Source organism: Diospyros lotus, chromosome 6, assembly GCF_014633365.1.
Source record: "Diospyros lotus cultivar Yz01 chromosome 6, ASM1463336v1, whole genome shotgun sequence".
NCBI classification, from domain to species: domain Eukaryota; kingdom Viridiplantae; phylum Streptophyta; class Magnoliopsida; order Ericales; family Ebenaceae; genus Diospyros; species Diospyros lotus.
The window spans coordinates 26,404,231-26,457,121 of NC_068343.1; the positions used below are offsets into that span (position 1 = coordinate 26,404,231).

Sequence of the window (52,891 nt, forward strand, 5' to 3'; positions counted from 1 at the left end):
TTGGCACATTTTCCGAAGGAATTTGGCTTCTGAGGGGAAGGACCCTCTTCGTAAGCTATCCTCCCAAAGGAATAGCTGTGGTGTTTCTCGAGGAACTATAGACAGCAAACAAGGGTTAGAAGGTTCGTGGGATTTTCCTCCCACGAAGACCCTCAAATGCTTAAGTCAGTAATAGAATGAAAAGAATCTTACAGAAATGAAAGCAGGCTAAATTTGTGAAGGAAAATGGAAGTGGTATACTGATGTTTGGATCCCTTTCTGCGAACTGTAGTTGGGCTTTTATAGGGCCTAAGCTTCGAGGATGGTGGCCGGGGGCACGTTTCACTGATCTGGGATGACACAGTGCCTTCGATGGCTTCGCTTCGGAAATGCCAAATAGTCATTTCCGAAGGCCCCTTCCGAAAGAGGCTATGGGTCGCACATTGGAGGCATCTTCCTTGTCTCGCAAGAAAGCATCCAAAGGCCAGCTTCCTTCCGAAGAATGCTTCTAAAGTGTCCTTTCGAAGGATCCTTTGGAAGGACTCTTCCCTAGCAGCTTCCCGTCTTCTTAGCGATTCTTGGCCTTTTTTCCTTCCAATTATTGGGGTACAACAGATATCAATAAAAATTTTCACAAAAACATAAAGGCAAATTTATAACTTAAAAAGAATAAAAACTTATAAACATAGAGATTTTAGGGAAAATATCACCAAGCATGAAATTTGAATATCTCTTACTCTTGGTTTGTAAAATGACGGGTGATATTCTTGTTCACTTCTTCTTTCCTTCATGCTTGGTTCATCCATAAAGATTTCTCTTTGAGATTTATTTGGATGACAAGCAACTTGAAAAATTAACTATCTACAAGCTTTTGGTGGCCAAACTATTTTGGGTTCACCATTGTTAGCATAGAGTGTTCCCTTAGGAACCCATACTTGTTTAAGAATCTTTGGATAGTTTCTTATAAAACCTTTGTGTTTAAAATGATACCAATAGTTATAATGTGAAGTAAATGATTTTTGTTTCCTTTTTATGAAGATTGTATGCTTCTTATCCTTATGCACATTCTTATGAAAGTGAGAAATTTTTGGTATCAAAACATGTTTGGATCCTTAGGATTTAGTATGAGAAATACTAGATATCATAGTTCCCTTATTAATCCATTTCAAATTAGGACCACTAAATGATTTCCTTTTAAAAGGACAACCAAATACAAAGTGGCCTAATTTGCAATATGGAAAGCATCTAATCCCATGAGAGGTGTATAAAGAGAAGCTTTTGACATTAGCTTTTTAATTATGAAAATTTAGAACACCTTTATCATGAACACAAGAATTTGAAAATTTTCTATTTAAAATAGGTTTCTCATTAAAAGCACTATATAGGAGATTTTCATTAAATTTCTTTCAAATCTTTTTCCATTGAAAATTCTTTATTGAAAGCAAGCAAATATTCATTCTTTGATCTTAAAATTTCCAATTCATTTGACACTAAATCCAATTGTTTTTGAAAAGTTATATTTTTCAAACATAATTTTTCAAACTTGACATATAATTCATTAAAGGCATTTGGTAACTCTTCTTTTGAAAAATTATTCTCAATATCATTATTATCATCAAAATCATAAGTAAAGTAGATGTTACCTCTTCTTCTTCCTTAGTTATGAAACACACATTTGATGTTGAGCTTTCTTCACTAGAGACATGAGAGCTTTTTTTCTCTTTTCTTTGTTGATGATTCAATGGATTTTTAACCTGTAAATTTTCATCAACATGCTCACAATATTTGTTAGTAAGATAAATTGAATCAATAGTATTCAAAATATCTTTAGCATTTGAACACATAGAAATTTTTGCATAAACATTTTCATGCAAAACTTGATGCAAAATTTTCATGGCTTTGATATTTAAAACAAAATAGTTTTTATCATTCTTAGTCCAAATGGATTTTGGTTTTGAAACAAATCATTTTTTCACAATATTCTACAAATTAAAATTAATGGATTTCATGAAAACACAAATTCTTATTCTCCAGTGTTCATGGTATGAGCCATCAAAATAGGGTGCCACATCAATAGGATAACTTTCCTTAAGCATGAATATCATGGATCTCTCGTTAAGTTGTTAGACCTTAAAACAAGGAGTTAAGCTCTGATACCAATTGTTTGGTTTGTATAGCAATGGCACCAATACTCAAGAGAGGGGTGAATTAGGTTATTAAAAACTTTTGTTAGAAAACTTGAATTCCTTTTTATGAAAAATAAGATTTTAATGCAAGTGATGGAATTGCTTGGTACAAGAAATAAAACAAGAACAAAATCAAAAGAAGAATACAATCGATTTATAATGGTTCGGCTGAAACCAAGTCTAATCCACTTCCTTACCTTCTCACTAAGAATTTTTCAACCAATCCACTATAATTCTCCTCTCTTTGAATAAGTCCTCTAGTAGTAAGGTAGGAATTTACAATCTCTTGCTTAAACAAATAAGCCCTCTAGTAACAAGATAGGAAATACAATCTTTTACAATCAATGTAGGCCCTCTAGTAATCTTGTTAGGAAAATCAACAATAATATAAAAGAGATGATCTAAGAGTAGACACTTTTAGTTATAAGATCTTTCAAAATAAACATAAGATTTGAATAAAATAATACAAATTAATCAAAAAATATTGTAGCGATCAAAAATTACTATAGCAATCTTTAAAAAATTAATTTGAAACTTTTTAAACATCGTGTGAGTCAAAATAATTCTTATACATCTTATTTAGCCATTCATCTTTGTTAATACCATGTGGAGACTATTAGGTCAACAATTAATGGTCTATTTTAATAATAGATATGTTAATAAATATTTGATATAAATTAAAAGTCTTACACCTAGTTTTGAATAAACTAAAAGTTCAATATGATAAAGATATGAATTGTTTTTTTATTTTTTCATAATTAGGCCTTTTAAAAATACAACTATACCAAAGACGCCTTGACTTACTAGCATTTAGTCACTCATATAGGCCTACCGAATATAAGACGTGGGTTGAGGAAAAATAGAAAAAGTCAAGGGCATAAAATGGATAGTAATATTTTTTTTAAGTATTGCTTTTATCAAAATATATTATTAAACTAACAAAATAATGTTATTTTTATAAATATAAATAACTTGGAAATTATCTCAAAAGTTGGATCATTAAGAAACCGTATTAGTTGTATATTATTATTACATAAAAAAGTTGTACATGATCACCAGCTTTAACAAGTGTTCGGCTGAAAATAATTTTGAATTGATTAATTTAAAGTTCAAATTATAAAAATGCCAAGTAAAAATTATGTTCACCCATTAAGTGAAATCGTATTATTAGGTTCATGTGCGTAAATCGATGACGTTGGCAGCATAAAATATTAATGGGGGAAACTTGAAATCAGGCTTAAGATGTAAGCTATAATATTACACGTATAATAATAATATATAATTAAATATTATATCTAATAAATCATAAAATTTATGTAATTTAATAATTAAATGTGTATCTAAATCTATAAAAAATTAATCCGTACTGAGAATTGTCGGTTGATAATGAAAATACTGAAATCAAGTTTATCTCCCTTCACCTCAATCGTAATGATAAATATAAAATATGACTGTAATTGTTTTGATATGTTGGGTAGGAAGATGACCGAACCCTTTATTTATAATGGTAAAAATAGTCTTCCATCAAAACGTTTTAGAAGTTATCATTCATATCTTCTAAACTAAATAGAATTATAAATAATTATTTATTTTATTAAATTTTTTTATTATCTCACCAAATTAACACAATTATATTTGATATTGAATTTGATTATTTTATCAGATAAACATATTATATTGTAATATATCAGATGATTATTATTAATTTATTGATAAATATTTCTTTTGATTAGGCACAGAATAATTCTTACATAAAAAAGTTCACATGTGGTTTTATTTCCAACATAGAAAAACAAAAACAGAAGAGAGAAAGGTAACATGTTGGACCTGCAAATTCGAGTGGTCTCGTTCGATAGGAATCATGTTCTGCTTTGTTAGGTAGCGTCCATTTTCTTCTCAAACAATCCTCCTAAAGTCATGAACGATCATCTTTGCTTGCTTGTGCAGTCAAGAATTTAGGTAGAATTCTTTCGAAATCCGTGCATTTTGGAGTATACTATATATATATATATATGTTTAATTGTTGGGAGTTCAGCAACTGGAGTTACATTAAGAGGCAACCGCCATTCTATTAAAAAAAAAAAAAAAAAGACAGAAAAGACAACTGCTACTCAGTCTCCCAGCAACTGCAGCATATCCAGAAGGTGATTTAATTAGGCTATTGTCAAATACAAAAATAGTATGTCAGTCATAATAATATCATCAATTTTATCACTTTTTGATTTGTTACTGTTTTTTTTTTTTTTTGTTGCCTTCTTATCTTATTCCTTGTTATATATAATATATTAAAAAAAGTTCTTAATTTGGTGGTGTGATAGCATTTTTCTATGATTCTTTTAAACAAAAGGGACATTGGAGCCAATTTTAAGGTAAGATTTAAATGTCGATTTACATTCATATTCTTTACAATTTCTGGCTTAATTTGTCGTGTAGAGATTATCCAAAGGATCAGCTAGATACGTTGATTAGATTCGATAAGTGCTTCATTAGCCCGCATTTATAAGTTTATTTTATATATGAACTTAGAATTATTTGTTTTAGTGGTTGAACTTTTGATTCTTATGTTAGGGTTTATTTCTTTATATTTGATGTTTGTTTCTTGGGACCACCTCCGTGTTGTGGGCTCTTGAGCTTTGTATGTTGGCTTAGGAGTCTTCTTTGTCACATGACGAAGAGATTTTGGGAATACATGTGAAGTGGATTTTTTTTGTTGCATGGGCTACGACTTTCCATTGCTCTATTTTCGAACTAAACCCTCTCAAGTTATGCCCTTACTTGTTTGGGTCTGGCCCTTTAAACTTTCTGGTGACCCCGTAATCCTTGGGAAGAAGTCCACTCATTATGGGCCTACTAGCCCCCCAATCACTGCATGCTTTGTCGGCTTTGCCATTGTGTTCTGATTTTCTATATATTTAGCAAAAAAAAAAATAAAAAAAAATGTAATCTGATCCAACCAAACAGTCCTCTAAATCCAAAACATTAGTTAGCTGTTTTCTCGTTGTTGTTTTTGAGATTATTTTTTATTTTTAATTTTCTAAGATAATAAAAATACGTTTACTTTATCATTATCAAAATAATTCTTACACACCTTATTTAGCCATTCATCTTTGTTAATACCATGTCTAGACTATTAGGTCAACAATTAATGGTCTATTTTAATAATAGATCGATGATAATAAATATTTAATATAAATTAAAAGTGTTACACCTAGTTTTGAATAAACTAAAAGTTCAATATGATAAAGATATGAATCGTTTTTTATGTTTTCATAATTAGGCCTTTTAAAAATACAACTATACCAAACAAGCCTTCACTTACTAGATTTAGTCACTCATATAGTCCTCCGGGTTGAGGAAAAATAGGAAAAGCCAAGGGCATAAAATGGATAGTAATACTTTTTTATGCATTGCTTTTATCAAAACATATTATTAAACTAAAAAAATAATGTTATTTTTATAAATATTAATAACTTGGAAATTATCTCAAATGTTGGATCATTAAGAAACCGTATTATTTGTATACTATTATTACATAAAAAAGTTGTACACGATCACCAACTATAACAAGTGTTAGGCTGAACATAATTTTGAATTGATTTAAAGTTCAAATTATAAAAATGCCAAGTAAAAATTATGTTCACCCATTAAGTGAAATCGTATTGTTAGGTTCATGTGCGTAAATCGATGACGTTGGCAAAGTAAAATATTATTGGGGGAAACTTGAAATCAGGCTTAAGATATAAGCTATAATATTACATGTATAATAATAATATATAATTAAATATTATGTCTAATAAATCATAAAAATTATATAATTTACGTAATTCAATAATTAAACGCGTATATGGATATTTCAGAAATTAAGTTGTGTCGATGTTGGGTATCAGTCGACCGTGATTTGTTCGTCTGCACTGAGAAAGTAAACACGATTTCAATGAAAAAGAAAGAAAGAGGGGGTACACAAGGAAGTTTTTACATAGTTCGATCTGAACGATGCCTAGTCCACGAGTATTCTTCTGGTTAGTTCGACAGAGTAACAGTGTGTTATTGCTTGTCCTCATACAATAGTTTTTGACCCCTATTTATAGTATGGGGTGTTTACAATTGAGATCTAATTCAAAACAAGAAGATAATATCACGTTGATAATGCTTTCCTTATCTTCTCCCTCCTAATTAGGAACGGATTCCGCCTTTGTAGGGATCCAATTTGCCTTAGATTAGGAAGGTTGACTTCTTCTCTAATCGTTTTCGATAAATTCGCCATCTCTTCATGATGCGAGCTGAGTAGTCTGACGGCGTGTCTTGCAGCTTAGGACATTTCGCGATTTGAACCCAGTTGAAGCAACCTGAGATCTCGCCTTGATGTCCTCAACTTGGGACTTACTAGGCTTCGAAGCATTGGGCTGATCCACTTGACTGTTTCTAGCTCATGTGGTGTGGTCTAGAAAATACCCATAACATTAACCCCCCAACTCACACTATGATCTTCGGACTGGGAGCTGAAGCGCATTGGTCGAAGTGGACAGTGTAAGCTTCCGGGCTCCTTTTTTATCTCTGTCCAATTGCTTTAAATAGCGTCATTTCATGCTACACATCTTGTCTGAGAAGCATTTAATGCGCACGTTCCCCGTAACTACCGAATCATTATACTCGTGGGCCCTATGTCTTTCCGTGTCATTGTTAGATCTAGGGCAACTCGTCGGTCTCTCGATCCAATGGCGGAACAACTCAACCTATATAAATGAGAGGGAATTCTTTTCCCTCTTATCGTTTCATTTTTGAAAAGACTTTTGCTCTTGCAATCTTCTTCTTTCTTCTGACTCCGAAACTCCATTATCAACTACTTCGAAGCTTTTCCGTCTTGCTCCTCAAAGATCACTTTCGCATTTCTACCAAGAATAGACCATTGCCTCCTGTATTTGGGGTGATCAATCTGAAACAGTAAGCCTCTTACAACTTATTAGTTCACTTTACCACTTTTTTAATTCCTTCTGTTGACTTCTCTCCCATGCCTCGCCTCTTGGTGACGGTTGTGTATCTTTAGGGCATCAAGTGATGTGTTGTCTAGCCTTCGGGCATGCTGACTATAGGATTAACATCCATTTATCTTAGAGGGCTAACAAGCTTGTAGACTTAGCCCTCATGTCTTAGGCAGTGCCCTATTGTGAAGCATGCGATATGATAGATAAGAAGTATCTTCAGGAACTCTGGTTTGTGAGGATTGGTCTGCTCTAAGCGACCTGACTTTCTTTTCTTATCTTTTTTCATCATAGATGTCCACATCAGGTCAAAAGTGTTACAACCATAGGGTAGAACACAGTGATACCTCTAGCTCTTCGGAGCACAACGGAGGAGCCTGGGCCAGGATTGTGTAAGGTTAGACCTTTTACGGCGTTGAGGTCGTTGAAGGAGTAGTCCAGCACGTCGATCTTGCTGTAACCTAACGAGATGTCAAGGAACATGCAGCTTGTAAGGTATTTAGACAATATCCTTCAAAACTGACAATCAGCGACCTCTGGTCATACGCATCAGAGTATCGCCTGCCTTGCGGTAGCCACGTAATGGTGCTTCTTCTGGTGACCATGCAACCTTTCCCCCTCAAGGATTTATAGCCGTTAACCCCCAACACTTAGAGTTTGGACTTAGGTTTCTAGTTCAACCCTACTTTATAAATATCCTTAACGATCTAAAACTTGTGCCATTCCAGCTGACCCCGAACTCCTATGCCCAACTCACCTCCTTAGCCATACTTTTCAAAAAGAACAACCTTTATCCTCTATCACCCAAAATCCTTAGCACTAAACTCTTGCCTCAAGGCAAAGCCAAGGGTAATTCTAATGTGGGGGACTATAAAACACACTGGTTCTATGTCTCCTGCACCTCTCTTCATAGCCTTAGGAACTTCTGCTTCATCCTTGTACTAGGTAAGTGACCTTCAACTCACACTTGTCTTTCTTTTTTTTTAGTTTTTTATTTTTTACAAATCTCCTCTACCTTACAAACGTTACTGGTACGAAACCTGAGCTGACCATTTCTAAGGCTAAGGAGCTTCAAACTACTTCAGAGGTGAAAACAGACGCGGATGAACTTGAGCTCATAGACCTGCTGCTCTGCGAATACCAAATCGCTCATTCTCTCGACTACAAACCCATTAGGGAGAAGGACATTGGAGCTCAGGGCCAGCGAGAGATTAAGTCTGTCTCTAACGTGGTCGACGTAAGTAGGAGCCCAGACGAGGAAGGCGGAGCTTTTCGAGGGGAAGAGGTCGAGTCCATACTAGAGACATCAAAGATGGTCAAGCTTAAACTCCGCAAGCCTAGTCAATCCGCGACCTTGCCTGCAGTTGCTTCTTCATCCCCCTCTCCTACTAGTGTTCGGAGAGCAGAACCTCATGCCAAAGGGACCGATAAGAATTCCGAGGTTTCCACTCTGGCTGTCACCGACTTAATGTCAACAACTACGTCAACCGTGTCAAAGTCGGCTCCTACTATGTAGCCTGCTTCTTCCTCACAGCGTAAGGCAACCACGACTGCAATAGAGCACAGGAAAACCATAGCTCGCGAGGTCCAAGCTCCTCCCGTTTTCGGGGACAGGAGAAAATCCTCATCCACCTCGCCAGCTTAGCTAGGAAAAAAAAAAAAAAAAGGAAGAAAATGGCAACCTCATCTGGGAAGGCCGCACTTGAACCCATGCCCGGAAGGGCATACTATGACACTCTCCTTGACGACTTGGACGGGATCCTGGGCACTTCTGCCAAAATCCTGGAGAAGGAGTAGCTTAAAGGCAAACAACTCTCTATCTTCATTACTCGCCACAGTCTCTTGGTAAGTTTCTTCATTTGACCTTGTCAATATTGCTTATTCTTTTCTCATGTACAAACCTTTCATGCTTTACAGGCTTCCCTCGGCATAATGAAGTAAAACGAAGAGATCTCTGGGTTTGAAAAGGAGAGATAAGAATTCAAGCTGCCCAGGAGAAGCTTGAAGAGAGAAGAAGAAGCTTGAGGACAATGTGCCCTTTTTGACCAGTGAGTCCAAAAAGGCTTGGAGCAATGTGGAGGGCCTGGGGATGAGGCTATAGAGTGTCGAGGAAGCCCTCAAAGAAATGGAGGAGAAATTGGTCTGCGAGGTTGTAGCTTGCAAAATACTCTCCTCCAATCTCAACTTGAAGCTTAATGTGGCTGCAGCGGAGCTAAGCAAAACCCTAACGTGACTTGGAGTTGGCCCTATGTCGAGCTGATGTCACATCAAGGGAGGCGGAGGCGACTGCGATGAAAAAGGAGGCCAAAGAAGCCAGAGAAGAGGTCACACAAATAAAAGCCAGAGTTGAAGCCCGGGTAGTCAAGAAGTGCGAGGAGGGTGAATCCGAAACCTGCAGCCAATTCCTCTACACTTTATAGGAGAAACACCCTGAGCTAGACTTCTTCTTCTTTGGTGAAGAAGCAGTGGAAGAGGTGAAGAAGTTTGCTACTCAGGCTGCAAGGAAGGAGACTATCCCGGCTTCCTCTGTGCCGGACCAGGTGGGAGCCGACCTATCTTCTAAAGGTGCCTAAGATCAAGCTCCCCAAGATGTGACTCCTTCGAGCTAATGCCTTGTTCTAGAGCTTTGAGTTGTCTTCTCTTCTTCTTTTTTTTTCTTGTATATTAATCTCAAAACAATTCATTTTGCTGCATTTAATGAACTTTTACTACTTTGGTGTTTGCTGCAAGCTGAAAGTAAAGCATAGCAAACATATCTGATATTGTCTCATGCATGAGTTTAACTATAGTTAATTTAGAGACATCTTGGCAAGCAACTGATAAACTTTAAAGCCGAATAATCTTGAATAATGTGTTAGTAACAACTTATAAGGTTGAGCCGCGTGTCTAGTAGGTCGCAAGTGAGAATACTTAAGTAAATGAGGGCAAACCCCAGGTAACATGCCATAACTCGGTAAAAATTAGATTGAATCGTATTCCCCTGCCAAGCTATATGTCCAGATAGATCATAGGTCAATCCAGTTAACATACCATGACTTTAGGAGTTTAGCGAGGTCGAGATGAACGCCCAGGTGGGTCACAAGCCATGACTTTTTGGTCAGGATGAAAGGACTCCAGCTAGTGAACCATGACTTATAAATTTTTTAGCCGAAATGTTTGCTCAGTAGGCTCCAAACTGTGACATTGAGGTCAAGATGAATGAGCCCCAGCTTGCAAACCTTAGCCTAAGGTTGGGATCGAGATGAGTGCTCAGTAAGTCACAAACCATGATTGCAAAGGTCAAGTTGGATGGGCTCCAACTAGCAGGACTCTCGACCTCAAACTCGTTTCATTACCTAGTTCTCATTTTAAGAAAAGTCAGATGTAATGAGAATTCAGTTAACAAGAGAGAATTTTCAAAGTAAATGGAAACTTTCAGTAGCTATTGCGTGGTAAACAAAAAGTTTATTAACTACCATGGGGAAGTTATACAGATTGAGAAGGGTGAACTGCCATTTACTAAAAGTACGCTTGGAGATGTTTTGCATTCCAAGCGCATGGGACTTCTGCTCCATCCATGTTGGCCAAATAATACGCTCCATTCCCTAGGTTTTTCTTAACAACATAAAGACCTTCCCAGTTCGAGCCTAGTGTCTCATCACTGGCCTTGCTAGCCCCCGGAAAGACGAGGCGTCGTACGAGGTCACAGGGGTTATAACACCGAACTCAGACTTTCTTATTGTAATACCTCGCGATCCTTTGCTGGTAGATTTCAATCCTCATGTGAGCTGACTCCTTTACTTCCTCGAGCATAACAAGATTGGTAGCGAGCATGCGGTAATTATCTTCTGAGTTGAATGTGGCTCTTCGTTGGCTGGTTACCTCGTATTTTGCTGGATCATGGCCTCGTACCCATAGACCATAGAGAAAGGAGTCTCTCCCATGGTGCTGCGGGCTGTTGTCCTGTAGGACCAAAATACCTTCTATAGTTTGTCTGCCCAAGCTCCTTTTTTGGTCTCCAACTTAGTCTTCAAGATCTGTTTGATTATTTTATTTACGGCCTCAACTTGCTTGTTGGCTTGTGGGTGGTCTATGGCGGTATAGCTCTTCGCGATCCCCAATGAGCTATAGAAATTGACAAACAACTCGCTGTTAAACTGGGTTTCGTTGTTCGTGACTATCTGCTGAGGGAGTCCAAACCTGCAGATGATATTATTCCAAACAAATTTTTCTACCATTGTAGTGGATATTTCTACGAGCTCTTTCGCTTCTGCCTATTTGGTGTAGTAGTCCACTACAACTATTGCGTGTTTGCAACCGCTATGAGCTATTGGAAATGACCCAATTATATCCATGCACAAGATAGCAAAGGGCTACGGCAGCTCATTTGCTGGAGGTAGGCTGGTGGAGTTCGTGGGACCTTCACAAACCTTTGGCACTTATCGCACTTCATAGTAGGCCAGTAGAATCCTTGGCAAAGCGCTTTCTAAGCCAGAGACAGTCCCCCAGCATGATTTCCACAATGGCCTCCATGGATCTCCTCTAGGACAGTCTAGCAATCGGGGTCATCTATGCACCTCAATAGCGGGGCCGTAAATCCCCTTTTGTAAAGTATGTCGTCATAGACACAATATCTGGTTGCTCGAGCTTATAAGCGACACGCCTCCAACTTAATTGCTGGTAGCTTTTTGTCTTGTAAATAGTCGAGAAGAGGGCAGATCCATAAATTCGGAGATATCACAATTGCAATTACCTCACCTCGCTATTCTATGCTTGGTGTTAACAAAAACCCTACTGGTACGACTCCCAGGAAGTCTGTATCTCTGGCTGTTGCCAAGCGTGCTAGAGCATCCGCGTGGTAGTTTTAAGCCCATGGAATTTGATTCACCTCATAGTTTTGAAACATATGTAGTAGCTCCCGCACCTTTTGTAGGTAGGTGGCCATCTTAAATCCCCTGGCTTGGTACTCGCCTCTTATTTAGTGTACAATGAGCTGAGAATCATTGAAGATAGTTAGACATTATGCCCGTATCTCCTTTGCCAAGCACAAACCTACAAACAACACCTCATACTCTACCTCATTGTTGGTGGCTCGGAAGCCAATTCTCAATGCACAAAGGATTTTATACCTATCTGGGCTTATCAACAGTACTCCAACTCCGACTCCTTGCTCGTTAGAGGACCTGTCAATATATAACTCCGATGAGGGACCTTCTGAGGATTCGGGCTCCTCCTCTGCTAGGCCTGTGAACTTAGCAATGAAATCTGCTAGCACTTGCCCCTTTATGGCCAACCTCAGCTTGTACTCTATGTCGAATTAAGCAAGCTTGATGGCCCACTTAAGTAAAAGGCTGGATGTGTCTAGCTTTTGCAGGACCTGCTTCAATGGATACTTAGTCAAAACGTCAATCCGATGCACCTGAAAATAAGGGCGCAACTTCCTCGACATCACCACCGGGTACTGCACCTTGTCATCTTCTCACACTAGTGCCGCACTGATAACATATTGAGATACCCCCAAATAGACAATCAACTCCTCTTCTTCCTTGGCTTTTGACATGAGCGGAGCTTGTCCCATATACTCTTTTAGCTATTGAAAGGCATCTTCACATTCCTTCGTCCACTGAAATTTTTTGCTTGCTTTAACACATTAAAGAATGGAATACACTTATCAGAAGCCTTGGAGACGAACTTGCTGAGGGCAACAACCTAGCCGTTAAGGCTTTGCACCTCCTTTATGCTGGCTAGCGACCTCATGTCAAGTAGGGTTTGGATTTTCTCAGGATTAGTCTCGATCCCCCTATCATTTACCATGAAACCCATGAATTTCCAAAAAACATGCCAAATGTGCATTTAAGCGGGTTGAGTCTCATCAGATATCTCCTGAGGATCTGTAACATCTCTTCCAAATCCAGCACGTGATCCTCGGCCTGCTTGGAATTTACTAGCATGTCGTCCACATACACTTCCATAGTTTTTCCAATCAAATCCTCGAACATCATGTTAACCAGGTGTTGTTAGGTCGCCCCTATATTTTTCAGCCCGAAAGGCATCACCTTGTAGCAGTACAACCCTCGATCCATAACGAATGAGGTATGCTCCTCGTTTTTAGGGTTCATGGGAATCTGGTTGTACCCCGAATAAACATCCATGGAGCTGAGAAGTTGGTGACCAGCCGTTGCATCCACGAGCTGGTCTATTCTGGGTAGAGGGAAGCTATATTTTGGGCATGCCTTATTCAAATCTGTGACGTCAACGCAGGTCCTCCACTTCCCATTCTTGTTCTTTGCAAGGACCAAGTTAGCTATCCAGATCGGGTAATGAATTTCTCTGATAAACTTGTTTGCTAGGAGCTTGTCTACTTCCTCTTTTAAGGCCGCGTAGCTATCATGGGTCTCATCTTTTGGTGAACTAGCCTATGATTAGGGTCTATGTTAAGACGGTGCGACATCACCCTTGGATTTATCCCCCACATATCCTCATGGTTCCATGCGAAGACATCTAGGTTTTCTTTAAGGAAGTATGTCAACTAGGAATTCACATTGGGGGCGAGGTCCTTACCCAACTTGAGACACCTCTCCGTATTTGGACTACTGACCGGTACATTCTGCAGCTCCCCTACTGGGTCGATGGCTCTATCACAATCCACTTCACGTGGGTGTAGATTGTGGTTGACTCCCTTCTCACTGGTTAGTCGTGGGTTACCTCCTAAGACAACGTTAACCTTCTTTCCCTTTGCCCCCATCTTTACTACATCCTCGTAGCAATGCCTCGTTAAGTACAACTCACCTCGCATGTATCCTATCCTGTTATGAGTTGGAAACTTGATTATGAGGGCCCTGGTCAAAACGATCAGGTTTAGTACATTCATTGCTAGTCTTTCAGGACAACGTTGTAGGCTGAGAGGCAATTGATGATCAGAAAGTCTATCAGGACGTAGCTTGGCGATCTGAGTCCTCAAACAGTGATCGAGAGCCTGAGACACCCCATCAGAATCACTGCATCTCCAATGAAGCCATAGAGTGGCTCCGGGATGCCACCAACTGTTTTGATCCCAACCCTATCTGGTTGAAACATCCCTTATACATCAAATTTACCGAACTACCAGAATCTACCATAATCCTTCGTACCTCAGCATTGCCAATTCTGGCTTGATCAATGAGGTCAGCATTATGAGGCCAATGCACACCCTTGGCATCCTCCTCTATGAAAGCAATGTCATCTGCGACTATTTTGGCTTTCTTAGCTGGTCCTTCCAACCTGTTGTGCCCTACGAACAGGAAGTGATTAGACTCTCGTACATACCGCTCATGCGATCTGTTGGAAGTCCCTATAATATGATGTCCACCATGAATTGTAAAAATAATCCTTACTGCAGGTGCATGATCCAACTCGAAGACGTGATGGGGGAACTGTTGTGCTTGCTGCAAGAGCCGCTGATTCTTTGATCGCACAACATAATCCCTTAAGCAACCTCTCCTAATTAATTCTTCAATTCCATCCTTCAGTTCCCAACACTCAGAAGTATTGTGCCCCACCTCATTATGGTAGGCACAAAATTTATCCTTGTTTCTGAACCTACTGGGGGTTTTTATTGGGTTGGGCTTCCCAAAGTCTTCTTTGCTCTTCTCGGTGGCAAAGATAGTATCCTGTGTATCTGACAAGATACTATAATTTTCATAGCGACCTTGGCAAGGAGGTTGCTCACCTCTCGACTCATTCCTAAACTTCTTAGCGACCTGATCGTTGGGGTTTCCTACATGGCCTCATTTGTCTTTTCCACCGTTGCCCCTCTTCTTACCTTAGTGGGAGACTTCGGCCTCGCTCTTCTGGTTCTAGGGATTTCTTGAACCAAAAGTTTCCTCCCACCTGATCTCTTTCATAGCTCGTTCGTAGAACTCGCCTAGTTCCTTCATCGGGGACTTATAGATGCTCTCATAGAGCTTTTTGTCCTTGTGAAGTCTGACGAAGATTGCTATCAATATACTCTCATCGAACGGGCTCTCGACGTTGTTGATATCTCGCCTAAACCTGGAAATGTAATCTTTTAGAGACTCATTAGATCGTTGAAACACCGTTAAAGGTGACATGTTAGGGCGAGTTGTCTCCTTAACGCTCTGTACTGGTTGGCAAACTTTAGCTGACATTCTTCCCAGCTACATATGCTGCGAGAAGGAAGATTCCTTAGCCAAGTCCAAGGGATGTCCCCTAAGGTCACCGGGAAAGCACGACACTTGACCAACGAGCTAGTTGTCTGGAGGTCCATCTGGATATTGAAGGCATCCAGATGGTCATAAGGATCATTATCCCCATTGTACTGAAAGATGTTGGGGAACTTGAACCTGTGAGAAAGAGGTTCTTGCTAGATTTCTCTGCAGAACGGGGTCCTCTCCCCATAACTTTCCTTCCAGTCTCGTACCTCATGTCGTGCCTCCAATTGTCGGACCTTTTGCAGTAACACCTCCATAGTCGAGTACTGATCCGCAGACTGCTCGGTATGAGACCACTTATCTTGTCTGCTCTCTTACTCCAGCGAATAGCGATCTCACAGCATATGCCATCTCCTATTTTCGAGATTTGATGAGTTGTGGTATGGGGCACGGCCCGGGCTGACCCTAATTGAACTTTCTCCCTGAAACAAGTTTCCATGTTGTCGATTCCCTTTATAAAGATCTTCACGATGATCTCCATAATGATTCACCCTCACCCTCAAGCTAGTGGGGTGCACCTCTAATTCATTCTCTCGAGGTTGTCGTTCCTTCGATCTTCTAGACCGCGAGTTTGAGGAATGTACTGATTCAACCCGTCGCGATGTTCCTCTAACTTCTTTTCCGTTTGGAACATGTCTTTCACCTTGAGGCTGGAGGACATCCCTGGGTGGCGCAACCTCCACCTGTCTTTAGGCGGCTTGGGCCTGCGTTTGGGCCAACGTCCTAACTGTATTAGCAAGCTGCATAACTATATTCTCCAGCGCTTCTTGACGTTGTTGCTAGGCCTGAATTGCCTCTATTTCGGGGATAGGGGTCACAGGCTGGCATGGAACCCACGGGGGCATGCCGGTGGTGGCTCTAGTCAATGGGGGAACAGAAGTAGTTGTTGCGGCTACGATTGGACCCCCGATTGGCGGAACTTCCTGCGGTTAGATAACATGATCTTTAGGTTAATTTTCCATTGCTTCAGAACTCCTCGTATTCTTTCCTCTTGCCATTGATATCGATCAGAGCGGGCCCTTCCTCTAGCGCCAAAATGTTTACATCGGGAATCAGTCGACTGTGATTCGTTCGCCCACATTGTGAAAGTAAACACGATTTCAATGAAAAAGAAAGAAAGATGGGGTATACAAGAAAGTTTTTATGTGGTTCAGCTTGAACGATACCCAGTCCACGACTGTCCTTCTAGTTAGTTCGGTAGAGTAACATTGTGTTATTGTTTGTCCCCATACAATAGTTTTAGACCCTATTTATAGTATGAGGTGTTTACAACTGAGATCCAATTCAAAACAAGAAGATAATATCACGTTGATAATGCTTTCCTTATCTGCTCCCTCCTAATCAGGAACATATTCTGCCTTTACAAAGATCCGATTTGCCTTAGATTAGGAATGTTGACTTCTTCTCTAATCGTTTTCGATAAATTCGTTATTTTTCTGTGACGCGAGCTGAGTAGCCTGACGGTGTGTCTCGCAGTTTAAGACATTCCGCAATCTAAACCCAATCGAAGCGACCTGAGACCTTGCCCTGATGTCCTCAACTCGGGACTTATTGGGCTTCGAAGCATTGGGCTGATCCACTGGACCGTTTCCAACCCATGTAGCGTGATCTAGAAAATACCCATAACAAGTTGTAAAGAGAATTGTCGGTTGATGATAAAAATAGTAAAATCTGGTTTATCTCCCTTTACCTCAATCATAATGATAAATATAAAATATAATTGTAATTATTTTGATATGTTGGGTAGGGGGAATACCAAACTCCTTATTTATAATGATAAAAGTAGGCTCTCATCAAAACTCTTTACAAATTATCATTTACATCTTCTAAATTAAATAGAATTATAAGTAATCAATTATCTTATTAGATTAATATAATTATATTTAATATTAGATTTGATTATTTTATTAGATAAAGACCATCATATCTCATAAAAAATTTATATTAATTATGCTATAATATATTAAATTATTATTATTAATTTATTTAATAAAATATTTTTTAATTATTACGTGAGTTACACAATAATTTTTACATATAAAAAAAAGAGTCACATGTGTTTCTATTTCCAACATAGAAAAACCAAAGCAGAACACAGAAAGGTGACATGTCAGACGAGCAAATTCAAGTGGTCTCGTTGGATAGGAATCACGTTCTGCTTTGTTAGGTAGCGGCCATTTTCTTTTCAAACAATGGTCCTAAATTGATGAACCATCTTTGCTTGTTTGTGCAGTCAGGAATTTAGGTAGAATTCTTTCGAAATCCCTACATTTTGGTGTATACTACATATATATATATATATATATATGTTTAATGGTTGGAGTTCAGCAAATGGACTTGCATAAAGGGGCAACTGCCATTCTATAAGAGAGAGAGAGAGAGAGAGAGAGAGAAGACAACTGCTACTTAGCCCCCCAGCAACTGCAGCATATCCAGAGGGTACTTTCATTAGGCTATTCTCGAATACAAAAATAGTATGTATGTCATAATAATAATAATATCATCAATTTTATCGCTTTTTTATTTATTACTTTTTTTTATGTTGTCTTCTTATCTTATTCCTTATTATATATGTAATACATTGAAATTTTTTTTTTTTTTTTTTGTGATTCACCTAGGCTGTCCAAGTTTCACTTAATTAATTCTCAGGATCAGGTGCCCTTTTTCTTGATATACTCCTGGGTAAATTCAAATTCGAATGCAGGTACATTTTATACACACTTAGAGTTGAACATTCAATGCAATTTATGAAAAATTTGTCTTTCAACCTTACTATTGTCTTCCAATAATAATTCTGATTTCTAAATCACCGCTCTAATTTGAACCTCAATAATTCATATAAAATTTTAAGTAATTTATCACTGTACTATGACCGTGGGTGTCATTGAAAAAAATTCTTAACTTCATGAACGAATGGTGGTGCAATAACATTTTTTTATGATTTTTTTAAACAAAAGAGATTTAACCCAATTTTAAAGTAAGACCTAAAGGTCAATTTACATGCATTTTCTTTATAGTTTCTGACGTAACTTACCCTACAAAGATTATCCAAAAGATCGATTAGATACATTGATAAGATTCGATGACAACATCATTAGCCCACATTTATAAATTTATTTTATATAAGAAATTTAGTGTTATTTGTTTTACTGGTTGAGCTTTTGATTCTTATTTTAGGGTTTATCTGTTTATATTTGATGTTTGTTTATTGAGACCTCCTTCGTGTTATGGGCTATTGAGCTTTGTATGTTGGCTTGGGAGTCTTCTTTGTCACATAACCAAGAGAATTTGGGAATACATGTGAAGTGGATTTTTGTTGTTGCATGGGCTAAGACTTTCCATTGCTCTACTTTTGAACTAAACACCCTCTCAAGTTATGCCCTTACTTGTTTGGGGCTGGCCCTGTAAACTTTCTGAAGACCCCATAATCCTTCGCAAGAAGTCCACTCATTATGGGCCTAGCCCCCCAATCAATGTATGCTTTGTTGGCTTTACCATTGCCTTTTCATTTTCTATATAAACAATAACATATTCAGCCTTTATCACATTATGTGAGGTTGTCTATATAAATTATAGACTTTGATGTATTTTTGTCTTTTGTCATATCTTCATTGAGGCTTATACAATTCATATTAAACTTTAATGTCTTATTGGGTCTGTCTCTACTTCTTTTTATGACTAATTATTCCATTTCATCAACTCCCTCACATGAATATTGTCTTTTGCTCTTTGTCTCACATGAGCAAACCATCTTAGTTTAGTCTCTCTCATTTTCTCCTTGATTGGCATTACTCTTACCTTATTACGAATAATCTCATTTCTAATTTTATATTTTCTTATATGGCCACACACCTATCTTAACATCATTATCTCTATTACGCTCGTCTTTTATTCATACTGGTATTTGACTGTCCAACATTCTGAGCCATATAACAAAATTGATTTTATAACTGTCCTATAGAATTTCCCTTTCAGTTTTAATGAGATTTTACCATCACATAATACTCTCGATGCATTTCTCCATTTTAGCCAACATGCCTTAATTTTATGCTTGACATTCTCGTGAATTTCTCTATCTTTTTTAATCACTGATCACAAATATTAAAAATAGTCTTTTTTTTGTATGATCTGGTCTTTCAATTTTATTATAACATCATTCACTCTTGCATTCTTACTAAATTTACATTCCATATGTTATGTTTTCCTTCTACTTAATTTAAATCTCTTAGATTCTAAATTGTTTCTCCATAACTCAAGTTTAGTGTTCGCTCCCTCTTTTGTTTCATCCTCTAATATTATGTCATCTGCAAATAGCATACACCATAACATTTTTGTCTAAATGTGTTTAGTGAGTTTATTCATTATTAAAGTAAATAAGTATGAATTTAGTACAAAATTTTGATACAGTCTCATTGAAATTTTAAATGGTTGAGTAAACAAAAACAAAAAATGTAATCTGATCCAACCAAATACACCTCAGCTCCAAGTGGCTGAGCAACAGCTCACCCCATTCCTGTTGCTTCATTTCTTTATTTAATTGTTCTTTGAGTATACGAACACATGACATGCTCCATGAATGTAATTTTACAGAGGAAAATGGCTGGCGATGAAATACTCCCGCAAGGAACAGAAGGTAAAAGTTTACCAACGTCCAGCAATATTGACAGAAATCCAAGCCTGGATGAAGCACAAGAACAAGAACCAGCTGAAAGCGGCATTGGTATTCTTTAACTTAGTGGCATTGGTATTCTTTAAGAAAGATTAACTGTATCAAGTGGCATTGGTATTCTTTAACTTAGTTTCACTGAATCAAGTAGCTAGTGAAATTTGTTGATCAATTACGGAATTCGATATTAATTAATTTGCAGAATGGAGACATAAGAAGTGTATTGACCTTCAAAAAACGTTGTATGAGCGCCAGATAATTGACACTGGTATTCTTTAAACTTAGTTTCAATGAATCAAGTAGCTAGTGAAATTTGTTGATCGGTTACGGAACTGGATATTAATTAATTTGCAGGATCTAAGATTAGGGAGATTGGTATCAGTAAAAGATTTTACGAGGCAGTGCGAGAGGGAGAGCTGGATATGGTGAAAATGTTGCTTGACATTGACAGCACGCTACTTAGGGAAAGATTCACAAAATTCGAAGCGAATGCTCTCCAGGTCGCAGTGGCTGCTGGACGAGAAGAGATTTTTCTTGAGTAAACGGAAAAAGTCGATGACCCCGATATCTTCAAAGACAAGAACACGTACGGAGAAACAGTGCTCACTCTTGCCGCCGCCGAAGGCAGCATCAATATTGTGAAGCGATTGGTGGAAAAATGCGATGAACTAGCGGACATTCCAAATGGCAATGGAGAGTTACCCATCGCTGTGGCTGCTTCATTTGGAAACAAGGAAATTGTTACCTATCTGTTTGATCTGACTCTGGCAATTTATTCTTCCAATCCAAGCTGCATGTATGTTAAAGAAGGAGATCTGTACAAGACTAATTCAACTCAGTCGAGTGTAGATGATGATGATTTCAAGGTTCTCAAAGTGTCCATGACTACTCAAGTCTATGGACATGATGAGAGAAACTACAGCTTCGAGCTTGTTAATGAAGATAAGGATCAAGCTAAGCCTGCTTATCAAAGCTGGCATCATTCCTTTAGGCTCTTCAAAGCATGCATCAACTCCCAATTCTATGGTATGCACACAAAATCCCAATTTTCATATCCAATATCTAATGTTATAGTGATATATACCAAGTTATTGTGCCAAGCCGCAATGTAGTAAATCCTCAATATATATATACATATACATGGTAGTTGGTGATTTTTGATGAATTTAAAATTTATAAAATAATCGTTTGTCATGTATTGAGGATTTGGATACATGCAAATTGCAGCTTGTTTTCGGATAAATTGCCAAAAATAATACCTAATTTTTTTCTTTTTTTCCAATTAGACCCTTAACTCTTAATTTTTTTAAAAGAGGTATCAAACTTATTATTTAATTTCAATTTTAAATTATTGCTTGCTACCCATATTATTTATCATCAATTGCTAATATATAATGAGTTATGTTAAATGACTTGGTTATAACAAAATTTTACATAACTTTAGTTAATGGATAATGTTCTTGCCACCGATCTAGTATGTGTGTAGACTCTCAATTGCTTGCGTAGCAAATTCTTGTTGCCTCATTAACCAATTCTTTTGTATAATTTGCTAAATTAATGGTAAAATATAATATAAGTAAAAACTTTTTAAAATTGAAACTAAACAAGAAAAGTTGTATGTACTCTCAATTTGATAATATTAAAAGTTGATTTTAAAACTGAAAACAACATGAAAATTTGTTAAAAATGGCTAACTGTGGTTGAAATTGGATATGTGACAAACTTTTTATTAGAAAGAAAATGCTATTTTGACATAGAATTTGCACACTCCATGTTACCCTATAGTTTAATGTATTGTAAATTTCACGTGCACAACACATTGAAACTGATTGTGGAAATGGAGTATAGACAAATTACATATCTAGACAATCTTTTTGTACTAAATTATTATTACATTGAATATTTTCAGTACGACTATTACACTCAATATTTTTCTCCTTTAATCGACTAATTAATTTGAATGTTACTATTACACTCAATATAATTAGAATTGCACCTACATGAGAGTTTTTGTTATATGAAATCAAATAGCACAATTACGAATTATTATTTTTTTATTTTATAATATAGATATAGCTTTGAAAGTTTTCAAGCTATTTCCAATGGTTTGCATCAATGATCAGGGCCGACCCAAGGGCCCCCAATTTTTTGGGGCCCCCAAAAAGTATTACAGCTGCTGGCTTGGGCCCCAAAAAATACAAGTAGACTAGCAGCCATTTTCGCCAAGACAACAAGTAGAATAAAAAATTGAAGTTTGACCATTGAGAGGCATAAGAGGGAGAGAGAAGTGGAATAAAAAATTGAAAAAAAAATAGTTTTAATAATTTTTATTATTTTCTGTAGGGCCACAAAATTTATTATAACTTAGGGCCTCACTAAGTCTTGGGCCCGCCCTCTCAATGAAATGGCCAAGGAGGGTGGTGAAACAATAAATTCACTAACCCAAGGGTCTATAAAACAATTGGAACTATCGGAGCGGTGTAACTTCATATCTCGCTTTCATCAATGCTGGGCCTGGAGTAAGTTACAATTTTTTTCTCCACTTTCTTTATTACCTTTTCCCTTAGCTTTGGTGTTTGTATCATCAATATACTCGTTATCAATTAAACATAACACTATTTGGTGAATTTATTCTTATTGGTTTCTTTTTGTTTTTTCTTTTATAATTTATACTTATTTAGTTTGCAAATACTGGAGATGCTATCTTTTGAAACCCCACCGCCCCCCAACAAAAAAAAAAAAAACCAACATACAAAGGTTCATTGATTTAATAATAAAATATTATAACCCACGTGTGACTATTGCTTCTTATTTAACCCTAAATCCTAAATCCACAAACAAACCAACTTATATATTATTTTTATTAAATTATAACAATTAAAATTTATTTATCTTAAAATCAGTTACAAGAAAGTCCTTCACCACACCCAAGGATCAAAGGAACGACAGACAAGGCCTGATGGGTCTATTTCTTGGATACAAAAGGTGAAATTTCTCACCTTAAGAGCCTCCCATATATTATCCCATGTATGTAGGAGGAGTTAATTATTGTACACGACAGCACACCAGGTAGGAGGTACAGTGCATTGTGCCCACAAGGAGCCATCCCACAGGAGGGTGAAACTCCCACACTGCGACTGTCATGACTCGAACTTGTATCCTTAAATACAATTTATTACTTGAAAACTAACCGCACTATACTCGTAAGAATCTGATGGGTTTATTTCTTGATTGGATCGGAGTTAGATAAAATAGGGACGCGAATTGGTCTTCAGGGCTCGGGGGGAATGTTCCGGAGAGTCTTCGAGGAACAAGGTTTCTGACTCTCCGGGAAGCTGGCTTGAGACTGGGCCTGCGGTCACAAAAGGGGTCAGAAAGCCACTCGGACGACTCCCTCACGTGGTTCCCCATCCCAGAGACTCATCAGGAGGAATTATGACTTTGAGGAAATTCTAAGGCACTCCAAAACATATAAATTTGCTTGCATTTCAAAAAGTAGTGACTAAAGATTAAAAAAACAAAATAAGGACCTAGAAACTCAAACAATGTCATAGAAATAATAAAAGGCACAACAATTTCTTTATTGTTTGTGTTTATCCCTTTGCTTGTCTTTGTTTAATTTTCTTTTTTCACATGGCAAATTATGCGTGACGTATTTATGGGTAAATTAAATGTGCTAAGCCTAAATTACTTCTTATTTGCAAACATTTCTGCCCATTTTCATTAAGCTAGCTCTCTTACCATTCAAAAATATAACATACAATTATTAACTCATTTTATATTTCGAGCCAAATTATCAATTGTCTGCAAATACGCATGTTATATTTTAACCTTCAATAAATTTAATTTTCCAATTTTTTTTCACTTCACCGGAGGAACATAACTTTAGACGAAATTCCTTTAGGCTTTAGCTATATCTAAATTAAGATTAAGGTTCCATTTTTTATTTAATGAGCACGCCCTTCTGCGCAGGTCTTGAAACATGGGGGAACAGCTGCATGTCGTGTTCAGGGTTTGGTAATTGAATTAACTTCAAATGTCCTCTAATTAGCACTTTTGTGGTTATAAAAGGATGCTATTTTCTTTTCTATTGTTGTGGCCAACAATTTTTTTAACGCATAATAAACTTATTCTCAATAATGCTATATATTCTGAATTTTTAACGCATAATAAACTTATTCTAATTAGAACGTCGAGTTTAGAAAAATACTGATATCTAAAGTTTTTGCTTGGAAGGACAGCTAAATCATGGTATGAGAATAACTACGAACAACCTAAGAGAGCTCTGTTGCTGTTTCGTGAGATATGCAGTCATATATGGATATCAGAAAATCCTTACATCATGATGCAAGAGGTGTTGACCCGACCAATCTTAACTGCCGCAAAACACAATAATAGGGATTTCATTGTCGCAATTTTTGATTTATTGCCAGAAGCATTTTGGCTTACAGTCCGTAAATTATCTGATTTAACCCATACACTATCCCCTCCTTCCCCTCACCTTTCCAAAGGCCTCCTGCAAATCTGCATGTCTATAGTGAAAAATCTTCAAACTCCGTTTTTAGTAACCATGTACACTGATGGAAATGGAAACACAATCCTTCATCACGCTGCCATGTTATCATCAGCCAAGACGCTTAGCCGCTTTGCTGGTCCATCTCTACAAATGCAGAGAGAGATACGGTGGTTTAAGGTTCATCTCCAGCTTCTGTTTCGTCTTTTTCTTTTTCTTACAATTTTTTTATCTGCTGGTTTTTCCATTGTTTACTAAATTAAAGGTGAAATATTTATCAATCTGTTCAATTCTGGGGCCGGAATGGTCTTTGATTCGCAGAAAGCGGAGAAGATGGCATCCATATGCAAAGAAGTAGAAAACAAAAAAAAAACTAACTCCATTGGATTTATTCACAGAATAACACAGAGAGCTCAAGAAAGCTGGAGAAAAATGGTTGAAGGAGACAGCATCATCTTGCTCGCTACTGGCAACGCTTATTATCACAGTAATGTTTAGTGCAGCATTCACTCCTCCAGGCGGCTATGACAACAATACAGGCAGTACCGTATACTTGGGATCAAAATTCTTCACTCTCTTCATAATTTCGGATGCATTATCGTTGTTCTTTTCCTGCACTTGGCTATGGTATTCCTCGGAATTTATACGTCACTCTTTCGAGAAGAAGATTTCCTGAAAAGGTTGCCAATTACCTTGATATGCGGCTTTTTCACTCTCTTCCTATCTATAATAACGATGGTGATTGCTTTCAGCGCTGCCCTCATCCTGACGCCGAGCGAGCACTTTGTGTGGATTGGTTTGCCCGCGCTCATGTTAGCAAGCGTTCCAGCCATCATTTATTCTGTATTGCACATCCATATCTTCGTTAATGCTCTCTGGTCGACCCTATTGAATCAATAAGTACACGTCGCGGTCGACTGCAAATGGAAGAAAAACAACTGGATGTTCCTTTGTTTTCTTTATTTATTTTGTATTCCTAACCATGTCTCTCCTGTTTCCTGAATTTCCCATGTTATTCTTATGGTTTGGGATCGTTATACACCTTTATTTTCTTCTCCTATAAGTATTTTGTCTTATTTAGAGAAATAATGCTTTTCAATCGCAATCGACATTATTGAAACAACACTATTGTAACACCCCAAATTTTTCCCAGCGTCAAATAACTTCGAATTTTAGGAATTTTTTTTTTAACACCATAACCACTGATATACAACATACAATTCCCAAAAATCTCAATTTTACATTCTTAGCCTATCAAACCCAGTAATCAAATAGCTAAGGCATGTGATATCATTACAAATGCAAAAGCCAGATGAAACCTGATATGGTTCACAATCACAATACTTTATTTATCATATAAGAAACCGATCAAGGCGTCTACAAAATATATTACATGGATATCATCTCCCATAAGCAATAATTGAACGTCTCAATTGTAACCAAAAACATACTAAGGTTTGCTTAGGTTCTAATCAACCAAAATTCTCGTACATAATTAAGGACCTGATAAAACATGCTACATAAGCTTATTCTTCAACTATCTCATTTCCCTTAGAGCTGCTTGTCGAACTTGAAACGTTTGAATATTTTAGAGACAATACAATTAGAAGATGAATCTTCTAGTGAGAACTCCAAAAAAGTTTATATAAATGCATGAATAAGTATAAAATATACAAGGAAACAACAAGGACTATTCTGAAGTGCCTCGTGAATATGTCAACCTCCTCCAACGAGAGCTTTCTCAATGGCGCATTCTAGCGCCTCTCGAGAGGTCTTTGACCATGTCACTTTAGCCTAACCTCATAGAACTCATGCAAAAGCCACATCCATTATCCCTTAAGCTCACACGATTTTCACCATGAGAGCTTTCTCGATGGAGCATGCATACTGCCTTTCAGGGGATATCCAGACTTTTACCTTTAGCCAACAACAGATAGGTACAACAGTATGGCCACACGAACTTTATAAATGTAAAGTTTGAAAGCCAACAACATATATTTTCCAAGAAACACATTTCAGATATGCAACATGATTTCATGCAAGAGAACAACAAGAGTTTGTGTATAGGAGTCTCACCTTGAACCTAATTTCAGGATTTCTCAAAATTCGTGTCCAGTCTCGATTCTCGTGTCAGGAGTACTATTGCTCAACCTTGAGTCTCAACTATCCATAGCCATCGTATTTATTCAAAGGCATATCAATATCTATATTTCCTATTTTTTTCATAATTTTCCTCCTTTTTCTTCCTATTTTTCCCTTATTAATTCCAAAATAAATACCTCCTCAGGCATTTTCTCAAATTTTTCACCACCATAAATCATAAAATATTTTTCTAAACATATTAAAATTAATTTTGAAAAAATACCTCACTCCGCGCGTCTTCATGCAGTAGCCACGTGCCCTACGCGTGAAGACTCGAGTGTGCACTGCACGCGCCGGTTGTCTTCTCAGGCAAGCTCCTCGTTGCTGGCTACCAAAATTTTCCCCCAACCTCACCACCTTGTAGTTCTCTCCAAATCGATCCAAGGGGTACCTTCCTTGGCCTAAAAGCACCATCGGAGATGCTTCAAATGGACGGTCAAAGCCTCAGCTCTGATGAGATTCGCGATTCTAGCCAAGCTTCGAACACCACTCAAACAAACCCCAAAATGCTTTAAACTCTCCAAAACCCTTCCTCTTGACTCAAGGATCAAAGGCCTCTTATTAGTTTCCCTCAAATTAGCCTCAAACTTGAGCAATTTGTGTGCTAAATCTTGGCCAAAACATTTGCTATTTATAGGAAAAATTCAGCTATTCTCTGGCCAATCATCGACCAATCACCGGCCATTGCTTCATCCATATGCTTTATAGGATGAAGGTGGCCATGCCCTAGAAAGATACAGCCATCCAATCGCCGAATTTTTGCTTCACGTGCGGCGGCAAGTCGACCATGCTGTGCGTACAACATTTTCAGAAATTACACATTTGCCTCTTACAAATTCTTTTTTGCATTTTAGGCCTCATTTCAAGTCCTTAGAATTTGATATTTTACCACATGAACCCTAAGTCCCATCTGATATTTTACTCCTGTTTGTTTTGATAATGACAAGTTATATGTCACAAGAATTCAAACTCAAAGTACTTGCTTCTAAATGTCTCAAAAATCAATTTCAATGATTTCATATGGTATATATATTCGTAAAGTATTTGTTATGTTTCAAAGTTTCAAGAAGTGTTTTGATTGAAAATAAATTCATATCAAGTATCAAAGAGTTTTTCAAGAGAGCATCAATTATGTCTTTCAAAGAAAGCATTAAAACATGTTTTAGGAGATTGGAAAAACAAAGCATTATCATTCAAATTATTCTCCAATCATGAGAAATCATGCTTTAAGTGTTACCAAAGAAACATAAGTCTTCAAAAGAACCAAGATTAAAAAAGGTATCTTCAAAAACTAGCATTATCTAAAGCTGTTGACTAAGTTCATGTTTTTGTTTAGGATCTGTCGACTAAGTGCTAAGTTTCTGTCGACTATCAGTGTTCCAAAACTTGGATCTGTCGACAGAAAGGCTTGCATCTATCGACTATTAGTAAGTTTAAATTAATTTCTTGCTTGTTTTGTCGACTAAGGAATGGATTTTGTCAACTATCAGTGTGTATGCATTTATATGATTCTTCATTAGGCTTAATCTGTCGGCCAACCTACCAGCTTTTGTCGACTAATAACATTTGGTTTTTAGTGTTGTTGACTATATCTTATTTTGTATTGTAAGTTTTGTCGATTAACCTATTTGTTCTGTCAACAGTTTGTTACTCTAAAACAAATAACAGCTAGTTTTTAGCACATTAAATGCTCACCCAACTACCATTAACGACTCTATTTTTTTCTCCAAGCACCATCAACTATAAATAAAAAGTTGGTGGCTCATTTAAGGCTGCTAAAGAACACTCAATTTTCACCTATCAAGCATTCGAGTTTGTCTTCGAGCTTTAAATTGCATTCTCTCTATTATTGTCTTCTTGAGGCTTTGTATCTAAATTGTATTATTCATTTCAAGCCTCTTTTTTTCTATAGAGAGAATTTGTAACTCACTCTTAGAATCTTTCATCTTATTGTATTGAGTTTTATCTAGCTGTAGCTGGAGGGCCTACATGTAACACCCCGCCTCCTCAGAGGGCGTGTCATTATGCTGGGGACCATCATATACATACATATTCTCTTTCTTTGATGCATTCCTTAAAAACCTCAAATACTGTATTTCAAAGAGAAACCCCCAAGCATATCATTACAAATGCAGAAGCGATAATCGAAACCTGATATGGTACATAAACAATTCACTATATTTAAAACATAAGAATCCGTACCATTACATCATATCTTTAACAACCTTAACACATGGATAGCCTTAATACATAAATACATGGAGACATGTTTCCCGAGATAACATCTAAACACCCTAGGTGCAATCATATGATACCTCGAACATACATAGCCATTTCTAAACTCATTTGAAACATTTTCAGATAGACAGATTACTGGAACCACCTGCTGGAACATTGAATGTTCCTTGCCTAAACTGCAAGTCTCAACTGGAACATTGAATGTTCCAGGGGCATAACCCATTAGAAGATGAAATTTTTAGTGAGGGTCTAAAAACATATATATGAATGCATGATGCAATAACATGAACAATCATTTGCCTTAGTGTAACTTCCCTGACCAACAAGCCCGGAATGGAATCCTAGACAAATCTCGAACCTCTGCAGGATAAGCCTAACGTTATTCCATCAATTGCTCTTGGAGAATTATGGCTACACTCTCGGGGCGACATCCCATTCCATGCACAAATATCAATATGACAATAATATCATGCCATGTAAATATCATGATTTTCCATGCAATATGACAAAATGATCATAGCATTCATAAATATCATGCATATATAACAATCATATCATAAATATAAGTTCTTGGGAGAAAATCACTCACATTTGTCCAAAGATTAGGACACCTAAAAAAGCGCACACTGTCTCGATATAAGTGTCCGACCTCGATTTTCGTGCTAACTCTGGAAAGTTGCACCAATCACTTTTCCTCGATCACTTTAATATTCTAAAAAGCATATTTAATTACCAAACATCTCAATATTTTATTTTCTTCCATTTTGCCTTCTAAAAATCCGAATTAATACCATCAAGACTATTTTCTCAAATCTCTTTGCACAACAATTCATAATGACCTATGAACTTCAAAGAAAAATTACTGAACTTACCCGGATGTTGCGTTTTCATACAAAATGAGGTTGTTTGGTGCAAAAATCGAGACATCGGGAAGGTAAACACTAAAAGTTTTTGTACAAACCCCCATAACTTATTTTTCTCGAATTTTGGGACATTTTTGCAGATCTTTCAGACCACCCATGCTCTCGCACACGCCCGCACGCGCTAGGGCAAGTGGCAGCGCGTGAGGACCAGCGCATGCCGGCCACGCGCCGGTCGTCTTCTCTGGCGACGACTTGCAGAAAAACCTAGTTTTCTCCACCAGCCTCTTCTCCTTCTTCAGTCGATCCGGACAGTCCTTCTTGGGCCTCGAAATGAGCATCTGAAGGCCGTCAACCAGCCACTCGAACTCTCAGCCAAGGAGTCCGCCACCTTCTCCGGCGAGGCTTCGAACATCCTTCAAATGACCTAAAAAATACTTTAAATTCTAGAGAAATAAACCTCAAGGCATGGGCAACAAAAGCCCCATGGTTTTGACTCCCAATTTATTCGAAAAAATAATCGATTTGAAGCTCCAATTCTTCCATTTTTGGCAATCGCGAAACCCCTATTTATAGGCATCTTTGTTGCTTCAAATGCCCGAGATCGGCCAACCCATGAGCTTTAGAGCATAAACCTACCTTAGATCGACCTTACCCGACCAAAAATCCAAGTTGCAGGCTTCAACCAAGCGACCAAACATTCTGGTCGGTTTTTCTTTGTTTTTCGGCCACCTCAATGGCCTTTGTCGAATCTTCCTTTCCAACAAAGCTTCCCCGACCATCCTCATGCCATCCCTATGGTCCAAATCGGCCATCGCCGACCAACCATGTGCTGGTCAGATTTCCATTGGCCAAAGTTTGCTGATTTTGCACTTTGGCCCTTGAACTTTTGGCTTTTACCTTTTTGGCCCATTTCACTTAGCCCCTCAACTTTTCAATATTGCCATTAAGGCCCTCATGTCCTAAAACATCCATTTGACCCTCGAGGATTCTGAAAAAATATCGTTTCGGCTTCCCTCTAGCAATTTTAAAAAGTTACACTTAGGCCCGAATCTTTATTTTGGCCCTAAACTATTTCATTTCTTCTTGAAATCACTGAAGGGTTGTTCCTCATGATAGACCGAAGCCCCCTCAAGCTTTCGTTGACTTTCTGGAAGTCACCTATAATGATTCGATTTTGCAGCCTAAATGGCAGTTGCATTGTTGCTGTACCAAAAATCGTTCTCGATTTCATTTCTTTTTATACCATAACTCCTATCTCAGGATGTTCGTTAATGCCACATCATTTTCCTTTGGCATCTCGGCTCTAAGGTACTCCGTGCAGTCGATTCGATCATTCATATGGTAATAAATTATCTTTATACCCTCAATTTATCTGAAATTTCATTTTCGCCATAAGATAATTTACTCTTGAGTCTCTTTGAAATTCTCGGGTATTACATTCACCCCTTCTTAAAGAAATTTCGTCCTCAAAATTTTCATCTGGCCATTAAGGTAACTAAGACATAAGATAGCTCATTACTTGAACACCTCAAATCAAATATCTATTTAATCCTTGATAAACACCTCAGTTTGCATTCCTTACACGTCTAATGCTTACAAGCATACCATGTTATTCACATAATTTCCTGTTGTGGCTCTTTTCAGATGACCACACATCTTCCAACATTTTAGGCACACACATCTTACCCCGAAACTTTTGAGAATGCCCTCCCGCATTTCAAAAATCATAACCCTTAGGCTGGCCACAATCATCATTCCATAGACAAGTACACTTGTCAACCACACATGCCTTCTATATTTCGTTCACCAGATCTAGCTAAACAACCAGGCTAGCGATGAAAACAGATGATACATTCAGCATTACACTCATAGCAGGCCAATAAGCCTCCAACACCTGACACTCACACCTATCCACCTAGGTCATGCGTCGGCACCTCATGGCCACGCCCCAGGTGATATGAAATAGTGCAGTCGTAGTCCTCTAGGAACTTCATCCACCGTCGCTATCTCTCATTTAGGTTCTTTTACGAGAACTCATACCTCAGGCTCCTCGTGGTTTATGAGCGCATCAAAATGTCCCACCATTCCAGTAGTGTCTCCATAACCTCGATGGCACATACCACATGTGCCAGCTCCAAGTCATACATTGTGTAGTTCATTCTGTGCCTCGACGTGATCCACACGCAATCATTCGGTTATGTTGCATTAACATGCAACTCGATCCTTTGAGCTATCATAAGCTCTCATTGCATCTGGCAGATCATTCTCATTTGACTCTCTCCACACATCCTGTCATGGACACAACTATTTCAGAGAGTTCCCTCACGAACCTCTGACAACAATTTGCCAACCTCAAAACCTTCCAATCATTTCATAGACAGTTAGGGGTCCTATCATAGTGCTTTGGTCCCTTGGAACTTGGATCCTAGTCAAAACATAACACTCATGGTGTTACCTAAACTTTGGAATCTGACCGTCTCCTTGACAATTCACTAAGCAACTCAGACCTTGGGTCCCAAACCCATACTGCAAGTAAGCCAACAAGTTTCCCCGGTACGTTAGCCATAAGCTCATCACTAGTCTTCTGCCTTGGTCCCTAGCCTCAGATCCGCTGTTACAGGCCATACACCCATGGTGTTATTGTCATTCCAGAGCCTCATTGTCCAGTCTCCAAGAGTTGTAATTGACCCGACTTTCGTCACTTCTGATACTTTTTACGGTACCAGTCTAAATCTCACGGATCCTCGATCCTCTTTCGGAGTTACATTCACTCAGGTTACCAACCTTTCCTCGAACCAATCTCTATTCAAAACTTTTGGTTAGTCTCTTGAAATCTATCAGAACATCTGACTTTTCTAAACTTCCGATCCTCATGGTGCTTATGACAATCAATTTTGATTTCACGTTCAACGACATGGAGCCTCATACTCTCATAATTTCTTTCACGGTTTTCTTACTACCTAGCAAGCCAATCTCAATCTCAACATCTATCGTGATGTTCCCTAAGAGATCCTCAATGTTCCTCATGCGTCTCCCTATCCGAGGAGTACACCAATATATCATCAACAGACACAATTACTAACTCAACTTCAATGTAGATGGTACATTGGTCAAATCATAAGACAACATCAAATCATGGCTCAAACGTCGATTTTTGGAATACCTCATTCCCTTATCTTAACCTCGATCGCATATCAATCATAAAGATCCCAGCCTCTTGTACCTGTTTAATAATTCATCAAATTCGAAGTAAAAGACATCGACTCTTAATTATCACCTCTTCCAAAGCCTAATAATTTATGTCCTCTATCAAACCACACATAACTAATCATCATATAACCTCAAGCTATCATTGGCCATCATCGTTAAGAAATTATCTTTCGAGAATACCTCAATTTTCTTACGGTATTTCACTGACTGCAAGTGCCTATATCACATCTTGATAAGCTCCTTATTTCCATAACTTACTGACATCATTTTAGTGATCGTCCAGCTATACATCTTCCAAATTTCCCACCAAGGCTACCTAGACTAACCGTTTAGCCATATGAGAGTTCCAATCTCCAAAATCGAAAATCTCGGATCCTCAATCAATTTAGATTTGCAGCTTCTCCTACTGCGACTCAACATCTTAGCACATCTACCATCATCTATCTTTCTCAATTGTGCTGAAGATTCGCATAACTATCAAGGCAACAATCCACAGCCACACTACTAGCTAGAGTAGGTAAGTACTTACGTCACCTACAGTACTCCAATCCTTGCTGAATTTTTTCCTAAAAACTCTAAAGTTCCATCATGAATCCTTAGATCCTTAAATGCCCTTAAAATCAATTCTTTAGGAAATTCCTTAGGAATTCCAAACCAATTTATCCTCGAAGATTAGAAATTAGATCACAATATCTAGTTCCATTTATCTTTCATAAACTTGATTTCCTTTGCCATCATGGCTCATGATGAGGAGTTAATTTTTCTAAATCTTAATGAATTATATCCCTATTTTTATCTTATATTAATGTTTAATTTGAATAATTATGCACATTATGTACTATTGCTAGGATGATATGAAGAAATTGACATTTGCCGTATAATTAAAGATGTTAAAGAGTCAATCGGATGGCCAACGTTACTACTCAAGATCTAATGCAATTGGGTCAACTATTAAATAGAGTCCAACCAAAGAAGGCGCAAGCATTTTAATCCCAACGAAGGCCCTAAGCATTTTAATCACAAGAAAGGCCCAAATCCAACATAAAGAAGACAAAACCCAACTTGTAAAAATCTATTTTTATTTTTATTTTTAAATATTTGTTTTATGAGTGCTACTTTAGGTGTGTCTTTAAGCTAAAATCCATTTAACTTTAGGTGTGTTTTTTAGCTAAAATCCATTCAACTTTAGGTGCGTTTTTTAACTAAAATTCATTTAACTTTGCATGTGCATTTTAGCTAAAATCCATTTAACTTTAGGTTCCTGAGTGTCCATTAGATATAATTATGTCTAGTTATATAATTTAAATTGTGTGGTTAATATTGCATCTTATGGGCTATAAATAGCTCACTTGGTTGCACTTGTAAGGGATTATTATTCTTGAATCAAAGCTTAGTTGTGTTCTTAGAGTTTCTTTTTGAGAATTGCTCTTGTTCTCTCTTATTTTCTCTCTTTTCTTCTCTTATGATCTTACTTCTTTTATTTCTTCTATTGAATTCTCATGTCATCTATTGTTACTTTATTATCCATCACCTGAATAGCCGGTTAATTTCTGCCTTTAAATTTCTGTAATTTTAATTCACGTCTTTTTATTATCCACTACCTAAATGGTCGGTTAATTTCTACTATTTTAATTCCTATCATTTAAATTCTGTCATTTAAATTACGCCATTTAAATCTCTGTTAATTAACTTTCAAATGAAAATGAATAGCTAAATCCAATCTAGGGTTAAGGCAAGGACAATGTCTAACGCCAATGATTCCCAAAGAAAGCTACGCTTTAAATGAGTGACATTAATTTCAATTTCAGTATGAGTGTGTACTAATTATTGAAAAATCACTAGGTTTGGATTGGAGCGTAAGCCTAACTTAGAGCTTTCATGCCACGTATGGGAGTTACTAGAACTGGAAACGCTATCATACCCAAACCCGGATGATTAATTTAGTTGTTTTATGTATTAATTGCAATCAGATTTATGGTAGTTGCTTAAACTAGAATCCCGCATATCATGTATGTGGATTACTTAAGCTAGAACTATTATCATCTCTAATTGCATTTAATAATAGACCCTCATATCTAAAATTAAATTAATGTTGCTAATCTTTTCTGATAAAAATTGGGAATCAGCAGGTTATGCTGAAATTGTCTTAACTTAAGTGTTATCCAATTCTATATTCTCACCTTTAGTGTTTATTTTAATTTCTGCTTTATTTTATTTCCTAGCATCTGTTATCTGAAAATCCACAAAAAAATCGTGTTGCCAATTCATCCAGATGTGTGTGTGTGCGTGTGCGAGTGACATTCTTTTTCTTTTGTCATAAATAAATCTCTCAGTGGACGACTTGAACTTATCCAGAAAATAAATTAAATTTGGACTTCAACTGCACTCGTACACTGGCGAGTATAAACTGTTGGAAATGTATGCCCTAAAGACACGTTTTGTTTAATTTATGGTGATGATGTTTCTTTTATTCAGTTTATGGCACATATATTATTTGCACTTAATTGTTGGAAAAGTGTCAATGCTATTAAGTAAGTGATTCATGTGATGGGTCGTTCTTCACAGTTAGGCATGAATCATGGGTACTTAATAAGCAAGAAAATATTACTCTTGATCTTTTGATAGAACTGGGCATTCTATCATGATAAGATCATTGTGCAATAGATCCTAATGGAGGATGGCTTGCCTTAGCCAGTAAACAGTCTGTTTACTCTAATTGTACAAGCGCATTCGGAATGCGTAGAGTGGACCTGTGATAGAAGCTAATGACAAAGTACTAATTATCATGGAGTTAGTCTATCACTACTACTACGTGGACGAGTACTCTAATACTTGAGTATTAGTTGGTGGTCTAGTGAACCTAGAGCTATATTCTTAGATTCACTGTAGGTGAGGTCTATCAAAGATCAATAACCTTATGAGTTGGGAGTATGGTTTCTAATTAGCTAAGACAGACTAATACAAGATAGTTTCTGTGATTCACCCCCTTGTGATTGTCCAAGAATAATCAAATAATCCAGGGCCCTGGGAACGTGACTTAAGAGTGTGTGCTTCTGGGTAGCTCCCAGTGATAAGCAAGTACATTCGAGTAGTCACGGATTATTGGACTAGTGATCTAAGGATGGTAGAAATCATTTAGAGAGGTGTTAGTACATTATTCATTTCTAAATGATGGGTGTTACACAGAGGGGTATTTTCGTCATTACACTAGTAGGTCAAAGACATGGCATATGCAAAATTATTCGTGGGGTCAGTGTTACCATATGGTGATAGTTGGAACACTTAGAATGACAAAATATAGCTACTAGGTAGCAGGGATATTTTGGTCATTTTAGTAGCCGTGAATAATTTGTCTTTTGGTCCCCGGGGTAGCTCGATATAACTCATGTATTATTTAATACATAATTGTTCACGAGTAACACCCGTAAGTGGGAGCGTGGCGTTACAGAAGGTCTAAGTGCAATTATTAAAGTTCCTAAGTGAAATTTATGAAATTGAAATAGGAGGCAAATTAATTACCCTTGCATATATATATATGTATATATATATTATATATATACTTGCATGTGCGCACAGTAGGCGTGGGAGGCAGATTTGGAGGATGGTAGAGTTGGTTCTCCACTTGTGAGCTTCAGGCAGAGGATTTGAGAGAGATTGGTCGGGGTGGTCGGCCAAAGCAGGCTCATGGCTTTTGTAAGCTTCCTATAAATAGGAAACATTTGGGAGGAAGAAGGAGGAATGACAGCAAAGAAAATGGCCGAGCATGGCCAAGAGAGAGAGATAGCTTGTGGGAGCTAGCCGAGAACTCGAGAGATGGTGAGGCCCGGGGCTGGTGGCTGAAGCAAAGGCTGAGCTTGGGAGGGAGATGGATGAACTCGGCCATGGTATTGAGCACCAAGTAGCTATGGCAGCTCGGGCGAGAGCTTCCAGCAGCTGGTTCGCAGCAGGGGGGCGAAGAAGGCCTGTGGTGGCCATAACAGTAGCCGTTGAGGTTGGAGACGATTGGAAAGCAAGCGGGCGACTACGGCAAGGCGACCAGAAGCTTCGTCCATCGGCCATGGCGGACGCGCTGAGGTAGCAGCAACCAGCCGCGGTCGATGGCAGCCGCGAGCAGCTGCCAACGAGGTGACGGTGGTTCCACGACGGCGGGGATTGCCGAGGCGGCTCCTGGTGCAGGCTGGACTGGCTGAGGTGGAGGCTGGTAGCCATGCGCGCAGGGCTGTCATGCGTTGTAGGAAGAAACAAATAAGGAAGAAGAAGAAGAAGAAGAAGAAGAAGAAAGAAAATAAGAAAGAAAATAAGGAAAAAAAGGAAAGGAAAAATAGAAAAAAAAATGTCAAAGAAATGCTAGAAAATTATGAAAAAATAGGAAATATATGTGTATTTATATTTCAACGATTTTGGAGAGAAAAATGGTTTGGGCACGCATTTTGAGGTCAAGAACGAAAATCGAGACTATGCATGCAAATTGAGACGATGCACAAGAATCAAGGTTGTGCGCGAGAATCAAGGTGGTGCACAGGAATTAGTGCGCGAGAATCGAGAATTGTACGTGTTTCGAGGTCAATACACACACATCAAGAAGGCTTTAAAAGCTAAGTCTAGGTGAATTTTAGAATTTTTAATATTCTTAGAAATATATTTTATGAATGTTTATGGAGAAATATTTGGTGAAATATTTAAGTAGATATTTATTTTAGAATATTAATGAGGAAAATGGGAGAAAAATAGAGAAAATACAAAAAAATTATGGAAAAATAGATTTTAATGTTTATTGGGATAAAATGATGGATAGGGTGCTTTGAGGATTGAAGTGAAGTGTCTCGTGCGATTTTTTAGGCTTGGCACGCAAATCGAGGTCAAGCACTCAAATCGAGGCGATGTTTGTTTTTCGAAGTGTTCTAAATTTTGGGCATCAGGTGAGTGGTTTTTCCTCAAAAACTTATATATGATATGATTGCTTATGTTATGCATGTTATTCATGAAAGTTATGAGCATTTTGTCACGTTTGTTCATATATTATTGCATGAAAATGTGTAATTTTCATATGGCATGATATTATTGGCATATTGATACTTGTACATAGGATGGGATGTCGCCCCGATAGTGTAGTCGTAATTCTCCAAGGGCAATTCATGGAATAACGTTAGGATTATCTTGCCGAAGATGTCAGGATTCTGCCTAGGGTTCCGTGCCGGGTTGGGCCTGGTAAGTTACACTAAGGAAAATGTTTGTTCATGTACTCGAATCATGCATTCGTGTAATTATTTTTAAAACGCTCACTAGAAGATTTATTTTCTGATCGGGTTATGCCCCTAAAACATTTAAACGTTTCAGTTAGGACTTGCAGATATGGCAAGGAGATAACTAAGATGTACCAGCACGTAATGACGTGGTTGATGGATTTGGTAAGTAGATCCGGTATTTGTTCCTGTATGAAGATCCGGATATGTTTTAGTCATATTTAGAAGTTTATATTATATTGAGAGATAATGATGTATAATTAAGGTTCTGGTTTAATGTATTTGTTTATTATTCGAGGTATTTAGTTATTATCTCTTGATTATAAGTCTCCATGTATTTAAGTATTTAAAGATGCAAAATGGTACAGATTTCTATGTTTCAATTATGTACCATATCAGGTTTCGAATATTACTTTCGCATTGTGAATGATTTGCTAGGGGTTTTATTTAGAATTCGGTACTTTAGGTTTAATATATGTATTGTGAAAAAAAAAAGAATTTATGTATATTTTGAGCCCTAACATAGTGACACGCTTGATAAGAAAAAGCGGGGTGTTACAACTTCTCTTCTTCTTTCTTTCTCTCCTTGCTTCTGCACATAGTCCAGAACACCCAGACGCAATAGTTGCAAATTTTTCCAACAACAATTGCAGTCATTTCATTGAAGCCATTGACTGGTGATGCTTCAACTTCCGATTCGTGCCCATCAATTCCTCTTCCTCATCAGCGATGGCTTTTGGTTTTCGATCTACTTGGTTGTTTGAGGTTTTGATCTCCTCGCGACAATCAGCCTCTGATGACCTGCGCACAATAACCTCCAATGCTCTTGTTCGCCTATTCAATCCAGCAACAATCCAACTCTGGGCTCTAATACCACGATGTTGGAAGGTATCCCCTTCCTTTTTTCTAATCCCATCACAGTGTGTGTAGGTGTTGTGTGAGATCGAATTCAAAGAATGAGGATGATACTTTTTATTGTCGGATTGGATTTGATGCTTAGATACAAGGCCTATTTATAGGCTCAAATTTGCAACGAGTAATACGAAAGGTTTAAAAATATGAAAAGCCTCTATTAATTATTTCCCACATATTTATTTTTCAGTTCTCAAACTCCTTAGCTTCAGCTTCTTCTGTCACTTGGGATTTCTTCCACGTGTAAGTTTGATGTATTTAAAATATCTAAGTTAAGCTTTAGGGTTTTTTGTGTGTATAACCTTGCTACTATATCATGCTACTATCTATTTTGCTTTTTCCAATTCTAGCTAAGAGTGTAAGTTTCCTTGGATTCTCTTTGTTTTAGCTTGTGCAACTTGGTTAGGTTGGGACTCATTTAGGAACCTCCTTTTAGCTAGTATATGTCAAGAAGTATGTTCTTTGTCGTGCATACATTTGATATATGCTTGTTGAATCTATATTGTTTTTTCTCATCTTAGATAATGTCTTTTGAAGGGAAGTATTCTCAAAGATGGTCGTTGCAACTAGTTGTTGCTCGCTGATTATGGTCGGAGACATGTTAGAGGTTTTTGTGTTATTTGTAAGGTTTTTCCCTTTTTCTTGGTGCTAATAGCTTTTCTTTGTCTTATGGCTTGGGAATTTTGCCTCTTTGGTGCTTCTAATCATTCTTGGGTTGCTAGCTTATTAAAAACTTTTCACCATATATAAAAATAAAAAAAAAACATTAGATTACATATTATTAGATAAATTATTTGAAGAGTTGGGTACGCAAAAATGCATACATATGCATAGAAAGACATATTACAATAAAACATTGTTTCTATAGGCAAGTACATCAAAAAAGAAAACACCAATAAAAAGGGGGCAAGCATAAGATAAGACTAACATGGCAAAATGAAGGACAATTTTATGTAGAAAAATAAAAATGAAAATTCATTTTGTTTTTTCTTCTTCAGCATATTCTGATGTATAGTTTCTCAATTTGTTGGGTTTCGAAAGGTCAAACGGAGAACGTGAAAGAAGATCCGAACATGCAGTATTGCATAAATGCTGACTGGAATACTTCCTAGCATAAGCAGTGGTATAGAGATCCACACAAAGCGCTCGCGCAACATTATGACTAAGGCAGTACCGAAAGCTACCAACATCGTTGCAATGGACAGGAAAAGAGTGAAAAGACCGAACATCAAAGCCAGCGGCAACTTGATTAGGAAATCTTCTTCTCTGAAAAGCGATGTATGAATCCCCAAGAATATCATAGCTGAAGTGCAGGAAAAGAACAATGAGAATGCATCTGAAATTATGTAAGCACTAAAGTATTTTGATCGCAAGTATGTGGGCATGCCGGTATCCTCTTTATAGCCGCCTGGAGCTGTGAATGCCGCAGCGAACATTATAGTCACAATCAAGGTTGCCACTACTGAACAAGATGTTGCTATTTCCTTCAACCAGTCTCGTCCTTGATTCTTAAGGTCATTGTGTTCCTTATCAAATAAATCTTTTGGAGTTTGGTTCTCAGTGTTTACTAATCCTTTGCACATAGGTGCCATCTTCTCCACTTCCTGCAAATACATAACAAATATTTCACATTTTCTCTGGCTCATGCAAACAATAATTTGTAAAAACAAAGTGTATGTATCTCTCTCTTTATTCAACACAATTTTTGTTTTTATTCATGTTTTAGTAAGAAGAAGAAAACAAGTTCAAAAAAAATAAGGAAACAATATCTGTGCTACAAGAATAATAATATAATAAGATAGGTAAAAAAAATGTGAATATATCTATCTATTTGTTACCATAAAAGGAAATAAAACAAAAAAATCAAGTTTCCCCTTTTTTATGTTGTGAGTTTTCTTTTTCTATAAAATTATTCTCATACAATATTTTGACGATGTGTTTAAAACTAACAAAATTATATTTCTTCTAGAAGTTACTAATATTTCTTCACGTATGAAATTATCAACAAGTTTTTAAAAATTAAAAATGTTGTTATGCATAACAAAAATGTTGATAATTTTTGAAAACTAATTGATAATTTATGAAGAACTATTGTTAATTCTTTTAAAAAAATACTTACAATTTTGTAAGTGTCAAAACATTATGCATAAATGGAATTACCCTTTTTTTTGGGGGGGGGGAGGGCTCAAAATGTCTCAGTTTATCCTTGCTAAGGAAAAATAATAAAAAAATAGAAAGAAATAAGCTACAAAGAGCTGACTTAAAATTTAGTACCTTAAATCGTTGTAGCTCTCTCTGCATCTGTAGAGCTGGACCAAGAAATTGGCTAAGTTGAGGGGATGGTGATAACTTTGCAGCTTGATGAAGGAGGGTGTTGCCATCGCGATCGGGAAGTACGTTTGCTAAAAGTCCTGTTTCAGGCTTTTTACATGCAAACCTGTAGATTTTCTCAAGGCCTTTTGAAATTGCATGAGCAAAAAATGTTAATCCATCGATCTCAAACCACAGCACATCAGGGCAATCTTGAGTAACTACTTTGACAAAATCCACATTCTCTTGTAAAACAGCCGTCAGCATTGGCTTCCCCAAGACTGTTGCTATGGTCTTAGTATCATACTTATTTAAACTTGATAATTCCTTACTTATTGCACGCAACAATTTACGAGCTGGTTGGTGATTGTCCATGTACTTCTTTCCATACTCCAACGGGGCTGTCATTTAAACAAAAGAAACAACTTCTTTTGGTATTAATTAATGCCTTTTAAACACACTCTAAATTACCATTTCAGTGTGAAGTAGTGGTTTAAGATAAATAATGATTTTAGTATCAATATTTGCAGGACTATAACTAATTTTATGAAAAACTCACAAAAAGTAAGTAATTAACTAGCTTTGGATTTGTTGCCTAGTAAGAAGAGAAGTATAAGAATTAAATTTGGAATAGTATAATTACCATACTTAGCAGTTAAGTAGTCTGAGGCCCATGGTGGAAGACCTGCACAGCAGCACAGAAGGCCAAGCCTCAATCAATAATAACTAATTAAAACGTTCACTTAATTCCAAAATTTGTAGAGAAGAGTATAGCTCACCTGAGGAGATGTTGTCGTATACCCAAGCCATGAATCGATTTCTTTTTTCTTTTGCTAAATTTCTTTTTTCTTTTGCTAAATCCGCAAGGGCTAGTGGATATAGTGTTGTACCTTTCTCCTTCTTCATTTCTTCAATGCATTGATCTGGACGTAGCTTGAAAACCTCCAAAGCAATATCTATGTAATATGATAGGCAAAAAAATTACTATTTACATGCATAACATCAGGTAGAAGTTTCTTGGAGAATAAAAAAATCTTGTTATATAGGTTTGGCATTATTCTTTGCTAATTTAGATCATGTATCCCATCACAAACAAATATATAAAATATAATTATATAGTTAATATTATGCTATCAAATAATTTATTATGACAAAATAACTAATCATGCATGTATATATTGGGATTGGAGTTGGAGGCTGTTAGATTTTGGCATTGAGCTATGCCATAGTTTGGCTCTTCAGAGTTTTAGCCTAAGATATGGACTTGGTGCATGTCTTTTCAGTTGGGACTTAGTTGATGCCTGGGATGAACAGTCTTCCTTTGCATGTCAATTAGGTCATCTTCTAGTTTATAAGTTTGTGGTGTGTTGGTATCATGAGGTGTTATGTGGTGCTTGTGCCCTTGAGGGTATTGTGTTTAAGGCTTGGGGTCATTTCTTTAGTTAGCCCATCAGTTTACTCTTTGGATCCTACCCGAGCTTCTTGTCTCAATGCATGCCCTCCCTTGGGGTTAGACTTTTTATGTGGAGTTTTGGGGCCTGATTCCAACAGAAAAATAAGAAAAACAGAAAAAAATAATAATAAACGAGAAAGAAAAATGGGCTTTTGGTGCGTACCATAGATTCCAGCCGTGATGCATGCTTTGAAAAGCCTAAACCCATTATGCTTGCTTAAATATCCATAGGAAGTTGCTTCATTATCAGGGCTACTTGAGACTGGTTTCAGAAGAACTTTAATTGGATGTTTCTCTTTAGCCTGGTTGCTCTCTTCCTTTAGATCTAGAAGAACTTTTTTAACTTTATTGCCTGTACTCAAACTTTGATCTTCTTTCTCTCCTACAAAAAAGTTTTCAACCAAAGTGCAGTCATAAAGATAACGAACTATGTCCTTGTGGCCGTAGAGAGCAGCCACAACAACAGGTAACTGTCCTAGAGCATTCGTTACATCCGCTAAATCCTCGTATTTCTCCACTAACATCTCGACAATACTCATCTTCCCTCTTGCAGCAGCCAGGGTAAGCGCCGTTTCACCGTAATTGTTTTTTTCTTTCAGCAATTCGGGATTTGCTTCTCGTGCCAACAACTCTGAAACAATCATTTCCTGTCCAGCAACCACCGCCACTTGGACAGCATTTTCCTCGAACTTCGTAAATCTATTGTCCAGCAATGCATTGTTAATATCCAACATGCTCTTCACCTCGTGCAACTTTCCACGTCGAACCGCCTCGTAGAATTTTCTATCAAATCCTAAACTCAAAAGCAGAGGTATTAGGAAAATAAATAGAGAATAGAAAATTAAATGAACAATCCATTAATTAATTAATTTTGGGCTTTCTTTGTGGCTCAAGTGCATAGGTTTTTGGATCGTTTTGTGTCGTAGCAGTTTGGGTTTCTGTTGAGTTTTTGCTTGGCTAATGGGCTCCCTTTCTATTAATTAATACATTTCTCACTTTTACTAAAAAAGAATCTTGGCTTAATTAATTCAATTGCATGTGTGTTTTTATTAATTTTACTTATTATTAAGGCTAGGTCCCCGAGTGATGATGTGGCTGGTAATCCTTTTTGGCATTTCATTAGTCTCTTAATCCTTTAAAACCTATAATTATTTTTACAATATTTAGTTATCGTCTATGGTGTAATAATATTCAATTAAGTTTTCATGCTAATATCATTAGTCTCTTCATCATTTAAACCTTAATCGCCATGGCCAGGACAGCATTAAAACTGAGTGTGAGAACATTTGAGATTCACAATGCTCTCCTCTAGAGATGATTGGGAGTCTGTTAAGGGTAAAAGAAAAAAAAATAAAATAATTTTGAAACTAGCTAAAAAGTTCAATAAATGAATAATTTTAGAATGTGGATCAAAATCTTGATCATGATATTCCTTTTTTGTTTTCCTTGTCTTAGCTAGGTTGGAATTAAGATTTGTACAAAAAGAATAAATTATATATATTAAATGAAGTAGTTTAGTCATAAAAGCTTCGCAAAGAAAGAAGATCAAGGGAGTAAAAGTAGAGAAACATACCATAAGCAATAACAACAACAATGCTAAACTGTGGAGAGATAAGATAAAGATAAAGGAGGTTAAATTAGACCTATTACTTTTGATCACAAAATCCAACTTGCATTACAAGATATAGATCTCCCCCAACAAGAATGATGGGATCCAAGCTCTTCCTAGCAAGAAACTCAACTTTAATAATAACATTATAAATCTTCCAATAAAATCTCATTGCAAAGGATGAAACAAACAAAAAGCCATGGATGGAAGTCCAATAAACGGGGTTATTTCACATATCTTTGAAACCCACACTAGGGTTGTAATTGACCATGATGGATCAATGCACTCTCTATGAGAGGCTCATGCTACGATACTAGCAATAATTCTTTCGACTACATGTAAAGGATATGAAAGAAAGATGAGAAAAATGTTGCCTACTAAACCAAAGATCCATCTAAGGAGATTTGAATCACTAGATGAATACTCTACCAAAATCATATATCATCTTTGAAATTGTGTCACCATCAGGACTAATAGCCCTTCCCATAAAGTTCCCATCAACTTCAAAAATATATCGTTCCATGAATATAGAGGGATCCCCTCACTTCTAATCTGAACTAACCTTTCAAAAAATTGCACCGAATGCTTCACCACATTGAACCGATGATCTAACCATGAAGAACAATGCTTAATCATCTTATCTATTTATTCTTTATCCTTCAATTGTATAAATACAAGGTTTCAACCAGCAGTTTTTATGTAGTAAGACAACACTCATTCTCAATAGAAATTCTCTTGTAAGCTTAGAATCACTTTAACACTCTTAACAAATACCACTAGGCATGTATCGACCCATCATTTTTCATCTTCTACCATTGTAAACACCAAATTCAAACTCTTATCCATAGTTCTTCCAATGTTTACATGTTGATTTTGAACCTTCTTAGCTTCATTACCTTTTGTCACCACTGAAAACGACCTTGTGTCCCTCGCAATCAATACCACCTTACTTAACATCCAATCTACTATTGTGCAACTCGTGAGAAACTATAATGGGATTCACCTTATGGACCTTGATTGCTTTCTCGCCCTTTATCTTCCTCTAAAGTACGTGAATGCAAAATTTAGGGAAGAAACACTACAAAAAATTTAATTTTTTGCGGCGGTTTTAAAAATTGCGGCAAAACATGGTATTTTGTGGCAGTTTCTTTAAAATTTTGCGGCGGTTTTATAAAACCATCGCAAAATTAAGTAAAACATGTTTTTTTGCAATGGTTTTCAAAAATTCGTCACTAAATTTAAAAAATAATTAAATAATAAAAATAAATAAATTCTTTTTCGAGGTTGTTTCTTAGAAACTATCGCTAAAATAAAAATAATAATAATTTAAAATTAAAATTAAATTAACATTTGAGACGGTTTTCAAAAAACGCCACAAAATTCAAAAATATTAAATTTAGCGACGATTTTTGAAAAATCGCCGCTAAATTTAAAAAAATTAAATAATTTAAAATTAAAATTAAAATTAAATTAACATTTGCGACGATTTTCAAAAATCGTCTCAAAATTCAAAAAATATTAAATTTAGCGGCGATTTTTGAAAAACTGCTAAATTTAAAAAAATTAAATAATTCAAAATTAAAAATAAAATAAAATAATTCATTAAAAAATTAAATTTAGCAGCGATTTTCGAAAACCACCGCTAAATTGAAAAAAAATTAAAATTAAAATTAAATAAAAATCTAAAATATTAAAATTCATTATTTTCATTAAAAAAATTAAATTTCGCTTAAGAAAATAATTAAAAATTAAATAAATATAAAATATAAAAAATAAATATAAAATTGCATTTAAATTAATAGCAAAATTCATTAAAAATATAATTTAAAAAATAAAAAAAATTAATATATAAAATTTTAATAATTTTTAAAAAATATATAAAATCTTCTTTTTTATTTTTAATCAATTAATTTATTTAATTTAATTCAATTAATTTATTTTTAATTTATTCTATTATTCTTTTAAAAATAATCAATTAATAAATATTTTTAATATATATTAAAAAATATAAAATATAATTCTGAAAATTAATTGTTAGATTAGTATATAATATATATATGTGCATATATGTTAAAGAGTTCTTCGCAAATCAGGCGGTTCGCATGCACGCGCGCACAAGAGGTCTTGGGTTCGAAACTTGGGTAGAGCATGCTGGGATTTAATTTCCAGCATTGCCACGTGGCGTGCAAGGGCGAGGCGGGCGGGCTTGTGCGGGCAGTAAAAAAATTAATTTTTTTATTTTAGCGGCGGTTTCAAAATCGCCGCTAAAATTAACAATTTAATTTTTTTTATTAATTTTAGCGGCGATTTCAAAATCGCCGCTAAAATTAACATTTTATTTTTTTTTAAATTTTTAAAAATAAAATTTAAAAAAATAAAATTTTAATTTTAGCAGCGGTTTCAAAACCGCCGCTAAATATTATAGAAACCACCGCTAAATGACTTATTTAGTGGCCGTTTTAGAAACCGTCGCAAAATTTAAAATTAGCGGCGGTTATTCCAGCGATTGCTGAAAACCGCCACTAAACGCTCCGCGACGGCTGACTTAGCGACGGTTAAAAAATCGTCGTTAAATGCAAAAAAAAACGTCGCTAAATACTGAGTTTTTTGTAGTGAAACAACCTATCTTTGTCTTGGATGAAAAAAATTTCATAATCATTCCTATACTTTTTGAACAACCACCTAAGGGTATCAAAGTTGACTTATAGATGTAAGTTGTCAACAAAGATTATGAGTGATCACCTTTCCAATACTTTTGATTTGAAGAAAACTTTGAACTAATCAATTTGTCAAGGTCCATCCAAGCTGTGAACATTGACCCCATCCGTTAAAATTGCGAGGGATACTGTAATTGGGTGTAGATTCATGTATAGATCCATGCACATAAGTAATAATTTTGTTTTATTTTGATTATTTTTGGTCAAGAAAATTTTATTTTCAAACATACATCGGGAACTATATAAATTTTATTGCTTACCCCCATTTTTTCTATTAAGTGTTTCTACGCTTTTTAGTAGTGCACATATTTTTCTATTTCATCTTTAGGTAGCATTTGTTAAAATGAGCAAAATAAAAGAGTATTAAGATAAAGTCGAAATATTTTTTGGATCAAGATATGGAATAGTCAAGATAAGGTTGAAAAACATTCTAAAATTTTTATCAAGTTGTTTGTTAAATTTTTTAAAATGCACTAGATGACACAAATGTCATTTTTTTCTTATCTATAAAAATCAAGATATGTTTATCTTGAGAAGAGACGGGAGAGATAAGCATATTTTGAAAGATCAAGATAAGAAATCACGTGACTTCTTTTCCAATGATCACCAGATAAATTTAACAAGCACGCTGAAAAGACTAAACATTTGGAATGCTTTTCATATCCCCCCTTTTTTAGTCTATATTTTGGCTAACAAACACTACCTTAGTAAAAAAAATATGTCCTGTAGGAGGGATCATCATGTAAAGTTGAGATTAGACTCAACCCTTGGTCAAACCATTAGATTAGGGTAGCAGGATTTGGCAACTAATAGAAAGTACTACTTGGGTCTAATTGTACCTAAGGATAGTATCCTTTTAAACACATCTTGAAATGGTAAGGGGCCACGTGGACTTAAAAGGTGTGTTTGAGGCTCATGAGACTCAAAGCATGCATGAGAACTCAATACACAACTATATATCTACCAGTAAACTCCTACAATGATAATGTAGTTCACGTGTTTTACTTCTTAGTTAACAACATTAGATCACACACATATGTGCAAACCTCTACGAACTTAAGTGATCAAATTAATCTCAAGCTTTAGTTAGGTGTCTCTTGATTTATTTTTTGAGTGCTCATGAATTTAAGGGCAAAGGAGTCAATGATGCTATCTTGAATAACTCTTTTCAAAGTTTTTCCCTGTTTTTCCTTTTTCAAATAGTTAGTGTACTCTTAACTTTATTTAATTAAAAGAAGTGCATTGTGTCCTATTAACCCATTTTTTTTCTTTTTACTTTGAAAAAAAGTAAAGCTAAAACATTGTATTTGCTAAAACACGCTTCTTGTAATTACTTACCAGTAGGTTTCGATTTGCGTGGTGTATCCGTCCTCCTTAGTTGCCCTTCACCACTTATTGTGTCGTCTTGTGCTTCCACTGTTCAAGGGAATCATGGAAAGAATAGAAGGGATAAAAAAATAAAAAATAAAAAGGTGAAAAAACTTTAAAACAAGTGTAGAAATTATTTAACAATAATTATAGAAATCTACTTAATATATATTTTGTCAAAATATTTACTTCTCATTAAATTTATTGTAACCTTAAAAAAATCAACTTTGATCTTAGGCAAGTTTTTATTAGGTTAAGCATGGTTGAAGTAGGTTGTTATAATGGGATAATACATTTAATAAAAATTCTTACAGAATAAAATTAATATTATAACAAGATTTAATTAAATTCTTATAATTATCTTATTTATTGCACTGCTAAAATGTAGAGATAAAAAAAAAAAAAAAGAAAGCTGAGCATTCTAACGCATACTGATAGCAAATTTTGCTTGCATCAGTGAAACCAGGTTAGAGCTTTGTCACCTTCGTCTTTGTCAGTGAACCCAAATAATCCCCCAAATAATCCCCCTTTTGGTTTTGGTGGCCGTCGGTACTGATCATCATGATGAGAGCAAGCCATTCCTTCTGCAATATTATAAATAAATACATAAAACATGTCAAGTATTTTGTTGAGTTTAGATTCAATGAGCATTAAAAAAGGAAGGCTTTCAATTAAAAATAAAGAAAGAAAGAAAGAAAGAAAGAAGTTTTCAGTGAATGCTTTCAGATTTTGCATGAAACAACACTGGGGCGTACTCCTAGTTAGTCTACTTGTAGGAAACTTCGTCGTTCCAAAGTTCAAACATCAATTCTATGAAATTTCTGTGAAAGCAATCTCAGTTTAGTAAAAGCACAACTAGAATTAAACAGTTCATAGTGGCGGACTTTGTTTGACAGATTTAATAGCAAGGTTAATTTGGCTACAAAAGGGATTCTTGGAGTGGATAACACTACTTGTCCGTTCAACAGGTTGGAGGAACGCTACTTGATTTGAAGTTTTCAATTGGTTGGATCTATCTTGGGCCTCTTTGCCCCGAATCTATTTCGGGCCTCTTTGGTCATTGGGGGCGGTTTTGGCTCACCATATAACTTCGCTGTGAACGTTAGTTTTGTCTGACTGGGTGCTTGAGCATTCTCTGTTTTATTATTCTGAAGCCATGGTTCCTTCCTTTGGGTTTCTTTGCTGCATCATTGCTTGTTCTTCACCACTTGCGTTCATGTTCTTCTTCAGTTCTATGATCCCTTGGCTGGTGGATTTTTGTTCACTTTATAGCTACATTTGGTTACTGTTTTTAGTACTATTTTGGCCTTTGCCTTCAGAATCTTGTAGACGGTTTCGTTATTGGTACGAGTGTGTTAAATTTCGGTCTGCTTTAAAATCAAATAAATACAACAATACATACATTTCCGCATGCATCATTGTATACACTGCTGTATAAACACTTACCAGCATGCATATAACACTTATACACTGATGTATACAGCAGTGTATGTAAATACATATACTTTATACTTTTGTGTTAATTAGACCAGCCAAGGCAGAGTCAATCTAAACAAGTCTGATTTTCCCCTCGTACGAATCGATCTTTAGTCTAATTTTTTGTCAATTTTAATTTCGGTCCGATACAACGAAATGAACACCCCCCCCCCCCCCCCTCTCCCTATGTTGGGCTAGAGTTCTCCATCTTTTCCTCAATAATATAGAATTGATAACGTGGTGGTTCTCACTAATTAACTTTTATTAAATGATGATTGTCCCTCTTTTGTAATATCATATCCGTAGTCTCTCTTTTTTTTCATTTTTACTTAAAAAGAAAAATAAATTATTATAATATTTAAATCATACCATCAAGTGCTTGTTTGTCCGATTGTGTAGCATCCTTGCCTTGTGGTGTTGCATCAATGTTTAGCCCCACTTCACTGACCGTCGATTGCTGATCAGAACCATCCATTTTCCTTCCTAATACAGTACAACCAGAAACATTATATTATATTTATGTAGACTTTTTATACCAATATACAAAATGATAATCCACTAGAATTAATGTAATCATCTGCCTTTTCGATATTATTTTTATTTTTAACATACGAGTATTACGAGTTATATTATTCTTTCCTCTAGCAATCAAAACGGATTGAACACCCCCCAGTTGTTGGGCTAGAGTTCTCCATCTTTTCCTCAATAATATATTCACTTTTTTCCCAAAAAGATAAGAGTTGATAATGTGGTTATTCTCAGTAATTAGCTTTTATTAAATGATTCTCTCTTTTATAATCTCATATCTGTAGTCTCTCATTTTTTTTCTTAAAAAGAAAACAAATTATTATAATATTTAAATCTTACCATCAAGTGCTTGTTTTCCCAATTGTGCAGCATCCTTGCCTGGTGGTGTTGCATCAATGTTTAGCCCCACTTCACGGACAGCCGATTGTTGGTCAGAACCATCCATTTTCCTTTCTAACACAGTACCACCAGAAACATTATATTATATTATATTTATGTAGACTTTGTATACCAATATACAAAATGATAATCCACTAGAATTAATGTAATCATCTGTCTTTTCGATATTATTTTTATTTTTAACATATGAGTGTTATGAGTTGTATTATTCTTTCCTCCCTTTAGCAATTTCTCTGGATGTGATAGGTTGGTAACTCTTTCTTTTTGTACAATTACTACAATTTGTCCTGCAAACTCTTGTTATCCAATATTTAAATTATAGGAACACTGCTAAAACTAGTAATATGTAAAAGAGTTTTGTAAGATGCATTTAGTTCATTTGTTTTTAGCATCCAAACACTCAGATAAGATATTTTGAAAATGATATCTTTAGTATAAGAGTGTTTGAATACTAAAATTTAAGTACATTAAATGCACTTTAATATACAAACGTTTATACACCACGTTGCTTGAATGAATATTTTAAATAATTTACACACACATTCGGACACTACTAAAAACCAATACCATTATCCAATAGGAAAATATAATAAACTGCCTCTAAATAATTCATACCTCTCCAATGTGTGACAAAATAATTCAAACATCTGGTCTAATACGTGGGCCTTTTTGCTATCTTATACGTGGGCCATCAGCTCACATGATATTAAATTAACACGGTCTTTTCCTAATTGATTTTTTTTTTCTCCTAATTGGATCTTAATGATTGTTTTCGGGGTGCACGGGGAATACAAAAATGTTCCAATATCGTTATAAATAATTATTTGACAAACCAAGTGAGAGCATTGTCACCTTGGCCTCGTCTAGACTTCCTCGAAGTTTCTGGGTCTGGTCTTGGTGGTGCCTCATCAGCATCGGCATCAGTTAGAGCATCGTCACCTTCGTCAGGATTTAAGAAGGCAAAAAGTCCTTTGTTTTGTCTGTGCGAGCGTCGGTGGTGTTTGTCATCATCAGACCCGGCCATTTCTTCTGCAGGTTATACACACACGAAACGTTGTCAAGTATCCTGTAGACTAGAAAAACTTTAAATGAAGAAGAAAGTGCGTTAACTGATCAGCGTGGAGTGTGAAGTTGCGTGCAGGCGATGAGCGAATGCCTCCTGGGGGAAGATTTACGGACGGCCATACACTCAAAATTTGAAATATATATACTAGTGAAAAAGGTAATTAACAAGTGGAAAGCATTTTAGATAATACATATTGATATTCTCGTCTGTACTCGCAAGCAAAGATGACAGATAACTTTAGTAGCATTATTATTGATATTAAGGCACAAAGAAACAAAGGCATGTGTTGTGCAATCATCTTTCGGCTTCGGGATTCTTATTTGTCTTCTACTTTTGTTATGCTTCCTTGGCAGAGAGGGAGAATGGGTAAATGGGACCCATTTATTAATTTATTGCCATCCCTAGTTGTATCGTTTGATTTAGGGATTCAATGCAATAGACCAGCAGTTGCAAGTTTTCTGTTTTCAATCAATAATTGTTTAAATATGGTAACTTTTCCTATTGCATGGATTCGTCCCTCTAATGTACGTTTGTCCTTTTGAATCTTGGTGGTTCATTAACAACTAGCAAGAGAAACCTTGCATTTGTCTCATCTCGTTTTATTTTAGGAATCCCATACAAAAAACAAGTGGGCGAAAATTTGTTTTTGAATTAATCTTGTGAGTCCCGCTTTCCTTGTTGCGTGTGGATCAGTGAGATCCCTTTAATTGAGAAATCCAACACAATGTATAAATGGCCATAAAGTCTTCCTTCCAATTTATATCTTTTACACAAAATCTTTGGAAATATTAGTGCTTTTGCTTTAGTTTCTGCATTTGGTATTCTTCTTTAGTCGACAATGTCTT

General features: G+C 36.4%; 1 protein-coding gene across 1 annotated transcript; it reads right to left on the minus strand.

Moving 5' to 3' along the window:
• Window positions 1-39,914: 39,914 nt before the first annotated feature.
• LOC127804234 (uncharacterized) lies at window positions 39,915-52,143 on the minus strand. The gene is made up of 11 exons (XM_052341056.1): window positions 52,091-52,143; window positions 51,833-52,009; window positions 50,921-51,034; window positions 50,423-50,536; window positions 49,060-49,161; window positions 48,548-48,625; window positions 43,047-43,676; window positions 42,210-42,386; window positions 42,074-42,115; window positions 41,395-41,831; window positions 39,915-40,724 (listed from the first exon to the last, which is right to left on the minus strand). The coding sequence occupies exons 2-11, from the start codon at window positions 52,002-52,004 to the stop codon at window positions 40,140-40,142; spliced, it is 2,451 nt and encodes an 816-aa protein (XP_052197016.1). The 5' UTR covers window positions 52,005-52,009; window positions 52,091-52,143; the 3' UTR covers window positions 39,915-40,139.
• Between the last annotated feature and the right edge of the window lie 748 nt (window positions 52,144-52,891).

Excerpts from the sequence above, each read along its gene's own strand:
- LOC127804234 (XM_052341056.1), bottom strand. The coding sequence starts at position 52,004 with ATGGCCGGGTCTGATGATGACAAACACCACCGACGCTCGCACAGACAA. Across the intron at positions 51,035-51,832 it reads GAAGTCTAGACGAGGCCAAG|AAAGGAAAATGGATGGTTCT; the intron begins GTGACAATGCTC and ends GTACTGTGTTAG. Across the intron at positions 43,677-48,547 it reads ACGCAAATCGAAACCTACTG|GATTTGATAGAAAATTCTAC; the intron begins GTAAGTAATTAC and ends TTTTGAGTTTAG.